A 72,089-nucleotide genomic window follows, 5' to 3' on the forward strand; every position below is an offset into this window, starting at 1 on the left:
AGCCCATATTCAAGTGGAATTAGAAAGCTAAGGGATATGAATTTTATCCACTTGAATGTTGTGAAGGATGATGGCAACTTAGGGGGAGGTGTTTTTAATGAAATTGCAAGCTCTACTCCCTTGTGCTCTTCTCTAATAATTATCACCTCTTTGCAAGCTTCTTTAATTTCAACCTCTTCCTCTTGGTATCTTTCTTCCAATTCAATCTTCTCTTCATTGCTTCCCAAGAGCATGGGAGGTTGTGCTTCTTCTTCTTGAATCTCCATCTCTTGATCAACCTCTTCCAAGTCTTCAACTGTGATATGCCTTGGAGGTTGTACACCCTCCTCAGCATCAATTTCAAACGTCTCGGAAGGGGGTTCTATGACTGGACTTTCCCATGGAGGTTCTGCATCTCCTAAGTCTTCAACCAATTCTTCTTCTTTGATAATTACAGCTTCCTCCATTTGTTCCAGTACAAAGTCATGCTCCATACTGTTCACTGGAGTTTCTAGTATCTCCTTCATGCTACATTCTTCATTAGATTGCCCACATGAAGCCATGAGGGTTCCTTGAGTGTCCGAACGTCGGGAAGCTAATTGACTCATTATTGCTTGCCCCAATTGATGAATGGTTGCCTGAAATCGATCCACTATTTCTTTGAAACGATCATTTGTCTCTTGATGCACTCGGCTTTCATAAATAGGATCATAGTGCTCTTGGATTGATGGATATGGAGATGGTGAATATTGAAGTGGTGGTTCTTGTGAGTAATTGGGTTGGAATTGGGGTGGTTCTATATATGGTTCATATGGCTCATAAGGTGGTTGAGGGTTAGGGTCATATGGAGGTGAATGGCGGAAAGGTGCTTGTGAGTATGGTGGTCCAAAGTCATGTTGAGGAGAGGGTTCATAGGCATATGGTGGTGGTTGTTGATAGTCCATTGGAGGTGGTTGTTGCCATGAGGGTTGATCAAATCCTTGTGGCTCCTCCCATCTTTGATTATTCCAACCTTGATGCCTGTTCTCATTGTAATTTCTTCTTCCTGCAACATTATTGTAACCAGACTCATAGCCAAAGGGGTGAGAGTTTATAGTAGTAAATAAAAATTAAAAACAAAAATAAAAATAAATTTAAATTAAAAGGTTATTTAAATTTCCAATTTGAAAATTAAATTTTGAAATTTTGAATTTTAAATTTTTGAAATTTGAATTTTTGAAATTTGAAATTTGAAAAATTTTAAATTTGAATTTTGAAATTTGAATTTCGAAATAAGATAAGATAAGATAAAAATTTTAAAATAAAAACCAATAACCTCTTAACTTAAGAAAAAGCAAAAATAAAAACAAAAATAAAAACAAATAAACAAGCAAAAATAAAATATTTACAATAACCAATAATAAGGCACACGTTTGCAATTTCCCGGCAACGACGCCATTTTGATGAGAGAACTTTTGCGTGCTCTAGAAATTTGCAGATAAATCCTCGTTGCAAGTATAGTTTCTAAACCTTCAAAAGTCCTTTCATACAAACGTTTTGGTTGTCACAAGTAACAAACCCCTTTAAAATTGATAACCGAGTATTTAAATCTCGGGTCGTCTTCTCAAGGAATTGCAGGGAGGTGTTCTTATTATTGGTTATGAGTCTTATAAATTGGGGGTTTTGAAAGTAAGAAAGCAGTATGTTGAATGATAAGAAAAATAAATAATAATAATAAAATAAACTCTTGGCAAGGTGTTAGAAATTGGAAGTCCAGACTTAGTTATCTTTATCAATAATAATGAAAGTTGAATCTTAATTCCACTTAGTCAACCTTTACTAAAGTAAAGGAAAGTCAAGTGACTAATTAGTTTGATCTTCGAATCCTATTTATTTCATGAGAAAAGGTTGGAATTATTGAAGCTCAGTTCAATTAGCAAGATAACAATTATCAATTATGCTGTTGAATTGGATAACTTCTGAGTTACTGATTTCTTAACCAAAACCAAGAATGTAAAAAGCTAAATATAAATCACAAATCTGAAAATACCTCAATTGCATTAATAAAGAAAATCATAACATGAAAGCCATAAGCCAATTATTCAAAAGATAAATATCAATTAAAGTACTAAGGTGAATAAAAATGGAAACGAAATTAAACAAAAAAGAACATTAAACCTGGGATCGAGAGTCACTCTTAAAACTAAGAGAAGTTCTAAATCCTAATCCTAAGAGAGAGAGAGGAGAGAACCTCTCTCTTTAAAACTACATCTAAAACATGAAAAATGAATTATGAGAGCCTCCCTATGAATGGATGCACTCCCCCACTTTATAGCCTCTAATCTGTGTTTTCTGGTACGTTCAGGTCGCGGACAAGTGACGCGGAGGCGTCGTCCACGCAGCCGCGCGGATTGAAGTTCGCAGATGCGACGCGTCCGCGTGAATCACGCGTTCACGTCGCCTAGCATCAGAGCAACTATGGCATATTATATATCAAATCGAAGCCCCGGACGTTAGCTTTCCAACGCAACTAAAACCGTGTCGTTTGGACCTCTGTAGCTAAAGTTATAGTCATTTGAGTGCGAAGAGGTCAGGCTGGACAGCTTAGCAGTTTCTCCAACTTCTTGTATTCCTTCCACTTTTGCATGCTTCCTTTCCATCCTCTGAGCCATTCCTGCCCTGTAATCTCTGAAATCACTTAACACACATATCAAGGCATCTAATGGTAATAAGAGAGGATTAAATATATCAAAATTAAGACCAAAGAAGCATGTTTTTGATCAGAGCACATAATTAGGAAGGCAAATGTAAAACCGTGCAAATAGTATGAATAAGTGGGTAAAGAGTTGGTAAAATCCACTCAATTGAGCACAAGATAAACCATAAAATAGTGGTTTATCAGCGTCCCATTATTCACAGGATTCCTTTCAGAAGTGTACATGAACTGGTTATTTGCAACCATGTCAATGAGTTCTTGAGCTTCTGCAGGCGTTTTCTTTAGGTGGATGGATCCACCTGCAGAATGGTCCAGTGACATCTTTGATAACTCAGATAGACCATCATAGAATATATCCAGAATAGTCCATTCTGAAAGCATGTCAGAAGGACACTTTTTGGTCAGTTCCTTGTATCTCTCCCAAGCTTCATAGAGGGATTCTCCTTCTTTCTGTCTGAAGGTTTGAACATCCACTCTAAGCTTGCTAAGCTTTTGAGGAGGAAAGAACTTGGCTAAGAAAGTCGTGACCAGTTTATCCCAAGAGTTCAGGCTATCTTTAGGTTGAGAGTCCAACCATACTCTAGCTCTGTCTCTTACAGCAAACGGGAAAAGCATAAGCCTATAGACCTCGGGATCAACCCCATTGGTCTTAACAGTATCACAGATCTGCAAGAATTCAGTTAAGAACTGAAAAGGATCTTCAGATGGAAGTCCATGAAACTTGCAGTTCTGTTGCATCAGAGAAACTAATTGAGGTTTAAGCTCAAAATTGTTTGGTCCAATGGCAGGGATTGAGATGCTTCTTCCATGTAATATGGAATTTGGTGGAGTAAAGTCACCAAGCATCTTCCTTGCATTGTTATTATTTTCGGCCATGTCTCCTTCTTTTTCAAAAATTTCTGTCAGATTTTCTCCAGAGAGTTGTGCTTTGGCTTTCCTTAGCTTCCTCTTCAGAGTCATTTCAGGTTTAGAATCAGCTTCAACAAGAATGTTCTTATCCTATGTCACAGTATAGAGATTCCTTTATATGAGTAGAAGAAAATAGGAATAGAAGATGGAGAATCCAAACACAAGGGTGAGGAGTAGGTTCGAATTCTTAGATGAAGAGGAGTGTTAGTAAATATATAAATAAATAAATAATTAGAAGGAGATGAGAGAGAGGGAATTTCGAAATTAATTAAATTAAAAATAAAATTTAAAGTTAAATTTTGAAAATTAAAATTGAAATCAAATTAAATTAAAAATTAAAACAATTAGTTAATAAAAAAAATTTGAAAAAGGGGGAAGAGATTTTCGAAAATTAGAGAGAGAGAATTAGTTAGGTAGTTTTGAAAAAGATATGATTGAAACAAAAAGATAGGATTGATTAAAAAATTTGAAAATCAATTTTAAAAAGGTAAGAAGTTAGAAAGGAAGTTAGAAAAGATTTTGAAATTGATTTTGAAAAAGATGTGATTGAAATTTAAAAAGATGTGATTGAAAAAAGATAGGATTGATTGAAAAATATTTGAAAAAGAATTTTAAAAAGATTTGATTTTGAAAATTAAAGTTGATTACTTGACTAACAAGAAACTAAAAGATATGATTTAAAATTTAAAGATTGAACCTTTCTTAATAGGCAAGTAACAAACTTAATATTTTTGAATCAATCACATTGATTGTTAGTGATATTTTCGAAAATATGACATAAACATAAGAAAAAGATTTTGAAAATTATGAAATAAGATAAGAAAAAGATTTTTGAAAATCATTTTGCAATTTTCGAAAATTATGAAAGAAATTTTGAAAAAGATTTGATTTTTGAAAAAAATTTGAAAAAGATAGAATTTTTAAATTGAAAATTTGATTTGACTTATAAAAAATAACTAAATTTTTAAAATTTTTGAAAATGTCAATCCAAATTTTCGAAAATTTATGAGAGAAAAAAGGGAAAGATATTTTTTTGATTTTTGAATTTTTAATGAAGAAAGAGAAAAACAACCCAAAGACTCAATGCACGAAAATTTTGGATCAAAACATGTGATGCATGCAAGAACACTATGAATTTCAAGATGAACACCAAGAACACTTTGAATGTCAAGATGAACACCAAGAACTTATTTTTGAAAAATTTTGAAGAAAAGAAAACATGTAAGACACCAAACTTAGAAATTTTTAATTTTTTAGACATTAACAAATTGAAAATGCATATGAAAAACAAGAAAAGACACAAAACAAGAAAATATGAAGATCAAACAAGAAGACTGGCCAAGAACAACTTGAAGATCATGAAGAATGCAATGCATGAATTTTCGAAAAAATTTTTAAGAAAAATAAAAGAATGCAATTGACACCAAACTTAAAAATTGACACTAGACTCAAACAAGAAACACAAAATATTTTTGGTTTTATGATTTTATTAAATTTTTTTTTGTATTTTTCGAAAATTGATTGGGAAAAACAAAAAAGAAAATATTTTTGTATTTTTCGAAAATAAGAAATAAAAAGCTTAAAATTAAAATAAAATTACCTAATCTGAGCAATAAGATGAACCGTCAGTTGTCCAAACTCGAACAATCCTCGACAACGGCGGCAAAAACTTAGTGCGCAGAAATCGTGACGGTTCCATTCCTTGGTAACGGCACTGAAAACTTTATACGCCCGTTCATAATCTTAATTCTTTGTCATAACTTCGCACAACTGACCAGCAAGTGCACTGGGTCGTCCAAGTAATAAACCTTACGTGAGTAAGGGTCGATCCCACGGAGATTGTCGGCTTGAAGCAAGCTATGGTCACCTTGTAAATCTCAGTCACGCGGATTCAAATGGTTATAGAGTTTTAATAATTAAAAGATAAATAAAACATAAACTAGGATATAAATACTTATGTAATTCATTGGTGAGAATTTCAGATAAGCGTATAGAGATGCTTTTGTTCCTCTGAACCTCTGGTTTCCTGCTGTCTTCATCCAATCATTCCTACTCCTTACCATGGCAAGCTTTATGTAGGGCATCACCGTTGTTAATGGCTACATCCCATCCTCTCTGTGAAAATGGTCCAATGCGCTGTCACTGCATGGCTAATCATCTGTCGGTTCTCGATGCATACTGGAATAGGATTTACTATCCTTTTGCGTCTGTCACTACACCCAGCACTCGCGAGTTTGAAGCTCGTCACAGCCATCCCTTCCCAGATCCTACTCGGAATACCACAGACAAGGTTTAGACTTTTCGGATCTCAAGAATGGCCATCCATGGGTTCTAACTTATACCACGAAGATTCTAATATCTCGGACTCGGTCCTCTGTATTAGATATCTAAGAGATACTCATTCTAGCTTGTTTGCATGTAGAACGGAAGTGTTTGTCAGGCACGCGTTCATAGGTGAGAATGATGATGAGCGTCACATAATCATCACATTCATCATGTTCTTGGGTGCGAATGGATATCTTAGAATAGGAATAAGCTTGAATTGAATAGAAAAACAATAGTACTTTGTATTAATTCATGAGGAACAGCAGAGCTCCACACCTTAATCTATGGAGTGTAGAAACTCTACCGTTTGAAAATACATAAGTGATAATGGTCCAGGCATGGCCGAATGGCCAGCCCCCATGAAAGTCTAAGATAGCATAAAACTGATCAAAGATCCCTAATACAGTAAAAAGTCCTATTTATACTAAACTAGTTACTAGGATTTACAGAAATGAGTAAATGATGCAGAAATCCACTTCCGGGGCCCACTTGGTGTGTGCTTGGGCTGAGCATTGAGCTTTATACGTGTAAAGGTCTTTCTTGGAGTTGAACACCAGTTTGTAACCTGTTTCTGGCGTTTAACTCCACTTTGCAACCTGTTTCTGGCGTTTGACTCCAGAATGCAGCATGGAGTTTGACTATTATATATTGCTGGGAAAGCCCTGGATATCTACTTTCCAATGCAATTGGGAGCGCGCCATTTGGAGTTCTGTAGCTCCAGAAAATCCACTTTGAGTACAGGGAGGTCAGAATCCAACAGCATCTGCAGTCCTTCTTCAACCTCTGAATTTGATTTTTGCTCAAGTCCCTCAATTTCAGTCAAAAAATACCTGAAATTACAGAAAACACACAAACTCATAGTAAAGTCCAGAAATGTGATTTTTATTTAAAAACTAATAAAAATATACTAAAAACTTACTAAATCATACTGAAAACTATGTAAAAACAATGCCAAAAAGCGTATAAATTATCCGCTCATCAGTACCTCACTATTGTTATTGACAAAATGGTCCTTAAAAGGTTTTAAAATTTGACAAGCGTACCCACGAGTTCACCGGAGCACATTTCCGGCAAGCACAGTGCTGATGTAGCCACCGTGTTTTGGTGACTTGGCAAACCACCCCCAAAGTTCCCTCCCCAACGCACACTCCCTCCCCTTCCCTCTCCCTCCCTGTCGCAGCCCCCATCCCCAACGCACACTTCTCCCTAATCGCAGTCCCCGCCGCATCACAAGCCCCTCCCCAACGTACACTTTCCATTCCTCCCTCAACACCACCATTCACAGCAACAACAACTTTAACATCAACAGAGTTGTCCCAAATCATGAATTGTTCCAAATTTTTAGGTTAAATTATCATTCAAAAAGATTAATCACAATAAAACTCAGAAACAAATTCATATACAATAATCAAAATAAAATAAAATAAAATAAAATAAAAATTAATACAGACACCACCAAAGCAAGAATAGAAGAAGAACACCAGACACAGAGGGGGCAAGGACACGATAGAGCCAAGATGGAACCCAGACAAAGGAGACATGGCAACGACTGGGGGCTAGCTGCAAGCAGATACAAGCAGTGAAGGCGACAGCGGTGAAGGCGTGCAGAGAACGCAATGCTACAAAGGAGACACTGGCGGACGCAGAAGACCTGACGATGAGATGGCGACAGTGCGGTGTCGATGACACTGGCTCTGTAAGACTGAGAAGGTTGAGCTCTACTGCTATTTTAGCGGAGAGTGAATTGAGAGTGTGAGACACTATGTTGGGAAAGGGATTAGAATTCAAAGAGGCAAGGGAAGGGGATTAGGGTTTAGAAAGGGGGATTTTGGACTGAGGAGGGGGGAAGTGCGTTGCAGATGGGGAATTAGGGTTAGAGAGGGGGAGGGAAGAATTAGGGTTGGGGAGGGGGGAGAATGCATTCAAGAAGGGGAAGAGGGGAGTGCGTTGGGGAGGGGGAAGGAGAAGGAGAAGAATTAGGGTTAGAGAGGGGGAGGGAAGGATTAGGGTTGGGGAGGGGGGAGAATGCATTCAAGAAAGGGAAGGGGGGAGTGCGTTGGGGAGGGGGAAGGAGAAGGAGAAGAATTAGGGTTGGGGGGTATTTGCCATGTCATCAAAACGCAGTGGCCATGTCAGCACTGTGCTTGCCGGAAATGTGCTCCGGTGAACTCATGGATACGCTTGTCAAATTTTAAAATCTTTTAAGGACCATTTTGTCAATAACAATAGTGAGGTACCAAAATGTCAGCGGTTGAATCTTTCGGGTACTGATTTGGTCATTACCTCATCTTCTTAATTAAGTAATTATTTTAGTTTTCAAATTTATTTTTCTCTTAGTTTTTGAAATTTATATTTTAATTTTTAATTATTTTATTTTATCTTATTATTTTTTATTTATTTTTAATTATTCAATTTGTTTCTACTTAAATAAAATAAAAACAAAAATATATTTTATTTGCAATTCATATCAATTTTCTTTTATCCATCATGGACCTAAATGGAAATGAACAGTCCAGAAGGACTCTAGGGTCATATGCTAACCCCACTACTGCTGCATATAGGAGTAGCATCTGTATACCTCCCATCAGAGCAAGCATTTTTGAGCTAAATCCTCAACTCATTGTCATGGTGCAGCAAAATTGCCAGTATTCCGGTCTTCCACAGGAAGAACCTACTGAGTTTCTGGCACAGTTCTTGCAAATTACTGACACAGTACATGACAAGGAAGTAGATCAGGATGTCTACAGATTATTACTGTTTCCATTTGCTGTAAAAGATCAAGCTAAGAGGTGGTTAAATAACCAACCTACAGCAAGCATATGAACATGGAAACAGTTATCAGACAAATTCCTGAATCAATATTTCCCTCCAAAAAGGATGACACAGCTAAGGCTGGACATCCAAGGCTTTAAACAAGAGGATGATGAATCCCTCTATAACGCCTGGGAGAGGTACAGAGGGATGCTAAGGAAATGCCCCTCTGAAATATTTTCAGAGTGGGTGCAGTTAGACATCTTCTACTATGGGCTTACAGAAAAAGCTCAGGTATCTCTAGACCACTCAGCTGGTGGATCTATACACATGAGAAAAACTATTGAAGAGGCTCAAGAGCTTATCGATATAGTTGCTAGAAATCAGGATCTGTACATAAGTAATGAGTCCTCCATGAAAGAAGAAGCTAAGGCAGTATCAACTGACTTTAGTCCTCAGGAACAAGTTTGTGAACTCGATCAGCAACTATCTTCTATAACAAGGCAGTTAGCAGAATTTAAGGAGATGCTACAAGAAACCAAAATTGCTAACAAGGATATGGAATCACAATTGAATCAGACAAAACAGTAGTTATCAAAACAGATAACAGAGGAGTGCCAAGCAGTTCAATTAAGAAGTGGAAAAACATTAAATATCTCAACTCAAAGCAGTAAAAAGCCAAGAAAAGAACAGCTGACAGAGGATTAGCAACCTGCTACCCAAAATCCCTCTGAGGACAGTAAGAGCCCAGAGAGGAATAAGTCTGGCGTTCAAACGCCAGAAAAGGGTAGGAATATGGCGTTCAACGCCCAATCCATGTCCAAATCTAGCATTCAAACGCCAATGAGGGATCAGACACCTGCAAGTGCTGATAATAACTCCCTCAAGAAGGCTTCTCAACCTGCCTCTGTAGGAAATAAACCTGCAGCAACTAAGGTTGAAGAATATAAAGCCAAGATGCCTTATCCTCAGAAACTCCGCCAAGAGGAACAGGATAAACAATTTACCCGCTTTACAGACTATCTCAGGACTCTTGAAATCAAGATTCCGTTTGCAGAGGCACTTGAGCAAATACCCTCTTATGCTAAGTTCATGAAAGAGATCTTAATTCATAAGAAGGATTGGAGGGAAACTGAAAAAGTCTTCCTCACTGAAGAGTGTAATGCAGTCATTTTAAAGAGCTTACCAGAAAAGCTTAAGGATCCTGGGAGCTTTATGATACCATGCACATTAGAGGGTACTTGTACCAAGACAGCTCTATGTGATCTTGGGGCAAATATCAACCTAATCCCTGCATCCACTATCAGAAAGCTTGGCTTGACTGAAGAGGTCAAACCAACCCAGATCCGTCTTCAACTTGCTAATGGCTCCATTAAATACCCATCAGGCATAATTGAGGACATGATTGTCAAGGTTGGGCCATTTGTCTTTTCTACTGACTTTGTAGTGCTGGAAATGGAGGGGCACAAGAGTGCAACTCTCATTCTAGGAAGACCTTTCCTAGCAACTGGACGAACCCTCATTGATGTCCAAAAAGGGGAAGTGACCTTGAGAGTCAATGAGGATGAGTTTAGGCTGAATGCTGTTGAGGCAATGAAGCATCCAGGCACATCAAATGACTGCATGAGTGTTGATATTATTGACTCCCTAGTAGAGGAGATCAACTTGGCTGAGAGTCTCGAATCAAAGCTAGAAGACATCTTTAAAGATGTTTAGCCTGATTTGGAGGAACCAGAGGAAATAAAAGAACCTCTGAAAAGTCCTCAGGAAGAGGAGAAACCTCCTAAACCCGAGCTCAAACCACTACCACCATCCCTGAAATATGCATTTCTGGGAGAAGGTGACACTTTTTCGGTGATCATAAGCTCTGCTTTAAATCCACAGGAAGAGAAAGTACTACTTCAAGTGCTAAGGACACACAAGACAGCTCTTGGGTGGTCCATAAGTGATCTTAAGGGCATCAGTCCAGCAAGATGCATGCACAAAATCCTATTGGAGGACGATGCTAAGCCAGTGTTCAACCACAGAGGCGGCTAAATCCAGCCATGAAGGAGGTGGTGCAGAAAGAGGTCACCAAGTTACTAGAGGCTGGGATTATTTATCCTATTTTTGATAGCCCCTGGGTGAGCCTTGTCCAAGTTGTCCCCAATAAAGGAGGCATGACAGTGGTTCATAATGAAAAGAATGAACTGGTTCCTACAAGAACAGTTACAGGGTGACGTATGTGTATTGATTACAGAAAGCTCAATACAGCCACCAGGAAGGATCACTTTCCTTTACCATTCATAGACCAGATGCTAGAGAGACTAGCAGATCATGAATATTACTGCTTTTTGGATGGCTATTCAGGTTACAATCAAATTGCAGTAGATCCTCAGGACCAAGAGAAAACAGCATTCACATGTCCTTCTGGAGTTTTTGCCTACAGAAGGATGCCTTTTGGTCTGTGCAATGCACCTGCAACCTTTCAGAGGTGCATGCTCTCTATCTTCTCTGATATGGTAGAGAAATTTCTGGAATTCTTCATGGATGACTTTTCAGTATTTGGAGACTCATTCAGCTCCTGCCTTGACCATTTAGCACTTATTCTGAAAAGATGCTAAGAGACCAACCTAGTTTTAAACTGGGAAAAATGTCACTTTATGGTGACTGAAGGAATTGTCCTTGGGCATAAAATTTTAAACAAGGGAATAGAGGTGGATCAAGCTAAAGTAGAGGTAATTGAAAAATTACCACCACCTGCCAATGTTAAGGCAATCAGAAGCTTTTTGGGGCATGCAAGATTCTATATGAGGTTTATAAAGGATTTTTCAAAAATTGTAAAACCTCTGAGCAATCTGCTAGCTGCTGACACGCCATTTGTGTTTGACACAGAGTGTCTACAGGCGTTTGAAACTCTGAAAGCTAAGCTGGTCACAACACCAGTTATTTCTGCACCAGACTGGACACTACCATTCGAGCTAATGTGTGATGCTAGTGACCATGCCATTGGTGCAGTACTGGGACAGAGACATAACAAGCTTCTGCATGTCATTTATTACGCTAGCCGTGTTCTAAATGACGCACAAAAGAATCACGCAACCACAGAAAAAGAGCTGCTTGCAATGGTTTATGCCATTGACAAGTTTAGATCATACTTAGTAGGATCAAAAGTGATTGTGTACACTGACCACGCTGCTCTTAAATATCTACTTACAAAGCAGAATTCAAAACCCAGGCTCATAAGATGGGTGTTGCTTCTGCAAGAGTTTGATATAGAAATAAGAGACAGAAAAGGGACAGAGAACCAAATGGCTGATCATTTGTCCCGGATAGAACCAGTAGAAGGGACGTCCCTCCCCTCTACTAAGATCTCTGAAGCCTTTCCGGATGAGCAACTCTTTGCCATTCAGGAAGTACCGTGGTTTGCAGACATTGCAAACTATAAAGTGGTAAGATTCATACCCAAAGAGTACAGCAGGCAGCAAACAAAAAAATTAATTACTGATGCAAAGTACTACTTGTGGGATGAACCATATCTCTTTAAGAGATGTGCAGATGGAATAATCCGTAGGTGTGTGCCTAGAGAAGAAGCACAGAAGATCCTATGGCATTATCATGGATCACAATATGGAGGCATTTCGGAGGTGAGCGAACAGCCACAAAAGTCCTCCAATGTGGCTTCTACTGGCCTACTCTCTATAAAGACTCCCGAGAGTTTGTACGTATCTGTGACAGTTGCCAGAGAGCTGGTAATCTGTCTCATGGTTACGCCATGCCTCAGCAAGGGATTTTAGAGATTGAGTTGTTTGACGTATGGGGTATTGACTTCATGGGGCCTTTCCCACCATCATACTCAAACACTTATATTCTGGTGGCAGTCGACTATGTATCCAAATGGGTAGAGGCCATTACAATACCCACTAATGATACTAAGACAGTGCTGAAGTTCCTCTAGAAATATATCTTCAGCAGATTTGGTGTCCCTAGAGCACTAATCAGTGATGGGGGCACTCACTTCTGCAATAAATAGCTTTACTCTGCTATGGTCCGATATGGAATTAGCCACAAGGTAGCAACTCCATATCATCCACAGACAAATGGGTAGGCTGAAGTCTCTAATAGAGAACTAAAAAGAATCCTGGAACGGACTGTAAGTACCCGTAGAAGGGATTGGGCAAGAAGCTTGGATGATGCTCTGTGGGCATACAGAACAGCATTCAAGACTCCTATAGGGACCTCTCCATACCAGCTTGTGTATGGTAAGGCCTGTCATCTGCCCGTGGAACTAGAGCATAAGGCCTACTGAGCAACCAGATTCCTAAACCTTGATGCCAAATTAGCTGGAGAGAAAAGATTGCTCCAGCTGAATGAGCTAGAGGAATTCAGACTCAATGCTTTCGAAAATGCTAAGATTTACAAAGAGAAAGCAAAAAGGTAGCATGACAGAAAGTTGTCATCTAGAGTCTTTGAACCAGGACAGAAGGTCCTGCTATTTAACTCTAAACTCAGATTATTCCCTGGGAAATTAAAATCCCGATGGGGGGACCATATGTGATTACAAGTGTGTCACCATATGGCTATGTGGAGCTTCAAGACATTGATTCTAATAAGAGGTTCATTGTTAATGGACAGAGATTCAAGCATTATCTTGAAGGCAATGTTAAGCAAGAATGCTCAAAACTGAGACTAGATTAAAAGCTCAATAAAGTCCAGGTAAAGACAATAAAGAAACGCTTATTGAGAGGCAACCCAATCTTATTTATCTATGTTAATTACTTTTTCATTTCATTTTCCATTGTTATTTTATGTTTTCTTTAGGTTGATGATCATGTGGAGTCATAAAAACAGCTGCAGAATTAAAGCAGAATCAAAAACGGCATCAAAAATAGCACACCCTGGAGGACAGACTTACTGGCGTTTAAACGCCAGTAAGAGTAGCAGAATGGGCGTTAAACGCCCAGTCTGGCACCATTCTGGGCGTTTAATGCCAGAAAGAAGCAACAAGCTGGCGTTTAACGCCAGAAAGAAGCAACAAGCTGGCGTTTAACGCCAGAAAGAAGCAACAAGCTGGCGTTTAACGCTAGAACAGAGCACCAAGTTGGCGTTAAACGCCAGAAAGGGAAGAAAAGTTGGCGTTAAACGCCAGAAACAGGCTGCAACCTGGCGTTTAATGCCAGAATTGCACTCTAAGGGCGTTTTGCACGCCTAAATGGAGCAGGGATGAGAAGTCCTTGACCCCTCGGGATCTGTGGACCTCACAGGATCCCCACCTACCCCACCTCTCTCTCTCTCTCTCCCACCTTTTCATAACACTCTTTTCCAAATACCCTTCACCAATCACCTCCATCACCCTTACCCATCACCTCTTCACCACTCACATCCATCCACTCTTCTCCAAAAACCCCATCTACCTCCAAATTCAAAATCCTTCCCCTCCCAAACCCTAATACACGAAACCTAACCCCCCCTATATAAACACCTCACCACTCCTTCATTTTCACACATTACAACCACTACTTCTACCCCTTGGCCGAACCACACATCTCCCTCAATATCCTCCATTTTCTTCTTCTTCTACTACTTTCTTTCTTCTTTTGCTCGAGGACGAGCAAACCTTTTAAGTTTGGTGTGGTAAAAGCATTACTTTTTGTTTTTCCAAACCATTAATGGCACCTAAGGCCGGAGAAACCTCTAGAAAGAGGAAAGGGAAGGCAATTTCTTCCACCTCCGAGTCATGGGTGATGGAGAGATTCATCTCACAAGCCCATCACTAAGAAAAGGATGGAGCAAACAAGAGAGTTGATGAGCGGATAATTTATACACTTTTTGGCATTGTTTTTAGTATGTTTTTAGTAGAATCTAGTTACTTTTAGGGATGTTTTCATTAGTTTTTATGTTAAATTCACATTTCTGGACTTTACTATGAGTTTGTGTGTTTTTTCTGTGATTTCAGGTATTTTTTAGCTGAAATTGAGGGACTTGAGCAAAACTCAGATTCAGAGGTTGAAGAAGGACTGCTGATGCTGTTGGATTCTGACCTCCTTGCACTCAAAGTTGATTTTCTGGAGCTACAGAACTCAAAATGGCGCACTTTCAATTGCGTTGGAAAGTAGACATCCAGGGCTTTCCAGCAATATATAATAGTCCATACTTTAGCCGCGTTTAGACGACGCAAATGGGCGTTGAATGCCAGTTCTACGCTGTAGTCTGAAGTTAAACGCCAGAAACACGTCACAAGCCAGAGTTGAACGCCAGAAATACGTTACAAACTGGCGTTCAACTCCAAGAATGACCTCTCCACGTGTAAACTTCAAGCTCAGCCCAAGCACACACCAAGTGGGCCCCGGAAGTGGATTTATGCATCAATTACTTACTTCTATAAACCCTAGTAACTAGTTTAGTATAAATAGGACTTTTTACTATTGTATTAGACATCCGGGATTGTATTTTTGATCCTGTGATCATGTTTTGGGGGCTGGCCTCTCGGCCATGCCTGAACCTTCATCACTTATGTATTTTCAAAGGTAGAGTTTCTACACTCCATAGATTAAGGTGTGGAGCTCTGCTGTTCCTCATGATTTAGTGCAAAGTACTACTGTTTTCTATTCAATTCAACTTATTCCACTTCTAAGATATCCATTCGCACCCAAGAACATGATGAATGTGATGATTATGTGACGCTCATCATCATTCTCACTTATGAATGCGTGCCTGACAAACACTTCCGTTCTACATGCAAACAAGGCAGAATGAGTATCTCTTAGATATCTAATACGGAGGACCGAGTCCGAGTTATTAGTGTCTTCGTGGTATAAGTTAGAACCCATGGATGGCCATTCCTGAGATCTGGAAAGTCTAAACCTTGTCTGTGGTATTCCGAGTAGGATCTGGGAAGGGATAGCTGTGACGAACTTCAAACTCGCGAGTGCTGGGCGTAGTGACAGATGCAAAAGGAGGGTGAATCCTATTCCAGTATGATCGAGAACCTCAGATGATTACCCGTGCCGTGACAGAGCATTTGGACCTTTTTCACAAGAGGATGGGATGTAGCCATTGACAACGGTGATGCCCTTACAGAAAGCTTGCCGTGGAAAGGAGTAGGACTGATTGAATGAAGACAGCGGGAAAGCAGAGGTTCAGAGAAATGAGAGCATCTCTACACACTTATCTGAAATTCTCACCAATGATATACATAAGTATCTTTATCTTTATTTTCTGTTTATTTATTATATATATTCGAAAACTCCATAACCATTTGATATCCGCCTGACTGTGATTTACAAGGTGACCATAGCTTGCTTCAGGCCGACATTCTCCGTGGGATCGACCCTTACTCACGTAAGGTTTTATTACTTGGACGACCCAGTGCACTTGCTGGTTAGTTGTGCGAAGTTGTGAAGTTATGTTTGGACCATGGTTCTGTGCATCCGTTTTTGGTGCCATTGCCAGGCAAAGAACGAACAAATAATTTTACAACCTAATCTGAGTAACAATTTCGCATACCAAGTTTTTGGCGCCGTTGCCAGGGAAAGAACGAACAAATAATTTTACAACCTAATCTGAGTAACAATTTCGCATACCAAGAGTTTACTCATGGACCTCAACAAGAGCATGAGAAAATTCCTCATCATGAAATCTCTGAGATACCTCAAGGGATGCACTTTCCTCCACAAAACTATTGGGAGCAAATTAACACCTCCCTAGGAGAATTAAGTTCCAACATGGGACAACTAAGGGTGGAGCACCAAGAGCATTCCATCCTCCTCCATGAGATTAGAGAAGATCAAAGAGCTATGAGGGAGGAGCAACAAAGGCAAGGAAGAGACATAGAGGAGCTCAAGAGCACCATTGGTTCTTCAAGAGGAAGAAGACGCCACCCTCACTAAGGTGGACCCGTTCCTTAATCTCCTTGTCAATTTATTTTTTCTGTTTTCGTTCTCTATGCTTTATTTTTATTTATGTTTATGTCTTATTACATGATCATTAGTGTCTAGTGTCTATGCCTTAAAGCTATGAATGTCCTATGAATTCATCACCTTTCTTAAATGAAAAATGTTCTAAAAGAAAAAGAACAAGAAGTACATGAATTTCAAATTCATCCTTGAGATTAGTTTAATTATTTTGATGTGGTAGCAATACTTTTTGTTTTCTGAATGAATGCTTGAACAGTGTATATTTTTGATATTGTTGTTTATGAATGTTAAATTTGTTGGCTCTTGAAAGAATAATGAAAAAGGAGAAATGTTATTGATGATCTGAAAAATCACAAAATTAATTCTTGAAGCAAGAAAAAGCGGTGAAAAAAAGAAGCTTGCGAAAAAAATGGCAAAAATAAGAAAAAAAAAAGAGAAAGAGAAAGAAAAAGCAAGCAGAAAAAGCCAAGAGCTCTTTAAATCAAAAGACAAGAGAAAAAATCCAGTAACCCTTTAAACCAAAAGGCAAGGGTAAAAAGGATCCAAGACTTTGAGCATCAGTGGATAGGAGGGCCCAAAGGAATAAAATCCTGGCCTAAGCGGCTAAACCAAGCTGTCCCTAACCATGTGCTTGTGGCGTGAAGGTGTCAAGTGAAAAGCTTGAGACTGAGCAGTTAAAGTCGTGATCCAAAGCAAAAAGAGTGTGCTTAAGAACTCTGGACACCTCTAATTGGGGACTTTAGCAAAGCTGAGTCACAATCTGAAAAGGTTCACCTAGTTATGTGTCTGTGGCATTTATGTATCCGGTTGTAATACTGGAGAACAAAGTGCCTAGGGCCACGGCCAAGACTCATAAAGTAGCTGTGTTCAAGAATCAACATACTGAACTAGGAGAATCAATAACACTATCTAAATTCTGAGTTCCTATAGATGCCAATCATTCTGAACTTCAAAGGATAAAGTGAGATGCCAAAACTGTTCAGAGGCAAAAAGCTACTAGTCCTGCTCATCTAATTGGAGCTAAGTTTCACTGATATTTTGGAATTTATAGTATATTCTCTTCTTTTTATCCTATTTGATTTTCAGTTGCTTGGGGACAAGCAACAATTTAAGTTTAGTGTTGTGATGAGTGGATAATTTATACGCTTTTTGGCATTGTTTTTAGGTAGTTTTCAGTATGTTTTAATTACTTTTTAGTATATTTTTATTAGTTTTTATTCAAAATTCACATTTCTTGACTTTACTATGAGTTTGCATATTTTTCTATGATTTCAGGTATTTTCTGGCTGAAATTGAGGGACCTGAGCAAAAATCTTATTCAGAGGCTGAAAAAGGACTACAGATGCTGTTGGATTCTGACCTCCCTGCACTCGAAATGGATTTTCGGGAGCTACAGAAACTCAATTGGTGCGCTCTCAATTGCGTTGAAAAGTAGACATCCAAGACTTTCCATCAATATATAATAGTCCATACTTTGCCCGAGTTTTGACGACGCAAATTGGTGTTTAAACGCCAACTTCCTGCCCTATTCTGAAGTTAAACGCCATAAACAGGTTACAAACCAGAGTAAAATGCCACAAACAAGCTGCAACCTGGCGTTTAACTCCAAGAGAAGCCTCTACACGTGTAAAGCTCAATGCTCAGCCCAAGCACACACCAAGTGGGCCCAGGAAGTGGATTTCTACACTATCTATCTTAGTTTACTCATTTTCTATAAACCTAGGTCACTAGTTTAGTATAAAAACTACTTTTAGAGACTTACTATGTACCTTATGACATTTCACATCTGAATTTTATATCTTCTACGGCATGAGTTTCTAAACTCCATGGTTAGGGGTGAGGAGCTCTACTGTGTCTCAATGGATTAATGCAATTACTTCTATTTTCTATTCAATCACGCTTGTTTCTGTTCTAAGATACTCGCTCGTACTTAACCGTGATGAATGTGATCATCCGTGACACTCATCACCATTCTCAACCTATGAACGCGTGCCTGACAACCACTTCCATTCTACCTTAGATCGAGTGTGTATCTCTGGTTCCTGGTTCACGAGTTTGATTGCCTCTCCTGACAACAGAGCATTCAAATCTGTGGGATCAGAGTCTTTGTGGTATAGGCTAGAATTATTGGCAGCCATTCCTGAGATCCGGAAAGTCTAAACCTTGTCTGTGGTATTTCGAGTAGGATCTGGGATGGGATGACTGTGACGAGCTTCAAACTCACGAGTGTTGGGCGTAGTGACAGACGCAAAAGGATCAATGGATCCTATTCCAACATGAGTGAGAACCGACAGATGATTAGCTGTGCGGTGACAGCGCATTTAGACTATTTTCACTGAGAGGACGGATGGTAGCCATTGACAACGGTGATCCACCAACATACAGCTTGCCATGGAAGGAGCCTTGCGTGCGTGAAGAAGAAGACAGTAGGAAAGTAGAGATTCAGAAGACCGAGCATCTCCAAAATCCCAACCTGTTCTCCATTACTGCATAACAAGTATTATTTATTTTATGTTATTTACTCTTCATAAACCCAATCATTTTTATTACTAATTTCCTGACTAAGAATAACAAAATAACCATAGCTTTCTTCAAGCCGACAATCTCCGTGGGATCGACCCTTACTCACATAAGGTATTACTTGGACGACCCAGTGCACTTGCTGGTTAGTTGTGTGGAATTGCAAAAGTGTGATTGTGATTTCGTGCACCATACATCATTGAGCAACTCATCCGAAGGTTCTCAACTTTGTTAAACACTTTGCAAACTTTATTACTGGTCATAAGTCCCACATCAACAAAATTCTTTCTTGTAAAACAAGGTTTCACAACTCCCTGTGATGTCGTACACTTACGAGTTTCATCTTCTAATTTCATCAAACGTATCCTAAAGGACTAAGGTGTCGTTTACCTAAGTCTAATGGTCGCAAGAAGTATACTCAGAAGGATAATAGACCATAGTAAAGAAAGAAAAGCAATAAGGACTGCGTTCGTGAGAATTTGAAAGAATAAATGCAATTGCAGGTAAATAAGGATCCTTAAGCAATGAAGTTTGTTAGAAAGAATTCAATTGACAACTTTAAGGATAACCCTTGGATCAAAGAAATTCAATAGGATTAATAAGAAGGAAACTAGTGCATTAGTTTGAAACATATCCAAGCTGAGTTGAAGAAGTATGAGATTTCATAAAAAAAGGAATGATTAAAGACTATGATGACGCATTACCACGGAACAACTTCAAATGATCACGGGGTTTTCATAGTTCATAGAGGAATATGGAATTAATAGCCATGTTGCAAGAATTTTAACATAGTCAGAAGTGTAAATAGTCAAGATATGCATAAGGTACAAATGGCGAAGCAAGGGAATTTAAATTACATTTCAAGAAAAGAGAAGGAGGAACGACACATCAATTTGAGTGACACAATTTAGAACACATAAGCCAATACTACATAATAAAAAGGGGCACTTTACGGTCGGCATCGTACCCAAAACAATTCCAATATTATGTCAAGGAGTACAAGATTTCATAAAAAGAAGTATAATGACAAGGATAGGCGTTCTTAAAGATTTCAAATAGCAGTTTACAAATAAGAAGCGGACGTATGGAAAAATTAAAGAATTTCAATAGAGACAATAAGAAGAGAACAGTGCATTCGTTGGAATTAAATTTAAGCTGAATCAAAGTACAAGATTCACAAGAAAGTGACCAGAGTCAAGGACGTCATTTACAAAATCCAAGGGAATATGTAGGAACGCAATCAAATGAAAGGTCCACAAGAAATAGATAAATTTAAGAGGACGATCATCTTATCTAATAAAAAGAGAAGATATGAAATAAACAATGGAGGGAACTGAGCAAAGTATAGATGTTTGTGTTACCTTGAAACTCCGCGACTCCTTATAACCTTGTACACTTACCAAATTCATTTTTCGTGCGCACAATTCACATCACTAGGAGCTAACATACAAGGAATACAGAATTTAAGAAGAGAAGGACAAACGGCATAAACGGTATTTGCAAAAAATTGAGAAATTCTCCAGGTTCACAATTAGACAAGGATGGTATTTTACAAGAATTTGAAAATACGTGAGATTATCAACAAACAAAGATGTACATAAACAATGAAGTGTAATGTAAAGGAAGTTAATTCGAAAGCTTAAGAATGAATTCTGAATCAAAGAGCTTTGACACGGGCAATAATAGGAAAAAGAGTACAACAATTTAGAACAACTTCAAATTGAACCTAAGGGAATTGGTTTATCTTTTTTTTTTTAAAGAAAGTATATAAATTCAATATTTTTTTTTCAAAAAAGAAACTAAACAAAGGTAAATATTATGTTATGGTAAATTAAATTCAAATGAAAATAGTTTATGTGAAGCTTATTAAATGAAAATTAATTGAAATAAAAGCAGAAATCTTGTTTTCGGAGGTCTGAAGAGTTTGTAGATACATAATCAAGTAAATATATATATACATGCATAAAATTCAAATAATGTTATAAAAGAATCAAATTAGGTTCAAATGAGAAAATCTAAGGTAAGGTATTCTTATAAAAATAAATAAAGACTAAGTAGTACTTTTAGATAGAAGCATGTTGTAATTATATAAAGAAATTATTCATTTTTGTAGGAGAGTACTTATAAAATCAAAAGTTGTCGTATTCAGAGTTCAAATAATTGTTACAATCAGAATCAAACAGAAAGAAAACCAAAATAGAACTATTTTTAAAAGAGATTCCCAAGATAAGAGTTGCAGAAGAAAACTACTATAATTGATACATTTTGTCAAATCAAGTTCAGTTTTTATTATTTTTATGAAGAAACATACAACCAAAAATTATAATTCGAGCAGGACACACAATAATTGCAAAACACGAAACAGGAGAACTAAATCGCATAATCAGTTTACTATGAATCGCGACTCTGAAGATTTCAAATGATTTAGGAATCAAGGATTATGCATTGCACCAAAACTAATTGGAGATCAAATCGACAAATACCAAATTTATAAACAGTGTTAAGGTTGAATGTTCCTTAAAGATTCAAGCAACAATTAGGAACATAATCAAACAAGGATATATATGAATGACAAGACATGGTAGAAAAAATCCAAAACACATTCCAAGAAGAAATCAAGAACTAGAGATTCCAATACAATTGATAAAGAAAAAGATAATGTCAAGCACGAATAAAGATTATACGTCAAAACAGAACTAATCTCTAGAACTTAGTTTCTAACGTTCCCGAAACCTACGACTCGCATTATCTATGACTTGCATATCGCCTATGATAACCCATTAATACATACATATACATAATTCACTAGTGTTAAGCTGGCCAAACTTAATACCAGGAATTATGCAATGCAAGACTAATGGCATTAATCAATAGACCATCATATGCATTAAGCTCTATTCTCGTTATTCAAACAAGACCTACTACATGACAGACTCTCAGAGTATACAATTGAAGCATAATCAGTCCATTCCCAAGGCTCTACAGGAAAGACCGCTCAGATACCATAATGTAACACCCTCACTATCAGAAGTCACGCTTCCGGCTGCGCTACTCTGATAGCAAAAAGTATTACGACTACTTTACATACTAAATATTAAAATAGGAGCCTGTGACTCGACATTGTATCGTGATTGATTTGAAAAAAAAACCAAAAAATAAATACTTTATCTTAAGAAAAATACAAGCAGGCATAGATTCATATACAGGACTCCTTACATAATAACTCAATATATTATACATATAAAACATACAATTCCTATCCCTCTTACAAACTTGTGATAACAAAGACGAGGGAAGAAAATAATCTAATTAATACAACAGCATGTAAACCAAACGCAGTATAACTCTTCTTAATGCTTCTTCATCCGGTTCCTGAAAAGGTAAAGCTGTAGGGGGGTGAGAACCTAACCACACGGTCTCACCATGGAATTTCAAAGTTGTCATAAGAAGATATTTAATAAGAAAACTGTTCTCAAGCTCAATGATTATCATTGCCTTATGAATCTTTTAAAACCCATAGGAAATCGTTCAAAACTTTTTCAAAGAATCAATGTTTAATCTTTCAAAAATTCAAAACCTTTCCTTTCTTATAAGAAAATCTAAATCCGAAACCAACCACGCAATCAAACAACACAGTCATTAATTCAGCACCAAAGTTCATTCTCAAATGTAGCACGTCAGGACAAACACAGGCAAGACAGACAAGGAAAGCACAAGTAGGTAGCAGTTACAGCAAATAGTTCAAGTAGCAGTTAAGAACAGTTTAGCAATTAGGCAAACCAAAACAAGTTCAAATCCAAGCAAAGCATACAAATGCATATGATGCATGCCTGTCCTATGGATGATGAGGCTCATCTGTCGATTATCCAGCCAACCCGACAAGTCTGAATTGTCCTTAGACTGTCCCCCGACGTGCATCCCCAAGAGTCTATGCATAGCTTTTTCTTAAATAATCAATATTGCTCAATGGGGGTAACATTTCCGAGAATTTATATAGTGCCCGGTCACACTTACATCGTAGGGTCAACAGAGTATCGAGTTTTCAACCTGGTACATGTGGTGGCAAGCCATGGTACTTTGTCCAAGAAACCTCGTATCTCAGATAATTCAAATTCACAAGCCAAATGAATAATTCAAAGTTCATATCTCAACATCCTCAACATTCTTAACATCATAATCATTCATCAATCCAAACCTCATTTCTAAATATATTCAAAAACCATATCTCAAGAAAATCCTCATCGTCCTTCTTTCCATTCTGTTCATTAACAATCCCAATTCAAAACATAATTCTTTCTTTGATAAATAAGTCAACCTTAAAACCTATAATGTTTAAAAACAAGTCTTTTTAATTAATTACTTCGAATAAAACTTCCAATTTTATAAAAATTTCGGCAGCATCTCCTCTAAAACTCGGATTCTGCCACCTTTTTTGGGTCCCAACCAAACCAAACCAAACACCTGTTAATCATTCAAATCACTTCCAATAACCATTATCACAACAAAAACACTCAACCTAAAGAAATTACAAAATCCAGAATTCAATCAACCAATCCTATAAATCGTAATTTAAACCAGCTTCAATCAACAGCATCAATCAATAATTAAGAATTCTCGGTCCTCTCAAACAATTTCCAAAATAGCTAATCATTCTCAATAAACAAACCGTTTTCAAATATCAAGTCCTCTCCAAATTTGTTTCAAAATCAAATTCCGATAATTCAAAGAAAACCACTTTAACAACATCAGTCAACTAATCAGAATATTCAACTTTCTCAATCGACTGGTCAATCGAACTAACAATCTCATTCATCCAAAGCAACTAAATTCAATTCATAAGACTTACGAAATCACAAAAATGTATTTTATGCATTAATATCGATTTATAACAACTCTGGAAAGTAAAACAAGTTTAAGAAAAGCGCTCCTAGCTCGAATAATCAAAAGCCATAAATCAAATACGTCCAAGAAACCTTTTTCTCTCGACTCGCACTCAACGGCAGCTGCATCCGCCGCTCCGTTCACTTCCACAACAACAGAAACGGCTTCTATTTTAACCATTCAAGTACTGGAACTCGACCCTAGAATGTCAGCATCACAAAATTCTCAAAAATCTATAGCAGAATAACAGCGGTAAAGATATCAAGATTAGAATAACTTACTGCAGCTATAGGAAATAGAACAATAAAGCAACAAAGGAGAAGCAGGGACCTGTGCATCCGTTTTAGTGGCAATAACACCATTCTGATCGGTAAGACAGCATAGACACCAGCAAAATCAGAATAGCGGGGCAAAATAAAAATGGAACAAATTCAAGAAAGGAGGGAGTGGTTACCGATAAATCTGGCCCGATTCTGACAACGGCGTACAGTCAAGTAACTAGCAACAATCAAAACCCAAGAAGATAGAGGCTTGATGCGAGCAGAAATTGGCGAGTTAAGAATGATTATAAAATATGCGTTGTATGTATAGTTCTCAACCAACCAGAAATCCGCTCATCAATTTAGAAGGGTGTCACAGAAATTAAAATTAAAATACTGGGAGTATGGATCCCAGGTCATCTCCCAACGAGTTGCAGAAAAGTGTGCTATTTTATTAATTAGATGTTTTCAAAAAGGTTTGAGTTGAATGGCAGAAAATTAAATTAGAGAATTTATATAAATTTAAATAAAAGCCTTGACTGGGAGTTGATTAGTTGGAAGCCCTATTCTTGTCGGAGTACTCTTAAGATTAATTGACAATTGAGGATTATTATGTTTAGTTGTCCCTTACTAAGTAAGGAAAAGTCAAACGAATTGGAGTGCTGTATCTATCCACAAGTTCCAATCCGCTCTTGGGAGGATTGGTGTTAATGACTAGAGAGCAATCCAACAATAAACCCAATTGCAATCTTTCTCTTGAGCATCCCAACTCAAGGGTTCATTTCAATCAACTCCTCATCAAGTTAGGGAACTACTCGCTCATTGTAAATGTAAAATTCATAACATAAGAAAGGAAATTAAAGAAAGACATGATAAATAATGATAAAAGGATTGATTAAAAATAAAAGTAATTCTTGTATTTAATAAATGCTAAAATAATCCAATAATAAAATTAAGTAAATTAAGGAACATGGAAGAGTAAGAGACAAGTAAAGAGAACGAACTAGAATGTCAAAGTCTTGATGAGGCAATAACTCTTCTCAATATCCCAATGTAAAAACAATGAACATAACAAAATCCTAAAAACTATGAATGTGTAGAGAGAAAAACCTAGAGGAGAGGAAAACTAGATCTAAAAACTAAAACTATGTGGAATGAATGTTGTTATTGGTTTTTGCATGTTCTCTGGCTCTAGTCTGCTTTTCTGGGCCGAAAACTAGGTCAAAATAAGGCCCGAAATTGCCCCCAGCGATTCTGCAGATTATGCAGATCACGCATGTCACGCGGTCGCGTCATCCATGCGGCCGCGTCATTCGGCTTTCTGCTTTGCCACGCGGTCGCGTCATCCATGCGGCCGCGTCACTTGTGCTATTCCATGCCGCGCGGTCGCGTCATCCATGCGGCCGCGTCACTGCGATTTCCTCTTCTTCGCGCAGTCGCGTCATCCATGCGGCCGCGTCGCTTCTCGCTGGTCATCTCCTCAATTTCTTGTGTTCCTTCCATTTTTGCAAGCTCCCTTTCCAATCTATAACTCATTCATGCCCTATAAAGCCTGAAACACTTAACATACAGATCACGGTATCGACTGGAATAAGAGAGAAATAAAATACATAATTAAAAGTCTCTAGGAAGCAAGTTTTCAATCATGCAATAACTTCAGGAAGGAATTATAAATGCATGCTTATTTAATGAATAAGTGGGTAAAGATCATGATAAAACCATACAATTAAACACAATATAAACCATAAAATAGTGGTTTATCAACCTTCCCACACTTAAACATTAGCATGTCCTCATGCTTAGTTGAAGGAGATAAAATGAAAGAGTAAGAACATGTAAAACCTGTGCAATGCAATGCAACCTATATATATGAATGCAACTATATGATTCTTGTCCACTTGATCTAAAGTAAATAAGCTCTTCAAAATAATTACAAATCAAATTCTACTAACCCAATTCTTATAAAGCAAGAGCAGATAAAAATGCAAGAAGATAGCTCATGAAAGCAGGGAACATAATATTTCAAGCATGGAACCCTCACTGATGATGTATGTACACTCTAGTCTCTCTAGTGTATAGGGTCATCACTCTATCCTTCTCTAATCATGCTCTCTAATTTTTGTTCTTCTCCTAATCAATCAACAACATTTAATACACCAATGCAAACATCATGAGGTCTTTTCAAGGTTGTAATGGGGCCAAGGTAAGGGTAAGAATATATATATGGCTAAGTAAGCTTATAAATTGAATCTTTAATTAACCCAAGCTTTAACATAACCTATATATATTCTATATAACTTTAGAATTCATACCTAGCTACCCAGAAATCTCCTTTCACATTCCATACTCATGTATCAACCTTTTATTTTTATTTTATCATACATGCATTGATCTTTGAATACTTGACTCAGCATTGGGGTAATTGTGTCCCCTTATTTATTTACTTATTTATTGAATATTTTTGGATTTTTCTCTTTTTTTTTCAACATAAACATAGCTTATCAATGCACATAGAGTTTTAATTCTTATAGTTTCACATGAGTAGGTATCCAAATTCCCATTATATTATCATGACTCATTTCCTTATTATCCTTTGTTCCCACAATTTCCCATAATTAAATAACACACACAATTCTATCTTAAGCTAACCAAAGATTCAATTTGGGGTATATACTTGTTTTTCCGCTTAAGGCTAGTAATGTGGTAAAGTGTAGAACAAATGGGATTTAAAGGCTCAAAGTGGCTAACAAAGGTAATTGAAAGGGTAGGCTTTATTTGGATAAGTGAGCTAAACAAATAATGGCCTCAATCATATGCAAACATATAAATATAATAAACATTGGACATATAGGATGAAACAAAATATAGATTACAGTCATAGAGAAGTAAACACACAAGAATAAAATAATTATGGTTAAATAATGTAACCATTCATAAAGGCTCAAATCTCACAGGTTGTGTGTTCTTTAGCTCAAAAATCATGTTCTAAATACAACTTCAAGCAAATTTAACATAAAAGTTTTAATTAAAATTAGTGAAATTTTGTTCCAAAGATAGGGTTTTAGAAGAAACTTATTGTCTTTTTAATCAAACAGAACATGCATGCAACTAATCTATTACTATGCAATTTATCCTATTCTACAAAAGAAAAATCTAACTAAATATCCTAATTTATTGGTGCTAGGGAATAGAAATTACCTCCGGAAGTCAGGTACTGACCGACCTCCCCACACTTAAGGCTTTGCACCGTCCTCGGTGCCATCTGTCAAGAACAAAGGTGGGTTGGTAGCAGTATCTCCACAGTCGGGACCATCATGGCTCCCTGTGCTGGTAAAGGAAGTGGAGTCCGGGGTATCTGAGTCCTTGAATTTTCCCATGATCAGCTCCTTGGGGTATGTGAATCGGCGCTTGTTACGGCGCTCTCTCATCTTAGCTTTCTGTTCCTGCCGATCCAACCTTTCAAGTATCTGATGGAGCAGTTGGGCTATTGCAGGTGCTTGTGGTGTTGAAGAAGGAATATCTTCAACTGGTTCAGTGGGCTGGCTGGTAGTGGCTGCTGGAAGTCTAAGGTACTTCCCGTTGGGGACATATTGATCATCCCGGGGAAGCATGGCTTTGGTGTCCCCAGCTCTGTAGGAGACTCCGGCTGCTGAGACAAGATCTGAGACCAGGGCGGGAAAAGGTAAGTTGCCCGCAATATGTACGTGTCCCATGGCATTCCGGATATGTCTTGGTAGATTCAAAGGTTGGTCTGTAAGGATGCACCATAGTAGAACGGCCATGTCCGCAGTGAAGGAGGACTCGTGAGTGCTCAGAATGACGTAATGGGACATAATCTGTGCCCATACGCGAGCCTCCAAGGTAAGTGCTGAAGCCGAAATTCCCTTAGGGCGGGTACGATGGTATCCGTAGATCCATCTGTTGCCAGGTAGTGCGATAACTCTGAGAACGGCGTCCCAGTCAAATTGGTACATCTGGCGCTTGAGTGCAGCTTCTTGAAAGGCATCCAATCCTTCTGGAATAGGGGGAAGACTTAGAACTTTTTGAATGGCCTCTTCTGTAATGAGGACTTATTTCTGACGGACATAGACAGACTGCAGGGTTGGCAGGTGGAAGTTGGAGTATAACTCGACTACCCAAGAAAGATTGACCTGCCTTGGCTGTCTTTGTAGGAAACCCCATTGTCTTCGGGCAATTTGCGGCTCAACAAAGGTAGCAATAATGGACGGGAGGAGAAGAAGGTATTCGTTGTTGTAACTCCTTTCATCCAGGATGGGGAACATCTGCTCACAGTAGCGATTTGAGAATCGCGCAGTGTCCTTTGCTGGGAAGGCTTTTTCTTTATCATCAACCTTTATGATCCTCTTAATCTTCTTTGTTGAGGGCTTTACCGCAGTTGAAGAGGGTTCTGCCACTAATGCTCTCTTTGTACCTCTTCTTGCTGGTTGTTTGGGAGTAGCTTTCTCCTTTCCTTTCTTGGTGCCCATCCTGAAAAAGGAAAGAGAAAGTAAATTAAATTTAAAGGGGTAAAGCAAGGAAGAGGGTGATGTAAGTGATAATCAATGCACAATAAAGAAGAATGACGTTAACACATGGTCCGGATTACATGTGAAAAGTCCATCAATGGAAATATAGCAAGTGCATGTAAGGATAAGTAAATGCAAGGGGTTTATTGGCATGCAGGCAAAGGCATGAGTAGCATATATCAAGCATTCAATGTCCAATTTAAATATATTATCACTCGTAACTAACCATCACGTTTGTATTGACAATTAAATTCAATGAATAAAATAGTAAAGGAAATTTGTGAAAAGCAAGCATTGAATATTAGAGTAGAAAAATGTAGAGAAGTTCATAATGCCATATGGGCTTTTTCACAAACACATAGCATGCATGTAGAAGAAGCTCTTGAACATGCAAGTAATCCCTTAAAAAGCAATATATAATTGTCAAACAAATTTACAACAATCCACAAGCATATAATAATAAATAATGACTCACATAAATTGATAACACCAAGTAAAAAGGAAAAAAGAAAGGAAGAAGATATGAGTAATGAAAGTAAAAAGAAAAGAAAAGAAGATAACATATAAAAATAAGAAGAATAATAGAAAAGTAAGGAGGGAAGGAGAAAGAAAAAAGAAAAACCTTGTTAATGGGGTGAGAGAGAGTAAAAGGTGAGAAAGAAGGAAGAAGGGAGGAAGGGAGGGAGAAGAAATAAGGAGGGAAAAGAGAAAATAGGATTTGGGGAGAAAAAGATATGATAATTGGCAAATTAGGAAAACTGTGCGGCGCAAGCAACGCGGTCGCGTGGGGCAAGCGGTCGCGCGACTTGCGCATAAACTCAATGATGCGGTCGCGTCAATCATGCGGTCGCGTGACCCGTTTTAGGCTAATGGCACGAGGGTAGCCTCGCTGATGAGCGGATAATTTATACGCTTTTTGGCATTGTTTTTAGTATGTTTTTAGTAGAATCTAGTTACTTTTAGGGATATTTTTATTAGTTTTTATGTTAAATTCATATTTCTGGACTTTACTATGAGTTTGTGTGTTTTTCTGTGATTTCAGGTATTTTCTGACTGAAATTGAGGGACTTGAGCAAAAATCAGATTCAGAGGTAGAAAAAGGACTGTTGATGTTGTTGGATTCTGACCTCCCTGCACTCAAACTGGATTTTCTGGAGCTACAGAACTCAAAATGGCACGCTTCTAATTGCGTTGGAAAGTAGACATCCAGGGCTTTCTAGCAATATATAATAGTCCATACTTTGAACGAGTTTAGATGACGTAAAAGGGCATTGAACACCAGTTCTATGCTGCTGTCTGGAGTTAAACGCCAGAAATAAGTCACAAACCAGAGTTGAACGCCAGAAATACATTACAACCTGGCGTTCAACTCCAGAAAGAGCCTCTGCACGTGTAACATTCAAGCTCAGCCCAAGCACACACCAAGTGGGCCCCGGAAGTGGATCTATGCATCAATTACTTACTTCTGTAAACCCTAGTGACTAGTTTAGTATAAATAGGACTTTTTACTATTGTATTAGACATCCTGAGTTTTATCTTCGGATCATAGTAGTCTTGGTTACTCCGGTTCCCCTCTGGGGCCGAGACCAATGAACTCCATTATCACTTATGTATTTTCAACGGTAGAGTTTCTACACTCCATAGATTAAGGTGTGGAGCTCTGCTGTTCCTCAAAGATTAATGCAAAGTACTACTGTTTTTCTATTCAATTCAACTTATTCCGCTTCTAAGATATTCATTTGCACTTCAACTTGAATGTGATGAATGTGACAATCATCATCATTCCCTATGAACGCGTGCCTGACAACCACTTCCGTTCTACTTTAGATTAAATGAGTATCTCTTAGATCTCTTAATCAGAATCTTCGTGGTGTAAGCTAGATTGATGGCGGTATTCATGAGAATCCGGAAAGTCTAACCCTTGTCTGTGGTATTCTGAGTAGGATTCTAGGATTGAATGACTGTGACGAGCTTCAAACTCACGATTGCTGGGCGTAGTGACAGACGCAAAAGGAGGGTGAATCCTATTCCAGCATGATCGAGAACCTCAGATGATTAGCCGTGCTGTGACAGAGCACTTGGACCATTTTCACAAGAGGATGGGATGTAGCCATTGACAACGGTGATGCCCTTGCATAAAGCTAGCCATGGAAAGGAGTAAGACTGATTGGATGAAGACAGCGGGAAAGCAGAGGTTCAGAGGAACGAAAGCATCTCTACACGCTTATCTGAAATTCTCACCAATGAATTACATAAGTGTTTCTATCCTTAGTTTATTATTTATTTTCGAAAACTCCATAACTATTTTATATCCGCCTGACTGAGATTTACAAGGTGACCATAGCTTGCTTCATACCAACAATCTCCGTGGGATCGACCCTTACTCACGTAAGGTTTATTACTTGGAGGACCCAGTGCACTTGCTGGTTAGTTGTATCGAAGTTGTGACAAATTATGAATTGAGATTAGAGCACCAACTTTTTGGAGCCATTACCAGAGATCACAATTTCGTGCACCAAGTTTTTGGCGCCGTTGCCGGGGATTGTTCGAGTTTGGACAACTGACGGTTCATCTTGTTGCTCAGATTAGGTAATTTTCTTTTTGTTTTATTTTCAAAAATTTTTTCAAAAATCTTTCAAAATCTTCTCCTTTGTTTTCGAAAAAAATTTTAAAATAAAAATGTTTTCAAAAATATATTTTTCTTCAGAATTTTTAAGAATGAATTCTAGTGTTTCATAAAGCTTGTTGAAGCCTAGCTGGCTGTAAAGCCATGTCTAAATTCTTTTGGACTGAGGTTTCACTTATACTCAAGAGAAGAGCTTCTTTGTCTATCTTAGCAAATTAGCTGATGCATGTAATAGCATACTAAAGCTTGGCTGGCTATTAAGCCATGCCTGACCCTTTAATTGGAGCTTTAGACTAAAGAGCATAAGATTCCTGGAATTCATATTAAAAATTTTGGAATCCTTATTTTTTCTTTTTCAAAATGATTTTCGAAAAAAAATTAAAAGAAAATACAAAAAAATCATAAAATCATAAAAATCAAAAAAATATTTTGTATTTCTTGTTTGAGTCTTGAGTCAGATTTAAAGTTTGGTGTCAATTGCATAGTCATCTTGCATTTTTCGAAAATTCATGCATTCATAGTGTTCTTCATGATCTTCAAGTTGTTCTTGGTAAAGTCTTCTTGTTTGATCTTGATGTTTTCATGTTTTGTGTCTTTTCTTGTTTTTCATATGCATTCTTGCATTCATAGTGTCTATACATGAAAAATTTTTAAGTTTGGTGTCTTGCATGTTTTCTTTGCATTAAAAATTTTTCAAAAAATAAGTTCTTGATGTTCATCTTGATATTCAAAGTGTTCTTGGTGTTCATCTTGACATTCATAGCATTCTTGCATGCATTCATTGTTTTGATCCAAAATTTTCATGCATTGAGTCTTTTTCATGTTTTTCCCTCTCATCATTAAAAAATTCAAAAATCAAAAAAATATCTTTCCCTTTTTCTCTCTCAAAATTTCGAAAATTAGATTTGACTTTTTCAAAACTTTTTAAAATCTAGTTGTTTCTTATGAGTCAAATCAAATTTTCAATTTAAAAATCTTATTTTTTTCAAAATCTTTTTCAAAAATCAAATCTTTTCATTTTTCTTATTTATTTTCAAAAATTATAAAAATATTTTTCAAAAATATTTTTTTTATTTTATTTTATCTCATAATTTTCGAAAATATCATCATCAATTAATGTTTTGATTCAAAAATTTCAAGTTTGTTACTTACTTGTTAAGAAAGATTCAAACTTTAAGTTCTAGAATCATATCTTGTGATTTCTTGTGAATCAAGTCATTAATTATGATTTTAAAAATCAAATCTTTTTCAAAACTAATTTCAATCATATCTTTTCAAAAATATCTTCTTATCTTATCTTTTTCAAAAATATGATTTCAAAATATCTTTTCTAACTTCTCATCTTCTTATCTTTTCAAAATTGATTTTCAAATTTGTTTCAACTAACTAACTAACTTTTTGTTTGTTTCTTATCTTTTTCAAAACTACCTAACTAACTCTCTCTCTCTAATTTTCGAAAATATCTTCCCTCTTTTTCAAAAATTCTTTTTAATTGACTAATTATTTTAAATTTTGATTTTAATTTTCGAAAAATTACTAACCTTTTTCAAAAACTATTTTCAAAAATCACTAACTCTTTTTCAAAAATTATTTTCGAAAATTCTCCTTCTCTCTCATCTTATTCTATTTATTTATTCATCCACTGACATCTCTGCTCTCCTCACCCTTGTGTTTCTTTCCTTACATTACATTCTTTGTCCCCTTCCTTTCTTCCACTCACACAGGGACTTCTATACTGTGGTATAAAGGACCCCTATTATTATTATTATTATTATTTCTGTGCCCTCTTCTTTGTCATATGAGCAGGAGCAAGGACAAGAATATTCTTGTTGAAGCAGATCCAGAACCTGAAAGGACTCTGAAGAGTAAACTAAGAGAAGCTAAATTACAACAATCCAGAGATAACCTTTTTGAAATTTTCGAACAAGAAGAGGAGATGGCAGCCGAAAATAATAATAATGCAAGGAGGATGCTTGGTGACTTTACTGCACCTAATTCCAATTTACATGGAAGAAGCATCTCCATTCCTGCCATTGGAGCAAACAACTTTGAGCTGAAACCCCAGCTAGTTTCTCTGATGCAGCAGAACTGCAAGTTTCATGGACTTCCATCTGAAGATCCTTTTCAGTTCTTAACTGAATTCTTGCAGATATGTGATACTGTTAAGACTAATGGAGTAGATCCTGAAGTCTACAGGCTCATGCTTTTCCCTTTTGCTGTAAGAGACAGAGCTAGGATATGGTTGGACTCTCAACCTAAGGATAGCCTGAACTCTTGGGATAAGCTGGTCAAGGCTTTCTTAGCCAAGTTCTTTCCTCCTCAAAAGCTGAGTAAGCTTAGAGTGGATGTTTAGACCTTCAGACAGAAAGAAGGTGAATCCCTCTATGAAGCTTGGGAGAGATACAAAGAACTGGCCAAAAAGTGTCCTTCAGACATGCTTTCAGAATGGACCATCCTGGATATATTCTATGATGGTCTATCTGAATTGGCTAAAATGTCATTGGATACTTCTGCAGGTGGATCCATTCACCTAAAGAAAACGCCTGCAGAAGCTCAAGAACTCATTGACATGGTTGCTAATAACCAGTTCATGTACACTTCTGAGAGGAATCCTGTGAATAATGGGACGCCTATGAAGAAGGGAGTTCTTGAAATTGATACTCTGAATGCCATACTGGCTCAGAACAAAATATTGACTCAGCAAGTCAATATGATTTTTCAGAGTCTGAATGGAATGCAAGCTGCAGCCAACAGTACTCAAGAGGCATCTTCTGAAGAAGAAGCTTATGATCCTGAGAACCCTGCAATAGCAGAGGTGAATTACTTAGGTGAACCTTATGGAAACACCTATAATCCATCATGGAGAAATCATCCAAATCTCTCATGGAAGGATCAACAAAAGCCTCAACAAGGCTTTAATAATGGTGGAAGATACAGGTTTAACAGTAGTAAACCTTTTCCATCATCCACTCAGCAACAGACAGAGAACTCTGGACAAAATACCTCTAATTTAGCAAACTTAGTCTCTAATCTGTCCAAGGCCACTGTAAGTTTCATGAATGAAACAAGGTCTTCCATTAGAAATTTGGAAGCACAAGTGGGCCAGCTGAGTAAAAGGATCACTGAAATCCCTCCTAGTACTCTCCCAAGCAATACAGAAGAAAATCCAAAAGAAGAGTGCAAGGCCATTGACATAACCACCATGGCCGAACCTGTAAGGGAAGGAGAGGACGTGAATCCCAAGGAGGAAGACCTCTTGGGACGTCCAGTGATCAATAAGGAGTTTCCCTCTGAGGAACCAAAGGAATCTGAGACTCATCTAGAGACCATAGAGATTCCATTGAACCTCTTTATGCCATTCATGAGCTCTGATGAGTATTCCTTTTCTGAAGAGAATGAGGATGTTACTGAAGAGTAAACTGCCAAGTTCCTTGGTACAATCATGAAGTTGAATGCCAAATTATTTGGTATTGAAACTTGGGAAGATGAACCTCCCTTGTTCACCAATGAACTAAGTGATCTAGACCAACTGACATTGCCTCAGAAGAAACAGGATCCTGAAAAGTTCTTAATACCTTGTACCATAGGCACCATGATCTTTAAGGCTCTGTGTGACCTTGGTTCAGGAATAAACCTTATGCCCCTTTCTGTAATAGAGAAACTGAGAATCTTTGGGGTACAAGCCACTAAAATCTCATTAGAGATGGCAGACAATTCAAGAAAACAGGCTTATGGACAAGTAGAGGACGTGTTAGTAAAGGTTGAAGGCCTTTACATCCCTGCTGATTTCATAGTCCTAGATACTGGGAAGGATGAGGATGAAGCCATCATCCTAGGAAGACCTTTCCTAGCCACAGCAAGAGCTGTGATTGATGTGGACAGAGGAGAAGTGATCCTTCAAATAAATGAGGACAACCTTGTGTTTACAACTCAAGGATCTCTCTCTGCATCCATGGAGAGGAAGCATAAAAAGATTCTCTCAAAGCAGAGTCAAACAAAGCCCCCACAGTCAAACTCTAAGTTTGGTGTTGGGAGGCCACAACCAAACTCTAAGTTTGGTGTCAAACCCCTATATCCAAACTCTAAGTTTGGTGTTGGGAGGTCTCAACAAAGCTCTGCAAGTCTGTGAGGCTCCATGAGAGCCCACTGTCAAGCTATTGACATAAAAGAAGCACTTGTTGGGAGGCAACCCAATGTTTATTTATCCAATTTTCATTGTTTTTCATGTTTTATTAGGTTCATGATCATGTAGAGTCACAAAATAAACATAAAAATTGAAAACGGAATCAAAAACAACAGAAGAAAAATCACACCCTGGAGGAAGACCTTACTGGCATTTAAACGCCAGTAAGAAGCATGTTTTGGGCGTTCAACGCCATAACAGAGCATGGTTCTGGCGCTGAACGCCAGAAATGGGCAGCATCTGGGCATTTGAACGCCAGAAATGCACCCTGGAGAAGAGCTGGCGCTGAACGCCCAGAACAAGCACCAATCTGGCGCTGAACGCCCAGAGTTGTGTGCAAGGGCATTTTGCATGCCTAATTTGGTGCAACGTTGTAAATCCTTGAACACCTCAGGATCTGTAGACCCCACAGGATCACCTCAGGATCTGTGGACCCCACAGGATCCCCACCTACCTCCACTCACTTCTTCTCACCCCTCTTTCACACAATCCCATAAACATTCTTCCCCAAAACCCTTCACCAATCACCTCAATCTCTCTTCCCATCACCTCTTCACCACTCACATCCATCCACTCTTCCCTATAAACCTACCTCATAAACCCCACCTACCTTCAAAATTCAAAATCAATTTCCCACCCAAACACACCCTATATGGCCGAAACCTTACCCCCCTCCCTTCCCTATATAAAGCCCTCCATTCTTCCTCATTTTCATACAACACAACCCTCTCTTCCTCTCCTTGGCTGAAACACACCTCCCCCCTCCTCTCCATATTTTCTTCTTCTTCTTCATCTATTCTTTCTTCTCTTGCTCGAGGGCGAGCAAAATTTTAAGTTTGGTGTGGTAAAAGCATAAGCTTTTTGTTTTTCCATTACCATTGATGGCACCTAAAACCGGAGAATCCTCTAGAAAAGGGAAAGGGAAGACAAAAGCTTCCACCTCTGAGTCATGGGAGATGGAAAGGTTCATCTCCAAAGCTCATCAAGACCACTTCTATGATGTTGTGGCCAAGAAGAAGGTGATCCCCGAGGTCCCTTTTAAACTCAAGAAAAATGAGTATCCGGAGATCCGACATGAAATCCAAAGAAGAGGTTGGGAAGTTCTAACAAACCCCATCCAACAAGTCGGCATCCTAATGGTTCAAGAGTTCTATGCTAATGCATGGATCACTAGGAACCATGATCAAAGTAAGAACCCGAATCCAAAGAATTATGTTACAATGGTTCGGGGGAAATACTTAGATTTTAGTCCGGAAAATGTGAGGTTGGCGTTCAACTTGCCAAACATGGAAGAGAACGCACGCCCCTACACAAGGAGAGTCAACTTTGATCAAAGGTTGGACCAAGTCCTCATGGACATATGTGTAGAAGGAGCTCAATGGAAGATTGACTCAAAAGGCAAACCGGTTCAACTGAGAAGACTGGACCTTAAGCCTGTAGCTAGAGGATGGTTGGAGTTCATTCAATGCTCAATCATTCCCACTAGCAACCGGTCTGAAGTTACTATAGACCGGGCCATCATGATCTATAGCATCATGATTGGAGAAGAGGTGGAAGTTCATGAGATTATACCTCAAGAACTCTACAAGGTGGCTGACAAGTCCTCCACTATGGCAAGGTTAGCCTTTCCCCACCTCATTTGCCACCTATGCAATTCGGCTGGGATTGACATAGAGGGAGATATCCTCATTGAAGAGGACAAGCCCATCACTAAGAAAAAGATGGAGCAATCAAGAGAGCATAGAGAAGCTCATCATCAAGAAATCCCTGAGATTCCTCAAGGGATGCACTTCCCTCTACAGAACTTTTGGGAGCAAATCAACACCTCCCTAGGAGAATTAAGTTCCAACATAGGACAATTAAGGGTGGAACATCAAGAGCACTCCATCATCCTTCATGAAATAAGAGAAGATCAAAAAGCAATGAGGGAGGAGCAACAAAGACAAGGAAGAGACATAGAAGAGCTCAAGGACATCATTGGTTCCTCAAGAAGGAAACACCACCATCACTAAGGTGGACTCATTCCTTGTTCTTATTTCCTGTTTTTCGTTTTTTCTATGTTAAGTGCTTATCCATGTTTGTATCTTATTACATGATCATTAGTAGTTAGTAACTATGTCTTAAAGTTATGAAGATTCTATGAATCCATCACCTCTCTTAAATGAAAAATGTTTTAATTCAAAAGAACAAGAAGTACATAAGTTTCGAATTTATCCTTGAACTTAGTTTAATTATGTTGATGTGGTGACAATGCTTCTTGTTTTCTGAATGAATGCTTGAACAGTGCATATGTCTTTTGAAGTTGTTGTTCATGAATGTTAAATATGTTGGCTCTTGAAAGAATGATGAAAAGGAGACATGTTATTTGATAATCTGAAAAATCATAAAAATGATTCTTGAAGCAAGAAAAAGCAGCAAAGAACAAAGCTTGCAGAAAAAAAAATAGGCGAAAAAAAATAGAAAGAAAAAGAAAAAGCAAGCAGAAAAAGCCAAAAGCTCTTAAAACCAAGAGGCAAGAGCAAAAAGCCAATAACCCTTAAAACCAAAAGGCAAGGGCAAATAAAAAGGATCCCAAGGCTTTGAGCATCAGTGGATAGGAGGGCCTAAAGGAATAAAATCCTGGCCTAAGCGGCTAAACCAAGTTGTCCCTAACCATGTGCTTGTGGCGTGAAGGTGTCAAGTGAAAACTTGAGACTGGGCGGTTAAAGTCAAGGTCCAAAGCAAAAAAAAAAAGAGTGTGCTTAAGAACCCTGGACACCTCTAATTGGGGACTTTAGCAAAGCTGAGTCACAATCTGAAAAGGTTCACCCAATTATGTGTCTGTGGCATTTATGTATCCGGTGGTAATACTGGAAAACAAAGTGCTTAGGGCCACGGCCAAGACTCATAAAATAGCTGTGTTCAAGAATCATCATACTGAAGTAGGAGAATCAATAACACTATCTGAACTCTAAGTTCCTATAGAAGCCAATCATTCTGAACTTCAATGGATAAAGTGAGATGCCAAAACTATTCAAGAGGCAAAAAGCTACAAGTCCCGCTCATCTGATTGGAGCTATGTTTCATTGATAGTTTGGAATTTATAGTATATTCTCTTCTTTTTATCCTATTTGATTTTCAGTTGCTTGGGACAAGCAACAATTTAAGTTTGGTGTTGTGATGAGCGGATAATTTATACGCTTTTTGGCATTATTTTTAGTATGTTTTTAGTAGAATCTAGTTACTTTTAGGGATGTTTTTATTAGTTTTTATGTTAAATTTACATTTCTGGACTTTACTATGAGTTTGTGTGTTTTTCTGTAATTTCAGGTATTTTCTGGCTGAAATTGAGGGACTTGAGCAAAAATCAGATTCAGAGGTAGAAGAAGGACTGCTGATGCTGTTGGATTCTGACCTCCCTGCACTCAAAGTAGATTATCTAGAGCTACAGAACTCAAAATGGCGCGCTTCCAATTGCGTTGGAAAGTAGACATCCAGGACTTTCCAGCAATATATAATAGTTCATACTTTGAACGAGTTTAGACGACGTAAAAGGGCATTGAACGCCAGTTCTATGCTGCTGTCTGGAGTTAAACGCCAGAAACAAGTCACAAACCAGAGTTGAACGCCAGAAATACGTTACAACCTGGTGTTCAACTCCAGAAAGAGCCTCTGCACGTGTAACATTCAAGCTCAGCCCAAGCACACACCAAGTGGGCCCCGAAAGTGGATCTATACATCAATTACTTACTTCTGTAAACCCTAGTGACTAGTTTAGTATAAATAGGACTTTTTACTATTGTATTAGACATCCTGAGTTTTATCTTCGGATCATAGTAGTCTTGGTTACTCCGGTTCCCCTCTGGGGCCGAGACCAATGAACTCCATTATCACTTATGTATTTTCAATGGTAGAGTTTCTACACTCCATAGATTAAGGTGTGGAGATCTGCTGTTCCTCAAAGATTAATGCAAAGTACTACTGTTTTTCTATTCAATTCAACTTATTCCGCTTCTAAGATATTCATTTGCACTTCAATCTGAATGTGACGAACGTGACAATCATCATCATTCCCTATGAACGCGTGCCTGACAACCACTTCCGTTCTACTTTAGATTAAATGAGTATCTCTTAGATCTCTTAATCAGAATCTTCGTGGTGTAAGCTAGATTGATGGCGGTATTCATGAGAATCCGAAAAGTCTAAACCTTGTCTGTGGTATTCCGAGTAGGATTCTGGGATTGAATGACTGTGACGAGCTTCAAACTCGCGATTGCTGGGCGTAGTGACAGACGCAAAAGGAGGGTGAATCCTATTCCAGCATGATCGAGAACCTCAGATGATTAGCCGTGCTGTGACAGAGCATTTGGACCATTTTCACAAGAGGATGGGATGTAGCCATTGACAACGGTGATGCCCTTGCATAAAGCCAGCCATGGAAAGGAGTAAGACTGATTGGATGAAGACAGCGGGAAAGCAGAGGTTCAGAGGAACAAAAGCATCTCTACACGCTTATCTGAAATTCTCACCAATGAATTACATAAGTGTTTCTATCCTTAGTTTATTATTTATTTTTGAAAACTCCATAACTATTTTATATCCGCCTGACTGAGATTTACAAGGTGACCATAGCTTGCTTCATACCAACAATCTCCGTGGGATCGACCCTTACTCACGTAAGGTTTATTACTTGGACGACCCAGTGCACTTGCTGGTTAGTTGTATCGAAGTTGTGACAAATTATGAATTGAGATTAGAGCACCAAGTTTTTGGAGCCATTACCAGAGATCACAATTTCGTGCACTGCTCGCACTCACACAACTCTCTGTTCAAAATCATATTAATGCCAAATTTTGGGTGACTCGATCGCATGGGGCATGCGATCGCGTGAGTGGGCTTTAGAATGATACGACGCGGTCGCAGGGGGCACGCGATCGCGTGAGAGGGACTGCGCGTCTAGCGCTAGTCCAGCACCACTCTAGCACAACTTTGGGGTGTGCACCACTTTGACGTCGAAATCCTGGTCACACGGCGTGGGGCACGCGGTCGCGTGGGAGGCCATTATTCCTATATGACGCGGTCATGTCGGCGACGTAGTCGCGTGGGGTGATTTGTGCCATTGGCACGCCTCCAGCCCTGCTCCTGCGTAACTCTCTGTTCATATTATTATCGTCTCCAATCTCCTTGCGACGCGGACGCGTCAATGAGGCGGTCGCGTCGCGTGATTTATTTTTTTATTAAATAAAGGTATGTAAATGCAGATGCACGAAATGTACTAATGAAGAGAAGAGTTATTGAATAAGAAAACTAAAAATAAAAAAAAGAACGATCATACCATGGTGGGTTGTCTCCCACCTTGCACTTTGCTTTAACGTCCGTAAGTTGGACGCTCCACTAGCTCAGTCTTCAGCTATGTGGGAATCTTCCAAGAGGAAGATCTCGAGCTCCTTGTTTTTCTTCAGCTTCTCACCATGGTACAGCTTTAAACGATGTCTATTAACTTTGATAGGTTCAGAGCTTGAAGGATGACTTAGGTGATAGACTCCGTACGGTTCTGCCTTCTCTACTCTGTATGGACCTTCCCATCTTGATCTCAACTTGCCTGGCATGAGCCTTAGTCGAGATTTATAAAGGAGGACTAAGTCCCCAGGTTGGAACTCTTTCCTCTTGATGTACTGATCATGTACAGCCTTCATCTTCTCCTTGTATAGTCTTGAGTTCTCATAAGCTTCTTGGCGAAGGCTTTCCAGTTCCTGCAGTTGCAACTTCCTTTCAGCTCCGGCTCTCTCAATTCCCATGTTGCATTCCTTTACTGCCCAAAAGGCTTTGTGCTCTACTTCAACAGGGAGATGACAAGCTTTTCCATAAACTAAGCGGAAAGGACTCATCCCAATAGGTGTTTTGTATGCTGTTCTGTATGCCCAGAGTGCATCTTGTATCCTGGTGCTCCAGTCTCTTCTATGAGGTTTGACTATCTTCTGCAAGATACGCTTTATCTCTCTATTTGACACCTCGGCTTGCCCATTAGTCTGAGGATGGTAGGCTATTGCAACTTTATGAATTATCCCATGCTTCTTCATTAGTCCTGTTAGTCTCCTGTTACAAAAATGGGTGCCTTGATCGCTCACGATTGCTCGTGGTGATCCAAAGCGACAAATAATATAGTTTCTCACAAAGGAAACAACAGTGTTAGCATCATCATTGCGGGTAGAAATTGCTTCCACCCATTTGGAAACGTAATCCACAGATAACAATATATAGAAATAACCATTAGAATTTGGAAATGGACCCATGAAGTCAATGCCCCAAACATCAAAAATTTCACAGAAAAGCATAATCTGTTGAGGCATCTCATCCCTCCTGGATATATTACCAAATTTCTGGCATGGGAAACAAGATTTACAAAATTCAACAACGTCCCTAAAAAGAGTAGGCCACCAGAATCCACAGTCTAAGATTTTTCTAGTAGTTCTTTGAGGGCCAAAATGTCCTCCACTCTCAGATGAGTGACAGGCCTCTAAGATGGACTGGAATTCTGATTGAGGCACACACCGTCTAATTACCTGGTCAGCGCCACATCTCCATAAATATGGGTCATCCCATATATAATATTTAGACTCGCTTTTCAGCTTGTCTCTTTGATGCTTAGAAAAGTTTGGAGGAAAAGTGCGACTAACTAGATAATTAGCTACAGGTGCATACCAAGGGACTATCTCAGATACTACTTGCAGGTTATCAAATGGGAAATTATCAGCTATAGGAGTGGAGTCATCTGTAATATGTTCAAGGCGACTCAAGTGGTCTGCCACTAAATTCTGGTTACCACTCTTATCCTTAATTTCTAAATCAAATTCTTGTAATAGCAGTATCCAACGTATAAGCCTTGGTTTGGACTCCTTTTTAGCTAATAAATACTTCAGACCTGCGTGGTCTGAATACACTACTACTTTAGTACCAAGTAAATAGGCTCAGAATTTATCCAGAGCGAAAACAATTGCAAAAAGCTCTTTCTCAGTAGTAGTGTAATTCGACTGAGCGGCATCTAAAGTTTTAGACGCGTAAGCAGTAACAAAAGGATCCTTACCTTCACGCTGAGCCAGTGCTGCTCCTACTGCATGGTTGGAAGCATCACACATTATTTCAAATGGTTGGCTCCAGTCTGGTCCTCTTACAATTGGGGCTTGAGTCAGTGCAGTCTTCAGCTTATCAAACGCTTGTTTGCAATTTTCACTGAACTCGAACTCAATATCTTTCTGCAGTAGCCTGGATAAGGGAAGTGCTACCTTACTGAAGTCCTTAATGAACCTCCTGTAAAAACCTGCATGGCCAAGGAAAGAACGGGCCTCCCTCACAGAAGAGGGGTAAGGTAAACTAGAAATAACATCCACCTTTGCTGGATCTACAGAAATGCCAGTATTATACACAACATGTCCTAGTACAATCCCTTGTTTAACCATAAAGTGACATTTTTCAAAATTTAATACCAGGTTTGTACTGACACATCTATCTAATACTCTAGATAATCCATCTAAGCAAAGGCTAAAGGAATCGCCATAAACACTAAAATCATCCATAAAAACTTCCATACAGTCCTCAATAAGATCAGAGAAAAGACTCATCATGCACCTCTGGAAAGTAGCTGGTGCATTGCACAAGCCAAAGGGCATTCTCTTGTAAGCATAAGTCCCAAAAGAACATGTAAAAGTGGTCTTTTCCTGATCCTCAGGAGCTATATGAATCTGGAAATAACCTGTGTAACCATCTAGAAAACAATAATGCGATTTACCTGACAGGCGATCCAGCATTTGATCAATGAATGGAAGAGGATAGTGATCTTTACGGGTTGCTTGGTTGAGGCATCTGTAGTCAATGCATACCCTCCAAGCGTTTTGAACTCTGGTTGTCAGGAGCTCTCCATGCTCATTCTTCACTGCAGTGACTCCAGACTTCTTTGTCACCACTTGTACTGGGATTACCCATTCACTGTCTGAGATGGGATAGATGATATCTGCCTCTAGTAGTCTGGTCACTTCCTTTTTGACAACCTCTAGGATAGTGGGGTTCAGTCTTCTCTGGGGTTGACGGACAGGTCTTTCTCCCTCTTCTAAAAATATTCTATGCTCACAGATTTGAGGGTTGATGCCTACTATGTCTGCCAAACTCCAACCAATTGCCTTCTTGTGCCTCCTCAGCACACCAAGTAGCTGCTCTTCCTGATGAGAAGTGAGTTCCCTTACAATGATAACCGGAAACCTCTGCCCGTCTTCAAGGTATGCATATTTGAGGTGTGGAGGAAGGGGTTTTAATTTTATCTTCTGATCATGTTCAGGCTCTGGGTTGTCTGGAGCTGGTAACAGTAGTAAGGTACTGTCATTGTCCTCTGAGAATGTCCCCACACTTAGACCTTATCCTGTGTGCTTCTCTTCAAATTCCTCCTGATGGACTTCAGCCACGGTTTCATCTATAATGTCACACTTGAGGATAGAGTGATCCTCTGGAGGATGTTTCATAACTCCATTCAGATTGAAGATTACTACTCTGCCATCTATTTCAAAAGAGTATGTTCTTGAAAAAGCATCTAATTTAAACTTTGAGGTCTTCAGGAATGGCCTTCCGAGTAGGATTGATGATGGCTTGTCTGAGTCATTTTGGGGCATCTCCAGGATATAAAAATCAGTGGGGAACGTGAGTCCCTTAATGCCCACTAAGACATCTTCAGCAACTCCAACCACTGTAATAATGCTTTTATCTGCTAACACAAAATGAGCTGCCGACCTTTTTAAGGGAGGGAGCCTCAAAATATCATATATAGACAAAGGCATTATACTTACACATGCTCCTAAATCACACATGCAGTCAGAAATTATCACACCACCAATAGTACAATTAACTATACAAGGACCTGGGTCACTACACTTTTTAGGTAAATCTCCCATTAAAGCAGATATGGAACTACCTAAAGGAATAGTTTCTAATTCATTAATTTTGTCTTTATGTATACATAAATCTTTTAGAAACTTTACATATTTAGGTACCTGTTAAATAACATCAAAAAGAGGAATAGTTACCTCAACCTTTTTTAATATCTCTACCATTTTTGGATCAGGTTCCAACTGCTTCCTGGGCTTCCTTGCAAGTTGTGGAAATGGGATGGGAGTGGCATTTTCTGCAGTGTCTGCGCCTTTTAGTGCTTCCTCCTGTGGTTGCACTTCTTCTTCTTCAGCCGCGTCCTGTATGTCCTCTTCATCTTCAACATCTTCTATTTCCACTACCTCTTCAGCTGAGGCGTGTTCTGGTAGGCTTGTCTCTTCTTGATTCCTCTCCTGCAGTGTGGTTCCGGACCTCAGGGTGATGGCATTAATACCACCCTTGGGATTGGGTAATGGTTGAGAGGGAATACCACTGGAGCTCAAAGGTTGGTTATTGGAGTTATTCATTGATCCTATCTGGGAGACAAGAGCCTGCAAAGTAGCGGTCAGACCATTCAGAGTGGCATTAATGTTATTTTCCATGGTCTGTTGTCTCCGATCAATAGATTGTAGTAAGTCATCATTAGCAGATGAAGAAGGATAGGTAAATTGAGAGGTCTGCTGTTGGGTATTCTGTGGTCCTTGGGATTGCCTTAGGTGAGGTGCTCTGTAAGGCTAATTCTAATTCTGCTGCCTATTGTTGTTGTTATTCCACCTCTAATTTCCCTGATTATCTCTGCCTCCTCTGTTGTTGTTGTCCCTCCAATTCTGGTTAGAATTGTCCTGCCATCCGTGGTTATAATTGCCACCTTGATTGTACCCTTGGTTGGGGCGGTCATAGAAGTTATGTGTGGCTGCCACGGTGTTGTCTTCCTGCTGGAGCTGCGGACATTCATCAGTATAGTGGCTGTAATCAGCGCAAATTCTGTAAACTCTCTGTGGGACTAACTGTTGGTTTTGCTGTGGTGGAGAAGGTTGAGCTTGCTGAACTTGTTGTTGATTTAATTGCATCTGCTTCAGCAAGTTGGTCATTTCACAGATACTCTGAGTTAAAGCAGTAGTCTCTCTGTTAGAGGATACTTCTGCAACGGCTTTTGAACGGCCTTGTTTCTACCTGTAATTCTTAGTAGATTCAGCTAAGTCGCTGATCAATTGCCATGCCTCATCAGTGGTCTTGTACTTTTTCATAGACCCATTGCTAGCACTTTCCAATGTGGTCTTATCTTGGGGCCTCATTCCCTGTGTGACATAACCGAGTAACACTATCTTATCAATTATATGGTGGGGGCAAGCTTCCAGAAGATTATTGAAGCGCTCCCAGTATTCATAAAGCGTCTCAGATTCATCCTGAACAATCATGGAAATATCTTTCCTCAGTTTATCAGTAACTTCAGCTAGAAAGAACTTTTCCAAGAATTCTCTTCTCAGTGTATCCCAGTTAGATACAATTGCTGCTGGTTGAGTGTAGTACCACTCTCTTGCCTTCCCCTCAAGAGAAAATGGGAAAGCTTTCAGCAAAATTGAAGTTTCATCTGCACCATCACGCTTGACAGTAGAACAGGCTGCTTGAAAATCTCTCAGGTGCTTGATAGGCTCTTGAGCAAGTAAGCCATGAAACTTGGGCATCAAATTGAGCAGTGTGGTCTTTATTTCAAAGTCTGTAGCCACCGCTGGGTGATGCGCTTGAAATGGTTGCATTGTAAAATCAGGGGCTCCAGCCTCCTGGATAGTAACTCTCTTGGCTGCTGCCATGTTACCTGCACGTAAAACAACTAAATCAGTAGAACGGGGGCTGGTTTCTTTCTCAAGTGACGTTTCAGATCCGCCCTCAGGGAGGACTAACCGATGCCGAGCTTGCCTTATTCGTGAAATAGTTCTTTCAATCTCAGGATCGAATACTAGCAAGCTTGGGTCAGGAAGCGAACGTGTCATCTAATGAAAGAAACAAGAAGTTCATAGTAGCAAAATAAAATAAAATGCAAATAAATAAATTCCAATTAATAACTTTAGCACTCTATTGCAACTCCCCGACAACGGCGCCAAAAATTGATGCGAGCGGAAATTGGTGAGTTAAGAATGATTATAAAATATGCGTTGTAAGTATAGTTCTCAACCAACTAGAAATCCGCTCATCAATTTAGAAAGGTGTCACAGAAATTAAAATTAAAATACTGGGAGTATGGATCCCAGGTCGTCTCCCAAAGAGTTGTAGAAAAGTGTGCTATTTTATTAATCAGATGTTTTCAAAAAGGTTTGAGTTGAATGGCAGAAAATTAAATTAGAGAATTTATATAAATTTAAATAAAAGCCTTGACTGGGAGTTGATTAGCTGGAAGCCCTATTCTTGTCGGAGTACTCTTAAGATTAACTGACAATTGAGGGTTATTATGTTTAGTTGTCCCTTACTAAGTAAGGAAAAGTCAAACGAATTGGAGTGCTGTATCTATCCACAAGTTCCAATCCGCTCTTGGGAGAATTGGTGTTAATGACTAGAGAGCAATCCAACAATAAACCCAATTGCAATCTTTCTCTTGAGCATCCCAACTCAAGGGTTCCTTTTAATCAACTCCCCATCAAGTTAGGGAACTACTCGCTCATTGTAAATGTAAAATTCATAACATAAGAAAGAGAATTAAAGAAAGACATGATAAATAATGATCAAAGGATTAATTAAAAATAAAAGTAATTCTTGTATTTAATAAATGCTAAAATAATCCAATAATAAAATTAAGTAAATTAAGGAACATGGAAGAGTAAGAGACAAGTAAAGAGAACGAACTAGAATGTCAAAGTCTTGATGAGGCAATAACTCTTCTCAATATCCCAATGCAAAAACAATGAACATAACAAAATCCTAAAAACTATGAATGTGTAGAGAGAAAAACCTAGAGGAGAGGAAAACTAGATCTAAAAACTAAAACTATGCGGAATGAATGTTGTTGTTGGTTTCTGCATGTTCTCTGGCTCTAGTCTGCTTTTCTGGGGCGAAAACTGGGTCAAAATAAGGCCCAAAATCGCCCCCAGCAATTATGCAGATCGCGCATGTCACATGGTCGCGTCATCCATGCGGCCGCGTCATTCGGCTTTCTGCTTTGCCACGCGGTCGCATCATCCATGCGGCCGCGTCACTTGTGCTATTTCATGCCGCGCGGTCGCGTCATTCATGCGGCCGCGTCACTGTAATTTCCTCTTCTTCGCGCGGTCGCGTCATCCATGCGGCCGCGTCGCTTCTCGCTGGTCATCTCCTCAATTTCTTGTGTTCCTTCCATTTTTGCAAGCTCCCTTTCCAATCTCTAACTCATTCATGCCCTATAAAGGCTGAAACACTTAACATACAGATCACGGCATCGAATGGAATAAAAGAGAAATAAAATACATAATTAAAAGTCTCTAGGAAGCAAGTTTTCAATCATGCAATAACTTCAGGAAGGAATTATAAATGCATGCTTATTTAATGAATAAGTGGGTAAAGATCATGATAAAACCACACAATTAAACAGAATATAAACCATAAAATAGTGGTTTATCAAGGCTTCATCTGCGTTCTCCGGTGGCCAGTACAGCAGCGTGAAGTTCCGGCGACGCAGCAACAACCTGGGTAAATCAACGGCGAGCCCAGTAGCTTCGGTGACGGCGGAGGAAAGGCGGCGACGACGCTGGGCGTGAGCCTCCTCTCACCGCGTCTCTCTCTCTCTCCTCAGCTTCAATGGTGACAACGGCGGCTCCAAGGCGAACCAGCAGCGACGGCGACGGCTCGGGCTGGACAAACGGACAGTTGCGGTGACGTGCTTCCTGGAGAGGACAACGGCTGCGATAGGGACCCGCAAAGACGACGACGAACGCGAAGCAGTGGCAGCTTCTCCTTTGCATGTGCTCTGCTCCCGACGACGGCCAAGGCGACCCGACGACGTGGCCTAGCCGCTCCGGCGCCCTTCCACCGGCGCTCTCTCACCCTCGGATCTCCCTCTCTTCCTCCCCCTTTCCTTCTTTCTCAGATCTCCCTTTCTTCTTTCTTTTTTTTCCTATTTCTTTCTTTATTTCTTTCTGAAGGGGATGGGGTTAGGTCAAGGGAGTGGCGACATGGAGTGGCGGTGAGGTTAGGTTAGAGGTCGGATAGTAAATTAGGGTTTCTGATTAGGAATTTTGGGATTTGATTTGAGGCAAATTGGGGTTTTGTTTAATTTTAATAAAATTAAGAGATATTATATTAAATTAAATTCTAAATTAATCCTTTAAAATTATTTTAAAAATATTATTTAATTATCAATTTGTTAATTAGCTTTTAATTAAATATTCTAGTTTAAAATATAAGATAATATAATTAATTTTCTTTGTTTATAAGAATTAAAGTATTAAATTCCAGGATCTAAATTATTTAAACCAAATCATATAAAATTCTTATTATTTTACATTTGCTAAATTTTATAATTTAAATATAGAAAATAATTCAATAATTATAAAGTCAGATAAAATCTTAAATTATTTTAAACTCAATTAATCAAAATTTGCTTTAATTACCTTTAATAAAATAATTTCTGAAATTAAAGTACCTAATAAATAAATAAATCAAAATTAGCTCTTAGTAAGATTTTTCTGAAATTTCTGGGTCTTACACCTTACCAAATTTATCCTATCAAAATAAGGTAAGGAGTGAATATTCATAGTCTATATATATCATGTTGGTATGCTACTTTGAGTTCTGTGAATAAATTTGATACTAAAATCATCTTTTTTTATCCTCAGGCATTCCCTGAATCATTGTTTCATCAACTACTCCTGGCTATGGTCCATCAAGATCATGAGACACAAGCAACGGCTCACCGTGTCTTTTCGATAGTTCTTGTGCCTATCTCAGTTTCCCCTCGGGCAGGCATGCTTGCTTCCAATAAGGCATCGGATGTTCCAAGAACACTCTCTAGAGCAGTCTCTGTCTTTTCTTCTTCAGCTGCCTTGTTTGAGAAGCTAAAATCAGAGAAACGTTCTTCAAATGAAAATTTAAGTTAATATAACAAGGAAAATAATGCTGGAGAGACTAAACCAACTAATGGCGTTGGCGGGTTCCTAAGCAGATTGAAGTCGACTAATAATCGTGTGCATCATGGGAGTGAGAGTCAGCTAGCTATAGTGGATGAAAATAGTACAGATGATGACAATGGAAATTTGGTGAGTCTTGCATTGATGAGTATGTGTGTTTGAATTTAGTCCTGCATTTTAAACAAACTTCAAGTATCTCGAGTATGTTAACTGTAATCTGGTTTATAATCATGGTTACTTGATTATCTTCTTTTCACCTGAATGCAGGAAATTGCAGCTCTTAGGTTAAGTAGTCTTTAGATAAATCAATTGCTATCATTAATTTGGGTTCAGTCTATCTCTCTTACAAATTTGCCTGAAAATTATGAAGCCATTGCTCATACATACAGCTTGGTGTTGCTTTTATCTAGAGCTAAGGTATTAACTGGACTCAGTTACATGATTGTAATATAAAAGAGGTTTAAGGTTGTCTACATTATTATTGGCACTGTCATATTTGCTTCTATTCTCTCTTTTTAATGAGCAAGACTTTCTTTTCCTTTAAAATAACTTTGCAAATTTATTGCCTTTGCAGAATTCTTTTCAGGAAGTCCTAGTTCGGAGTTTTCAGCTTGCTTTTTCTTTGTGAAAAATTTCTCTTAAAGAAGGTGAGTTTTTAGTCACACCTAATAGGCTATTTGGTATTTCTTAGAAAACTTGAGTTCTTAGTGGATAGCAAAATTATCTTTGAGATATAGTGTTTCTTAAGCAAGTCTTTTCATGGTATTAATATTCTTGATAATTATTTTGTTAGAAACTGGATACATATGCCTCATGAGTGGGTTTGAAAATTATGCAAAGAATGAATAAGTTCCTAGTTTTTATTGCAGGGTCATTGATACTATCTTGACGGAGATCACTCTTTACTTTAGCACTTTCGATGATTTTGTTTTCTTCAAAAGCCTACAAAATCAATCTCTTGTTCAGAGTGCCAAGGAAACACATACAAAAAAACAGGTGAGATCTTCTTTTTACTGTTATGATAATTAAAAGAAACTTGTAATAGCAAACTGATCTTCTAACTCTCAAGATAAAAAAGTATTATTTTGCCTTAATGATTTCATTTTATGTATCCAGATTAATCCCTTCCTTCGTTTAGTTGATGATCATAAGCTGCAAGTTTTCAGCACTGCATGTGATGGTTCGACCATTGCCTATGAATCGAAAGAAGATGATTACAGGGCCTCAAATTTGCTTCCAGAGTTAATGACTCTTACACAGAAAATACAGGAATTCTTTGTTTCTGAAATCATCCAGTACCTGGAAGTGTTGGAAGAGGTAACACTTTTACTTCTTCTGTTTAGATGCTCTTTAAAATTGAGTTGTTAAACTTATATTGAATCATCTTGATGCTTAACTTTACTGAAATTACTAATAATATCTTATATTTACATATAGGCTAATAATGCTAAAAGCGAGCCTACTACCCCCCTTTGATGCTAGGAAATCAATTGGTGATAGCAACGGACATTCGAGGACAAATATTTGAGACTTTTATGTAATTAGATCATATTGAAATATTAAAGTTGTTGTTTTATTTTATTTTTTAAAGAAAAAGAAAAATAGTTATGTAGAATAATACCATATGCAATTATATTTGGAATTATTAACATTGAGAATTTTTTTATATATAGAGGTATGTCTTATATTGAGGAATTGGGTTATAAAAGATTTAGTTTTTTAAATTTTGATATTAAAAAATAAATTTTTAATTTGAGAGTATGTAAATGAGATGAGATTAATGAATGATTTGAAATTAAAAATAAATAAATAATTATAGGGTTTGTGGAGGTTTGAAAATCTCACAAAATAGTTTATTTTTGTTAAATTAAAAAATCAATTTGTGGGGGTTTCAAACTGCCAAAAAAGTGATTTAAAATTGCCACAAAAGTCTAATATAAAATCTCCACTAAACACATACAAAACCTCCACTAAATAGATTGTGGAGGTTTTTAAAACCCCCCCCCCATAAAAGACCTCGTGGCACCTCAAATTTGGGGTTTTAGAACCCCCCAACAAATCATTTGGTGGGAGTTATAAACCTTTACAAATAAGAAAAAAAACTGTCACAAATAAACAAAAACCTTGTAGTGTTGAGTCATTGATGTTCAACATTGCTTGGTGATTTAGGATTGTTTGTTAGTTTTGTTTCTACTGACACTAGTGTTTCACTAAGTCTAATTAGTGAGTTGGCTAGAACTTGTGGATTAAGATCAATTATACCTATTTGACTTTCTCTCGATGTTAGGTGATGACGAAATAGGATTAACTCTTTTTTATTGCCATGTTTATGGTCAATGACTTGGATAGGAACCCTTGACTCTTAATCCTTGCCAATATGCCTTTTTTGCACTTGAATTTCCTTGTTTGCTCTTTATTTTCTTGTAATTTAATTTCTTGTCTTTTGCATTCGACCCCTTTTTTTTTCTCATAGCCAATGATACGCACATTTCACTGCAATTCTTTTGAGAGACGATCCAGGATTTAAAATTCTCAATTTTATTGATTAACAAGTGTAATTACCCGTGCCATGCACGTGATAAGATTGAAATTATAATTTTAAATTATTTTTTAAAATTAATTTGAATTATAATAATTTGATTAATAAAAAAAGTAATATGTTATGTATTGTTTGATTTTTTTAATCTAGTATTAATTGGATTAATTCTAAAATAGTTATTAATCGGTTTTAATAATCTACTTTCTTTAATAAATCAGACATATATACTGAATGTAATCATAAATAATATAGTAATAGTCAAATCCACTAACAAATATATTGGCTACTATCACACTATAAAATAAATTAAATATAAAGGCTATTAGCACTTATAAATCTATAAAATTGCACTGTCTTTGATTCGTGTAAGGGTTTACTTATCAAATAAACTTAAAATATGAATAAAAAATATTTATAAATGGACCTAGCATCACTTGAAAGAATCATGAAAAATAATCAACTTACTTTATCATCCATGAGAATCATTTCTATGTAAGTCGTCTTGTTCTTGTCAAATTTGGATGGGACTTTCCATAACCTTATAATTCTTGCCTTTATTTTTCAAACTTTTTCATTACATAATCTACCATAGGTAATACTGTTGATAGAATCATAGTTAGTAGCCCTTAAGTATAAAAAATAATAAACAAAAGAAGATCTATGTCTGAGGTACGAATTTTCTAGAAGATAAATAATTGTAACAATTCACTATTAATCTATATATATATATATATATATATATATATATATATATATATATATATATATATATACACACTAATTATACATGGTAATAATTAGCAAATATTTTCAATGGAGATACTTGCTACAATTAGGTGAAATTTATGCCATTATATTTTATTAACTTTTATGATTAATTCAATAGAGATACTTACTCAATATATATTATCGACATTAATTATATGCCAATATTTTTAAGAAAGAGCTAAAAGAAGAGATATATAAATATATATAATATTATTGCTATATAGGAAACATACATAAATTGCTATATTTTTTTATTATATTATACAACTTAAAATTATAGTATCATGTTATTATTAATTTTAGATATTTGCTATAATTATATCAAATTTAATTATGACTCTAAATAAATAAATAAGAATAAATTACCATTTGTATCCATGAAAGATACAAACGCCGACAAATGTATCCATATAAGAATAAAACGACAATGGTACCCACGAAAGATAGTTTTTGTGTGCCAAGAATACCCTAACAGACCAATTGTGTAACCAACGTCTAGGTACTCTTAGCACACGGAAGCCATCTTCCGTAGTTATAATTGTCGTTTTATTCTTATATAGGTACATTTGTCAACATCTGTATCTTTTATGGGTACAAATAGTAATTTACTCAATAAATAAAATAGATAATATTCAATATTATTTTTTTCTTTTTTACATTCAATATATACTGTAAATATAAAAAGTAAAATAATTAATGAAAAATATGAGCAAAAAATAAAATATATTAATTAAATTCAATTTGTTATCTAATTAATCTTGTGTCTATACAATATAATTTTACGAAAATGTTATAAATCACAACCTTTTTTATTCTACAAAAAAAATACTATATGTAGCATTTAGTAGTACAAAAATAATTATAAAAATTAATTATTGATATTGATATTAATCACAATTGATTATTAATACCCTAATTTTTTTTAAATATATTTTACCTTTTTAAAATATAATGCATGTACTGTATAGACTTTATTATTATTATTGTTATTATTATTATCAAATTAAATGGGTCACTATTAATGTGTGATTTAACTATTTCCTAATAAAATTATTGTACTTGAATGAGAATTAGAACTATATCAATTGATATAATTAGAATGATTAAAAATATTGATGATTGATAAATAATTTAATAACACATTAAATATTGATTTGATATAATTATAATGAAGATATTTTCTTAAATTAATATAATCATGCATTATTCATAAGCCAATTATAATATAATTAGAATAAATTTATTATTTGAGAGAAAAAAAGAATTCATGTGTAATTTCTAAAACTTATAATAATTTTTTTATTTATGTATACGTATATAATAATTTTGTTAAATAATATATATATATATATATATATATATTACTGTAGTTTTTTTTAATATATATACATATACATAAATAATAATATACATATACATAAATAAAAAATATATCAATCATATATATTTTGTTAAATTACATGTTACCGGTTATTAAAAATATTTAAATGACATATATTAATTATTTTTTGTTATAATTATTTCGTTTTATATATGATTATTTTTTATTCAACAATTGTGCAATAATTTTTTATTTTTTATATCTATATATATTCCTCAATCTTGGCTTCATTATTTTTTTCTAATAGTGATGTTTTAATTTTTGGTTTTCCTTTTTTTCACGTATCTTTCCTTTTTTTAAATAGTGATGTTTTAATATTTCTTTTTTTTTAAATACATTGTTTCTAATAATTACATTACTAATCTAAAATATAAAATGAGAAAAAAAAGGTGATACATATATCCAAGAAAAAAAATAAACTGAAAAATTAGAAAAAAATTATATTAAAAAATATAAAAATAATATATTCAAAAAGAATAGTCGTAATGTATAAATAATTGAGTCAACAATTTAAATTTCTCTAAAATTAATTTAATCAAATACCAATATTAGAAATAAATTACTTAAATAATATTTAATCTATTCTACTCCTTAAACACGTATAGATTAGAGTCATTCTCGTAACGACAAACAAATGAAACAACATCGTAAGTTTGAACATTTAGAATTCGTGCAAATTCAGACTATTCTCTTATTCTTTGAAAATCTTCTGTATCCCTGATAGAGTTAAATCGCAATTCTTTTTATGGAAAAAAGAGTTACGGATGTGGCTTTGATGTGTTGGAGACCAAAATTCAGAAGTCGTTATTTATATCTGAGTGTGACACCCATTAAACCATAAAACCAAATAAAATAGTATCTTTAGTTTTATTCTCATTTAATTCTAAATCAAAAGTAATAATGACTTATTTAATTCAGCATTTATGATAATAAATAAGATGACCATTATATAAATCATTTAATGTAAAATAGCTTAATTTACAATTATAATTAATATATGTATTGCCCATGAATAGATTAGAAAATAATAATTTCATAACAAAATAATCATTCAATTTGAATTACAATTAATTGATTGATAGAAATTATAATAAATTGTATGATATTTAAATAATTAACCAAATCAATTAGTTGATATAATTAATTTATTATAATAAATTAAATTTAATGAGTTAAAAGAAATAAATCGAAAAATACCATCAGAAACATGCCACGACAGTTTTATTATTAAATGCAGAAATTTAATTTTTATATAATAGAATAGATATTTACAGATTATTATATTAAACACAGACTAAAAAAAATACACTAAACAAAATAAAAGTATCAATGGTAAAATATAACCCAAAAAATACTTAAATTAAAAAAGAACCTGTGATGAATTATAATAAATCTATATATGAGAAGTAAAAGTAAAATAAATAATTAAAAATAAAGTAAAAATAGCAATTAAAAAAAGTAAAAAAAGATAGAAAAGATAATGTCTAGAGTAGATAAAAAATGTGTTGCAATAGAAGATTAATATAATTAATTAAAACAAAGGATGAAAGAGAAAAATCAAATTACAATCTTATTTAAAAAATTTCAAAAAAATATTTTAAAGAAGAACCTATTACTCAACTTTTATAAAAATATTACAAAAAATTTAAATTATCTTTAAATAAAATAATAATACCCTTAAGAATTATTAATCAAAATAAATAAAAAAGAATTAATATAAAACAAAATCATAGAAAAATATTAGCAAAATTAAGATAAAAAGATAAAAATAAAAAATTATAAATATTTTACCTGAAGTACAGAATAAAGAGGAAAAAAAGGGATATATAAAATAATAAGATAATAAATTGAATTAATTGACTTCATTTATTTCACTACTTTATATATTATTTATTAAATAATTTAATATTTATCTCGATCAAATTAAATAATAAATTAGTTATAATTAATTTGGTTTAATGAATAAAAAAATTTAAAATAATTTGATATTTACTTTAATTAAATTAAATATTTGAAGTTATGATTAATGTAATTTAATGAATAAAAAAATATTAAATGGTGAAATATTTATCCTAATCAAATCAAATTACATAATTGATTAGTTATAATTAATACAACTAAATGAATTAAATACATTAAATTAATAAATAATTTAGTTAATTTGTGTCTTAAGGACACATTTTAAAAATATTTATTTTTCAATAATTTTTATAAAATATTTTTTATAATATTTTTAACCTCTGGTCTAAAGACACAATTATAATAATCCATTAAAAAGTACTTAATTAGTTAATACAAATAATTAGTGTAATTGATTTAGTTCAATAAATTAAAAGAAATAAATGTGAAAGGAAGAGATAAAGAAAAAAACGTGTAGCCATTAAAAAGCAATAAAAAAGTCTCTTTTAGTTTTTATTATTAATTTATTATAATTAATTTCACAACATTTATTATACGTTATTCATCTTAAAAATTAATACAATTAATTAATTGATATCAATTATCGATAATTAACTTTAATTGATATAACTCATTTCGCTATACTTTCTAAATAAATAATTAAAAATGCACGTCTCAATTTTTTGTTAAAGTAGAATAAAATAAATTACATAAATTGAATAGATATAAATCTGAAAATTATAAAATTTTATTAACAACTCAAATAAATTAGTACCATAAAACTAAATTTAATGTCTATTTTAAAAATAATTATTAACCTTTTATTCTTTTAATTATTAATAATTTAAATAAAGTAATACCCTATAACTTATTTTGTTATCTATTTTAAGTAATTACTAACATTCTGTTTTTCTAATTATTTTCTTGTCTTATTTATCATTTATGCTTTCAATCAATTATATTAATAAACAAATAAACTAAATTAACTCCGATTATACTTGGACTATTCAATAATTTAACATAATCTTTTTAATTTGGGATTAACTACTAACGATAGAAAATAAAAAATTTAGAGTAATTCAATATTATGAACATTAATTATTATTATGAAATAACCTAAAATCATAATGCAATTTATTTTTAAATAAATAATCAAGTATTATTGTTAATTATGAAATAATCTAAAATCATAATGCATTTTATTTTTAAAAAAACAATAATTCGTTAATATTTATAAATAGAAATTATTGTCAAAATACTTTGATTAAAAATATGAGGGGTTAATTACTATTCATTATTAATAATATATCGATTATATCAAAAAGTAAAAATATAATTTTCTGCATTTACACCATTAAAAGAATTACCATCATGAATAAAATTTTGTCAAAAAAAAATAAAATTGCATACATAGTAGTGAATTTAAAAAATAAATATCGTTAAGTAATTATGCTTTTTTAATAAATAGTAAAAAATTGAATATCATAAACTATATTCTTTCAAAAGTAACCCTTTTAAGTTGTTATGTTTGGCATGATTTATTTGTACATAATTTAAATTGATATTATTTTTAATTATAATAATCATTTATCCTTAATAATTATTTTTAGAATTTAATAATTTATCATGCCTTACAATAATTATTTATAAAAAAACATATATATCCTGAAAAATTTATTAAATAAATTTACTCTTATTTTCCTATTTTCACATTAAAAAATTTTTTGTTCTGTCTTTTTTAATTATTATTATGTTACTAGAATTGTTAAATAATATTAAAAAAATCTTTAAAAATAGAAATAGCGATGGCACCTTGAATAATTAATTCAATAGAATTAAATTTAAACAAATAAGATGATTCAATCAATTATACAAATAATAGCATATTTATAAATATTAATAATGAAAATAGTAGTCTTACTAATGTAAATGATCAATACAATAATTATATGAAAAAATAACTAATTACATAATTACATAATTTTTAAGATCCTATATAGTTGAATCTAATGGACAAATAAAAAAAATCTATATGATAATATCCTAATATTTTAGCATATTATAAATCATATTATAAATTTATATATCATATTATAATTTTAAGTCAACTCCTTAAGCACATTATAACATAAACCATCTAAAAAGATACACCAAATTAACAAATATCACATGGATCACAACATACACTCTAAATTATCTCGATATTTCAAATAAAAAGAGTATCAATACAGAAAAATTAATGAATATAACTAAAATAAAGAGCAATAAAGACACAAAAAAATAATAAAGAGAATCAATAAAAGCATTAACATATAAACTACGAACAATATATATATATATATATATATATATATATATATATACTAATTGTGAATCACACAAAAAAGACTATATATATATAAATCACATACACAAACAATGTATATATTAATTGTGAACCACAAAAAAAAGACAACATATATAAACCACATACACAAATAATGTATATATTAATTGTGAACCACCAAAAAAAGACAACATATATATATATGAATTGAAGCACACATGACAAAATAAAATATTACAAAACAAAATTATAGTAGAATTATTTAAAAACAACGTAAAGATGACACATCTTTTTTGTTAATCAGAAGCTAAAAGAAAAAAAAGTATGCGTAGGCAATTAAAATAAACAAAAATTTTACAAAAATAAAAAATGAAATATATAAATAAAGATAAAAAACAAAAATAAATTATAAAAATTATACCTTAAACACGAGGGAGAGAAAGAGAGGAAGGAGGGAGGGAGAGAGAGAGAGAAAAGAGAGCGAATGAGTAAAAAATCTTTTATCTTGTATTCTTGTATAAATAGATGGTATTGAGAAAAATAAACTAATTAAATTAATTCATATATTTCGTTATCATATTTATTATTTGTTAAATAATTTGATATTTACTCCAATCAAATCAAATAATTAATATAATTAACCAAATTAATTAATTGATATGATTAATTATAATTAATCAATTCATATAAATTATAATAAATAGTAAGATTTGAATGTCTAATCAAATTAATTAATTGATATAATTAATTAATTATAATTGATTTACTTTAACGAATTAAATGAATTAAATTAGGAAACACCTCAAGAGCATGCCACATCAGTTTCATCATTAAGTACAAAAATTTGGTTTTTATATAATAGAATAGATAGATAATAAATATATTTTTTTAAATTAGTATAATTATGCATTATTCATTAAATATTAATTGTAATATTGTAATATAATTATAATAAAAATATTTTTCTAAAATAAATTTATTTAGAGAAATATAAATTGGTTATTAAAAACCGGTGCCATTATCATATTATTATTATTATTATTATTATTATTATTATTATTATTATTATTATTATTATTATTATTATTATTATTATTATTATTATTATTATATTTTTGATTGATAATTGATAAGTAGTTTAATAATGCATTAAATATTGATTTTATATCACTATAATAAAGATATTTTCCTAAATTAGTATAATTATGCATTATTACTTAAATGCTAATTATAGTATAATTATAATAAAGATATTTTTATAAAATAAATTTAGAAGAGAAAATAATGCATTCATTTTGGTGGAAAAATGGATTCATGAGGAATCGACACCTCACTTCCTTTAACTTGGAAAAAACCCAATTTTAGTATATTAAGTAGATTTGAATTTGTGATAACAAATTAAACTTTGATTCGGGTCATTTGTTGTTTGGAACTATACTTGCGACAAAATTCTTTTGAAAAAAAAATTCTAAATGGATGTTTGGCCCGCATCAATTAATAAGCGTTAGCCATATCAGCTATTAAGATGACGGAAAGACTACCATGCCTAAATATGTTATCTTTCAAAAATTAATTTAATTAATTTAATCTTTCAAAAATAAAAATAGAATTTAAAATATTTTTTAAGAGCAATTTTGACTATTAATTCAGAATTTCTATTTGCTTGTATATGTGAAATTATTATGATGCACTTTGTAATTAATTTCATATAATTAACTTGATTAAAAAAATCATTATGACGCTGAAAACTTATATGTATAATTTGTATTTTATATGTTTTGAAAACAGATTTATTGGTCTTTAAATCTTATCATTATATATGATAACCTTCTTTTAGTCTTTTACAATTGATGTCAAAGTCATCAATTATATTTAATTTATAATATTTGTTTTAGGCGTTTAAATAATCTAACTCAGGACAATCTTAAAATGTTTTGGAAACTTTTAACACCCAAAAACTTACTTATAAACTTTTAGTAATATATAATATAATGTAAGACCAAGAAAGGGAAGATTCTCATGTGACAACATTAAAGGAAAGGACCAAGATATATTATAATTAGAAAAAGTCTAGGGCAGCAACTTTTGTGTTTTGTGGCCAATACCTAATCATCAAAAGAAAAGTGAGTGATTTTTTACTATTAAATGTAATCTCACATCATTAAAAACACTGTTGATGGCCAATTGATGATTACAAAACACAAAAATCGCTGCCCCTAACACTCCTCTTATAATTATACATTCATAGAGATGGTTCAATATAAAGTACATATATACTACCATTATATTATGAAAGTCACGGCATCGCATTATGCTTGACTTTTTCTTTTTGGGATAATTTTACAATGAAAGAAACTCCCCACAGTATTTGTTTACTTAATTTTTGTTAATTTATTCTAACTGCAATTGCTCGTAGTTGTTGATCCAAGTCCATATCCTCAGGCTTCATATCATTTTCAAGTCTCCAATTAAAAGAGTTGACCATTGATCCCAACATAAGATGCAACATCTTTGTAGCAAGTTTCATTCCAGGGCAAATCCTTCTCCCACCACCAAATGGTGTGAAATTACAATCATGCCCTTTGACATAATCGATGTTTGACCCCAAGAATCTCTTTGGCGAAAATAAATTTGGATCATCCCATATGTTAGGGTTTCTACCAATGCCCCATTCATTGATTATAACTTGTGCACCCTTTGGAATTATGTAGCCATGAATTTCAACATTTTCTTTGGCTTTTCTAGGCAACAAAAATGGCGCTGGTGGGTACTTACGTAACGTCTCTTTTATTATTGCTTCTAAGTATGGAAGATTTTCAATTTGTGATTCTTGAAGAGGGTTACCTATTCCAATTGTTTGCTCTAGCTCCATCTTGGCTTTTGACATTATATTTGGGTTGTGAAGTAGTTCAGTCATTGCTCGTTCCACTACATATGAACTCGTATCAATTCCAGCAATAATTAGATCCTGTTATTACAAAATTAAACCATGTATATTCATCACTCATCAGCAAGAATATTGGTGAAAAAAAATTGGCTTTATAATGAGAGTCCTACCACTTTTTTTCTTCCGAAAAAAAATTACAATAAAAAATACATTAAATGTATTAATTATCCAGATTAAATATATAATATTAGGTTTTGAAATAGTACCTCCATCAATAAATTATTTTACAAAAGAAATATAAAAATATTATATACAAATAAAAAATTAATTATTAAATTAATTATTATATATTTGTGTATAAACACATTTTTTATTTAACTTATTTTAATATTTATTTTATATTTTATTATATATTTTATATGAATAACTGATTTAGTGACTAATTTTCTATAGTTAAAAGAAATAATATGTATAAGCTACTAATATGTTTCAACTTTATCTTTTTCACAAGAATATTTCTTTTATAATTTTGAGACAAATATATTTGGTTGCAAAACCCCTTAAAAAAAATTAAAAAAGTGATATTGTGGTACTTTTCTAACGGAAAACTTATTTATTTAGTATATTCTTGAGAAGTAACAAAATGGTGAAGAGAATTTGAAAAAAGTTGAGAATTTTAATGGAAAAGAAAAACAAAAAATAAATACTAAAATTAACCAAAAATGAAAAATATAAAACATTATGATTGCAACAAAGGGAGAGGAGATCAATATATATACCAAGAACAAATGTTTGATCTTTTCTGTGTCCATTTTCTGACCTTTCTCTTGAGAAATGTTCAGGAGTGCCTCGAACACATCCTTGTTTGATGACTTTGCAACATAATTCTCCTCTTCTCTTAGCTTCAACCTTTTATCAATATGGTCATTAAAAATATTAAACAGCATGGGAATGTAAGTTCTTGAAGACCACCTTATGCCATGTAGGTCAAATATCGTCAAAAATGGAAAAACATCTCCCAAGTTTGGTGTTGCAATTGCTCTAGCCAAATTCCCCACCATGTCCTTGTACTCATCAATTTCACCGATAGATTGAACAAGATCCATAGAGAAAAATGTCTTTGACAATAAATTAAGTATCATCTTAAATGATAATCTTCCAATATCAATTGCTTCACCATTTAAACTAGATGTGTATGAACATCACTAATGAGTTCTTGCACCATCTTGAGCCTAAGTTCTTGGCTTGCATCTAGGGTTTTGTTGGAAAACATAGTGTTATTGCAAATTCTCCTAAGGTCTGTCCAAATTGGTGAAATTGGAAGAAAGGCTAATGAAAATTGATAATGATTTTGAACTGTTGCTGCTTGAGGAATTTTTCTATCTGAGAATAACACATCATTAGTTTGGAGAATCTCTTTGGCAAACTCAGGTGAAGAAATAACTATGGTGGTTAATTGACCTATCAAATGCATTATCATAGGGCCATGAACCTTAGCAAGATTTGCCAATGTTTGTTGTGGTTTTTTTCTTAATTCACCAATGCTTCTTACTATAGCAAGAAACGAAGGCCCTGGTGGAAGCTTGTATTTTGATTTTGTGTTTCTTGCATGAAGTAGTGATGAATGTAGAAATTGTATGACTAAAATAATGCATGTAACTAAGAAAATCATCAGCATTGCACTTACAGAATATAATAGAATTCTGATCTCTCACAATTCACAAGCCAAGTTATAATAAAAAATAAAAAAAGTGTAAGAAATAAAAGGGTAACCCAATTCATTTGGTGCTTTAATTACTTGATATGGCAATGCGTATATATAATACTGAAGTTAAGCATCAAAAGTCAATGGGATTGCATCATTCTAACTGTCCTTGTTTTGGGGGGACTTAATCATCCTAACTTTTATGAAAGGTCAAGATGTGAACACAGTAGTAGTCTAGTAGCCGTCACTATATATAGCGTTGAGGCCTGGGCCCAGGGGGCTGCAACCATTTTCTTGGTGCCATTCGTATTATTTAATTTCATGTTTAATTTGTTCATTAATTTAATTCATTATTAATTTTCTTTTTTAATTCTCTTGGTGCCAGCCGTACATTCTGCCGACATATTGCTGTTATATTTCAACAAAAATGAAATAGAACAAAGAGAATATATCATAGTTCTCAAATCCAACTTATCCGATCGATTTACCGAAAATTTGATCACTCAATTACCTGATCGAGTTAAGCCACTCGTTGGATCGCTCAAACATTGAATTTACTGAAAATTTGGCCAATGGATGATTAATATTTTTGTGCTATTTAATACAGTTGATTCAACATATTCAGGGAGAGATGTACTATGTAAGTTGTGAGAGCAACTAATATTTTAAAAAAGTATATAAAATTATATATATAAATATATACGTGTTTCCATTAAAAAAATTATATTTGTCCCCATATTAAAAAAGAATTACCTATTAAATTTCGTGTCAAAATATTTTAAGAATTTTGATAACCTATATCATAATGACACATTTTAAAAATACCATAAAAAAAGGTTTGACAAAAAATTATATATTGAAAATTTATTTTATTACATTTTTAATGTATAAAATATATTAAAAGTTTAAAAGTTTTTTATTACTATACTCTTAACATGTTTTTTTAGGGTACAAATTAGCTAACTCCTTTATTTTATATATATTTTTTAATTTCTAGAATTAAATTTTGATACATTGTCAGTATAAAATAAATTTACACGTATATCTAATTACGTAATATCATGTCATAAAAAAATTACTTTTTACATTGATCTATCTTTGATTGTGCGAATGATCATCTAAAAGAATAGACGTAGTTAAACAATCATATAAAATATTTTATACCGTCATAATATCAAAATTAAATTCTAATTTGTATCTAAAGTATAAAATAAAAATATATATTAAATCAATTTATTAAAAAAATATTACTGTAACATTATAAATTAATAAATTTATTTAATTAAAGTTTATATCCTTGAGTTTTTTTACTCAATTTTATTATTATTATTATTTATTTAATTTATAAAAAGTTGAGTTAATAACTACGATATTACTTATTAATATATCAATATTGATAATTAATAAATAAAAAATTATTTAATACCTAATCTGAGCAGTGCTGTTGCTCAAGGCAGTAAAAAACCAATGAAAATATTGATGTTTTTTTACCGCTGTCCAAAGCCATTTGGTTGCACAGTTCTAATCTAATCTTATTTTATAGAAATTTTATTGTTATTATTTTATTATTATAAAAAAATCTTCTGGAGACTTTAACTTGTAAATTACAAATCATGTAAAATATGTGTGCACTAGCAACCACAAAGACATGTGTCTTTTTCAAAGAAAAAATATAATTTAATTGTCATTACTACCAACTACACATCATTAATATTTTTCTAATTTTGACATCATTGAACAGATTTTACTTAAAGGTGCTGATGAGGAAGAATTCAAGAAGGTAAAGCATGTGGTTCAGTATGCAGTTTTTGTAGCTTACCATATGGCTTTGGAGACATCTTTTCTTGCTGCTGAAGGATTAGGAATCATAAATGATCCTACTGTAAATGGTTATGGACCTGCAAAAAAATTAGATCATGGCATCAATAGATTTTGTAATATCCATTTCATGAATGATCCTACTGTAAATGTTTATTCTTTATTTTAGAATCTATTGTGTGTTTGCAAATTATCCTTAATAGTCTGTATCTGTTTTTTTTTTTATTTTAGAATGGATCATTCCTAGAGTCGCTGCCTGTCGTAAGGCAACATATAATTGATGGTTTCAGTCCAAAGGTTCTAAACATTTTTACAAGAGAGTTTGATTTCTTTGACAAGGTTACATCCATATCCGGTGTACTATTTTCACTTCCTAAGGAAGAACGCCGAGCTGGTATCCGAAGGTATGGACAGAACCTGAAAGCATAAAAATTATGTGAATTCTTAAGTTTAATTTTATTGTTTGATTGAAGTTAATGCTTCTGTTCAGGGAATTGGAGAAAATTGAATTGAACGGTCAAGACCTTTATCTACCAACAGCTCGTAACAAGCTATTTTTGCATGTTTACTATATTTTTAACTTTTAACTCCTCCAATTCAACGAATAACCTCGGTGAGACGGGAGATATATTGGGTTGATGATGTTTGTGTTGGAGACAAAATTGTAATTTCAAGCACATTCTACACCTAATTCAAATAAATTGTTGTTCTATTTATTATTCATAGAATTGTGAAGTCTTTCTGGCAACGGTCATGAAATCATATTCATATATATTCATACCTCTCACTCTCACCTTCCATGAACAAGGCAAAAGCAAGGTATTTATTTATCTGATCTTCTCCCGTTTGAACTAATCATGATTTAGAATCTATATGCAAGTTGATGGTAAGCTTCTCTTAATTTGGTGTTTGCTTTCAAAGTTGTTGATGGTACAAATCTAGAAGAGATAGAGATAACAACACCTGCTTTTAACGAAGCAAATTTTGAGAAGGTTGAAAGGCTAATTGATAAACCCATATTTTATGATATATATTGTGCTCAATTCAAGAGATTTATTCAATCCTTCACCCACTTATTCATGTAAATTGCATGGTTTTACTTTCCCTTCCTTATTATGTGATATATGTGAATTACATGTTTCCTATGCTTTAAAAATAATTATCTTAATTACCCTTTATTACCATTCGATGCTGTGATTTGTGTGTTAAGTAGTTTCAGATCTTCTAAGGCAGGAATGACTTAAAGGATGGAAAGGAAATATACAAAAATGGAAGAAAAACAGGGAGTTTTTGCAGAAACTGGCAGCGACGCGAACGCATGGACGACGCGGCCGCATGCCCAGCACGAAAAGGGAGCGACGAGGACGCGTGATTGACGCGACCGCGTGCCTTAACAGAACACAGATGACGTGGACGCATGACCGACGCCAACGCGTGACCAGGAAAACTTCAGATGACGCGACCGCGTGACAGACGCCACGCACCAGAAATTACAGAAAACGCTCCCAGCGATTTCTGAAGCCCTTTTTGGCCCAGATCCAAGTTCAGAGAGCACAGATTAGATGATATAAAGTGGGGGAAATGCATCCATTCAGGGAAAGATCTCCAATTAGTTACTTTTGATGATTTAGATGTAGTTTTTAGAGAGGGATTCTCTCCTCTCTCTTTTAGGATTAGGATTTAGGATTTTTCTCGCTTTCATGATTATCCCTTTTTATCAGGTTCAATATTCCTTTTCATTATTTTCTCAATTTAATTCATGAAATTTTCCATGTTACAATTGATTTTCTATTTAATATATCTTGAGGTATTTCAGACTTATGATTGCTTTCTTTAATTTATTAATATTCCCGATTTATCCAAATTATTTTCATTTAAGTAGAATTTCTTCCTTTTTGGCTTTGGTTAAATAATTGGTGACTCTTGAGTTATCAAACTCATCATGATTGATAATTGTTACAGTTGCTAATTGACTTGAATTCCAATAACTTTAGTCTTTCCTTAGGAATTGACTAGGACCTGAGGATCAAACTAATTAGTTCACTTGACTTTTCTTTGTTTAGCAAAGGTTAACTAAGTGGAATTAAAACTCAATTCTCATCACCGTTGATAAGGATAACTAGGATAGGACTTCCAGTTCTAATACCTTGCTAAGAGTTTATTTTATTATTACTATTTTATTTTTCTCATCATTTAACATACTTCTTCCTTACTTTCAAAACCCCCCAATTTACAAGACTCATAACCAATAATAAGAACATACTTCCCTGCAATTTCTTGAGAAGGCGACCCGAGGTTAAATACTTCGGTTATCAATTTCAAAGGGGTTTGTTACTTGTGACAACCAAAACGTTTATAAGAAAGGACTTTTGTTGGTTTAGAAGCTATACTTGCAACGGGAATTTATTCTGAATTCTAGACCACGCAAACTTCTTCACATGCATCTGTGTCCTGATCAAAGTCTTCAATGTCTTCCTCATCACTTAAGTCATAAGCTGGAGGTTGAGAGAAATCTACCTCAACGTCATCTTCGTATTCACTTGGATAAGGTTCTTCAGGCTCAAGGAATTCAGTTGTGGATGTGAGTTCGTGACTAGGAGAGCTTGAGGCAAGATCGTCACTGCCCATGGAATCAACTTCTTGGTCTGTTCCGTCCAATTTTTCACAAAGTATATGCTGTGGAGGTTGTGCACTGTCCTCCTTGACATCAATTTTGGATTTCTCAGCGGAATCCTTTATGGCTCTTGATTCCCACGGAGGTTCAGCATCTCTTAAATCTTCAACCACTTCTTCCTCTACAACTATCATGGCTTCCTCTACTTGTTCCAGTACAAAGACATGCTCTTCATTGTCCACCGGGGTCTCTAGTGTTTCCTTCATGCCACGCTCTTCTTTTGATTTCCCACATGCAGCTATGGGAGTACTTTGAGTTCTCAGATGTCGGGAAGCTATTAAATTTACTACCTTAGTTACGGTAGTAGTGAGTTCCAGGACACTCTTTTCCATCTTTGCTTGCCCTTGAAGAAGAACACGCAGTCTGTTGTCCATAGGAGGTTGGGGTGGGTGTGAGGGTTCATTGGTTGGGAAGGGGGTTCAGAAAAAGAATGTGGTGGTTCTCGGGAGTAATTGGATTGGGATTGTGGTGGATAAGGGTCATACGGTGGTGCATGGTGAAAAGGAACTTGTGAGTGTGGTGGTTCAAATCTACGTTGAGAGGGTGGTCTATAAGCACAAGGTGGGGCTTGTTGGTAGTTACAAGGTGGTCCACCATATCTATCAGCTTGGTATGCATTGTAGAATGGTCTTTGTCCATGATATCATGGAAGGGGTTGTTGCCTAAAGGGGTGATCAGATCCTCTTGGCTCCATCCATCGTTGATTGCATAGACCTTGATGCATATTCCTATTATAGCTTTCACTCCTTTCAACAATATTAGAACCAAACTCAAAGCGAGAGGGGTGAGAATTCATAGTAGCTAATAGAAATAAAAGGAGAAAATAAATAAACAAGCAAAAAAAAAAATTTACAATAACCAATAATAAGGCACACGTTTGCAACTCCCCGGCAACAGCGCCATTTTGAAGAGAGAATTTTTGCGTAGTCTAGAATTCAGAATAAATTCCCGTTGCAAGTATAGCTTCTAAACCAACAAAAGTCCTTTCTTACAAACGTTTTGGTTGTCACAAGTAACAAACCCCTTTGAAATTGATAACCGAAGTATTTAACCTCGGGTCGTCTTCTCAAGGAATTGTAGGGAAGTATGTTCTTATTATTGGTTATGAGTCTTGTAAATTGGGGGTTTTGAAAGTAAGGAAGAAGTATGTTAAATGATGAGAAAAATAAAATAGTAATAATAAAATAAACTCTTGGCAAGGTATTAGAACTGGAAGTCCTATCCTAGTTATCCTTATCAACGGTGATGAGAATTGAGTTTTAATTCCACTTAGTTAACCTTTGCTAAACAAAGGAAAGTCAAGTGAACTAATTAGTTTGATCCTCAGGTCCTAGTCAATTCCTAAGGAAAGACTAGAGTTATTGGAATTCAAGTCAATTAGCAACTGTAATAATTATCAATCACGATGAGTTTGATAACTCAAGAGTCACCAATTATTTAACCAAAGCCAAAAGGGAAGAAATTCTACTTGAATGAAAATAATTTGGATAAATCGAGAACATTAATAAATTAAAGAAAGCAATCATAAGTCTGAAATACCTCAAGATATATTAAATAGAAAATCAATTGTAACATGGAAAAGTTCATGAATTAAATTGAGAAAATAATAAAAAGAAATATTGAACCTGATAAAAAGGAATAATCATGAAAGCGAGAAAAATCCTAAATCCTAATCCTAAAAGAGAGAGGAGAGAACCCCTATCTAAAAACTACATCTAAATCATCAAAAGCAACTAATTGGAGATCTCCCCCTGAATGGATGCATTCCCCCACTTTATATCATCTAATCTGTGCTCTTTGAACTTGGATCTGGGCCAAAAAGGGCTTCAGAAATCGCTGGAAGCGTTTTCTGTAATTTCTGGTGCATGGCGTCTGTCACGCGGCCGTGTGGGTCACGCGGTCGCGTCATCTGGAGTTTTCCTTGTCACGCGTTCGCGTCGGTCATGCGTCCGCGTCATCTGTGTTATGCTTAAGGCGCACGGTCGCATCAGTCACGCATCCGCGTCGCTCTCTTTTCGCGCTGGACATGTGGCCGCGTCGTCCATGCGTTCGTTCGCAGCTAGTTTCTACAAAAACTCCATTTTGTGCTTTCCTTCCATTTTTGTATGTTTCCTTTCCATCCTTTAAGTCATTCCTGCCTTAGAAGATCTGAAACTACTTAACACACAAATCACGGCATCGAATGGTAATAAAGGGTAATTAAGATAATTATTTTTAAAGCATAGGAAACATGTAATTCACATATATCACATAATAAGGAAGGGAAAGTAAAACCATGTAATTTAAATGAATAAGTGGGTGAAGGATTGAATAAATCTCTTGAATTGAGCACAATATATATCATAAAATATGAGTTTATCAACCACCTCCCCACACTTAAACAATAGCATGTCCTCGTGCTAAATCCAAGATAAAGAGTATGGTAAAGTGGTGGGATCTCATGCAATGCAATCTATCCTAAATGCAACTACCTAAATGAATCATGAAATTCTAATTTTTATTAACTTGTAAATAAAACTTACATGTAGTTAAATTAATTCACATTCTCAAGGAATCATATATGCATAGCCAACCTTAGATAATGTTTAAAGCATTTTTACAATTGAGATGGGTAAAAATATTTTTCAAACTTGCAAGACAATTAACAATTCAAGCAGAGATATATGGTGATGAGCTATTGAACCCTCACTGGATTTTGTGTTTACTCTCTAGTTACTTAGTGTTTATTGGGTTAATCACTCTATTTTTCTTTTTATCCTTACTTTTTATAGCTATGTTCTTCATCTAACCAATCAACAATTATAGAATATAGGCATACAAAAAATCATGAGGTCTTTTCCAAGGTTGTAATGGGGCCAAGGTAGAGGTAAGGGTATATGTATAAGGCTAAGTGAGCTAATAAGTGAATCCTTGATTAGTCTAAGATCTCACCTAACATACGTATTTTGTAATTTAAAGCTTCTCAACCTATTTGCCCACAGTTTTCTCACTTTGTATTGCAAGCTCATGCATTAACTTTAATTTTATCCCATGGCATTGATTCTTTTTATTTTGCAATTGGGGAATTTTTATATCCTCTTTTTTCAAATAAGTAAATGATACATTTTTTTAATGCACATGATAATTCAATTGTTTTGATTTCACATGAGCATGCTTCCCAAAATTTTTATTTTGAACATTTTTATTCTTTTTAGCTTTTTTTTTCTTTGTTCCTATCATCCATGTTCCCATAAAGTTCCCCACACTTAGATTATACACAATACCTTATCTTAAGCTAACCAAAGATTCAACTTGGGATTCATATTTTGTTTTTCTGCTTAAGGCTAGTAATGTGGTTTTCAGAAAAAGAGGGGATTAAAACGCTCAAGGGGGCTAACAAAGGTGATGTAAAAGGTAGGCTACTTTGGGATATGTGAGTAAATAATTCAAGTAATGGCTTCAATCACTTTCTTGGTATGTATCTATATTCTATAATCGGACATATAGATTAAAACAAAGCAAAGAACATCAGAATAAAAAGAAGGGCGAAACACACAGGAATAAAATTTATGGTTTGAATGTAACCATATAATGAAGCTCAAAACTCATAGGCTGTGTGTTCTCTAGCTCAAAAAATCATATATCAATTATACATGTCATGCAAGTAGAAATTAAGAGTTCCCATTATTCTCAATGTAAAAATTTTTGGGTGGCTTTAAAGTTTTAGTGTTCCTCCTTGATGAAATGTTGTTAACTAACTAACATGTAATGTTATATACAAGGTGTGTGGATTGTTTTGATTCTGTTAAAGTCTCTAGCTTATTTCCTTTTTATTTTCAATTTAAACCAAACTATCATATGCTAAAAGGGTAAACTATACTAATTAATCCACATATTCTATAACTACTAAGTTAGAATTGCAACTAAACTAAATGGCTAAAATATGAACTAAGGTGCAAAATGCAGAAATATCATAAAAAGGACAATGTATAAGTATCAAAAGATAAAAAAAAAAATAAAAATAAAAATAAAGATAAAAATACAAAAAAATAACCAAAATAAAGTAAAAGAGTCTGTAGTGGTTCACCAAAAAATACGCCAGAGATGGCGACCTCCCCACACTTAAAATGTAGCATCGTCCTTGATGCTCACTCAAGCCGGGTGTGAAGGAGTGTCATCACTGGAAGGATGGGTAGCAGGAGTCTCGGTGGTGGCCTGAGGATGGGTTGCAGAGAAGAGAGGGAGAAGAAGGGGTTGGGGGGGCGCGATAGGGTAGGGTTTCGCGTCACTGGGGGTTAATGATTTTGAATCCATGCGAACGCGTGGGGCACGCGGTCGCGTGGCTGAGGTGGAATGGGGGTTGACGCGATCGTGTGAGTGGCGCGATCGCATGGAATGGGTAGAAGGACGAATGACGCGGTTGCGTGAGGCACGCAATCGCGTCGCTGGAAATTGTGCTAAACGCACAATTCCAGCATCGTTTCAGCGCAACTCTCTGTCTCCTTTGGGGTGTTGTACAATCCACGCGACGCGAACACGTCGCCCACGCTTTCGCGTGGGATGGGTGTTGTGCAAGTGACG

At 35.2% G+C, this 72,089-nt stretch overlaps 1 long non-coding RNA gene, 2 other non-coding genes and 1 pseudogene across 4 annotated transcripts; 1 reads left to right on the forward strand and 3 right to left on the reverse strand.

Moving 5' to 3' along the window:
• Positions 1–3,049: 3,049 nt before the first annotated feature.
• On the forward strand, positions 3,050–3,157 carry LOC148547765 (small nucleolar RNA R71). Its single transcript, XR_015898917.1, has one exon. It is a non-coding gene; the product is annotated as a small nucleolar RNA R71 (small nucleolar RNA).
• A 19,027-nt stretch (positions 3,158–22,184) lies between these two features.
• LOC148547766 (uncharacterized) lies at positions 22,185–48,594 on the reverse strand. The gene is made up of 5 exons (XR_015896783.1): positions 48,032–48,594; positions 24,410–24,485; positions 24,237–24,318; positions 24,007–24,155; positions 22,185–22,460 (listed from the first exon to the last, which is right to left on the reverse strand). It is a non-coding gene; the product is annotated as an uncharacterized LOC148547766 (long non-coding RNA).
• On the reverse strand, positions 33,700–33,807 carry LOC148547767 (small nucleolar RNA R71). The gene has a single exon (XR_015898992.1). It is a non-coding gene; the product is annotated as a small nucleolar RNA R71 (small nucleolar RNA).
• A 12,028-nt stretch (positions 48,595–60,622) lies between the features above and the next one.
• Positions 60,623–63,004, reverse strand: LOC107610932 (geraniol 8-hydroxylase-like; annotated as a pseudogene). Its single transcript, XR_015896877.1, has 2 exons — positions 62,112–63,004; positions 60,623–61,413 (listed from the first exon to the last, which is right to left on the reverse strand). The product of XR_015896877.1 is annotated as a geraniol 8-hydroxylase-like (transcript).
• Positions 63,005–72,089: the final 9,085 nt, after the last annotated feature.

The sequence above is a fragment of the Arachis ipaensis genome, chromosome B8, assembly GCF_059453495.1.
Source record: "Arachis ipaensis isolate K30076 ecotype BB chromosome B8, ASM5945349v1, whole genome shotgun sequence".
Classification (NCBI taxonomy): domain Eukaryota; kingdom Viridiplantae; phylum Streptophyta; class Magnoliopsida; order Fabales; family Fabaceae; genus Arachis; species Arachis ipaensis.